The sequence below is a fragment of the Heloderma suspectum genome, chromosome 5 (genome assembly GCF_057233095.1).
Source record: "Heloderma suspectum isolate Gila_16-S chromosome 5, 16-S_ref, whole genome shotgun sequence".
NCBI lineage: Eukaryota > Metazoa > Chordata > Lepidosauria > Squamata > Helodermatidae > Heloderma > Heloderma suspectum.
In genome coordinates, this window is record NC_139462.1 from 120,549,799 (window position 1) to 120,606,789 (window position 56,991).

Here is a 56,991-nt window from a genome sequence, read left to right on the forward strand (position 1 = left end):
GAGAGGGTGAATTGGAGTGAAGAAGCCTCAGGAAGGATGTGATCCTCCACACATTCTCCCCTCTGAAATATACCCCCACCCTAGGCCAACTTCCTACTAAGAAGATTCAAGACATGTGCTTGAAAGTAAAACATGCTACCTGACAAGGCTTTTATTGCACAGTCACCCTGCTTCAAATGTGGACATTTCCAGGAGAGTCATACAATCTGTCTTTACATGAGGCATTTATACGGCACTCGTGATTGGTCACTCACAGAAGTTTGCGGGTCATTTACACCATCACCCTCCAGGGCACATCCAGCTGTATTTGATCTTTAGTCCGCTAAAAAATAAACCCCGAGATAATCCACTATTTAAATGTAAATCTGTTTTAATGGCTGTGTGTAAATGTGCAATTCCGCTATAACAACAGCCTGAGAAGAAGCCATTGAGAAGAGCAGGAAAATCACAATTGCTCTCCCATGCGCTGCCCCTCCTCCAGAGTGTCTGCCTGTTGACCTGGGCCAGGAGGAGAATTTTCTTGGCCCAGCTAGGAGCACGGAGTTGGCCAGGGGGAAGAAGAAGAAGAAGAAGAAGAAGAAGAAGAAGAAGAAGAAGAAGAAGAAGAAGAAGAAGAAGAAGAAGGTGGTGACCCACACCCCCCCTGTAAGCGGCTGACAGCAACGAAGCCACACACCCACACACCCCATGTGCGCCGCTTTGCAGAGAGAGAGAGAGTCTTTAATCCCTCGGACAGCCACTGATTCATGGCTCACTCTCTGCCCAAGGCTGCGGGGAACTTGCCTGTGTAAAGAGCTGATCACTTAGAATGTGGAAACAGAAGCCCTGGTAAATTGCGAAATAGCCTTGTATGATGAACCCCTTGTCATCTACCATTTGTGACCCTCCTGTGTTTTCCCATTCGGGGGAAAACTATTATGGAGGGTGAGGTGGAATAGCTGCACAATGATTTTTGAGTGGTAGCACTGGAAGCCCTTCCTCTGGAAACACTCACACTGGGGGTGGGGGGTGATTTAGGGGGAGATTCAGTAGAAAAGTGGTGGATGGAGAAAGAGGTAATTACACCACCTGACCTGTTGTTTCTCTAGTCCAAGGGCTCCTTCACACAGAGCTTTTATCCTGCGATTGAGATTGTTCCTTCACGAAAGTTTGCGGGCTCTTCACATGACACTGTGACCTTCCAGAGTCTCCTGCACTAAATGCCCTTTGTTCTGTTTTTAAATGGAACGCAGATAATGAGCTATCAAATTACCCCCTTGTGTTCCACTTGAGTTCCCTCCACGAAAAGAGGAAAAAGCGGCAAGAAGAGGAGTGAGATCAATGAAAGAGAATGGAAGACTCAGATACGGGGGAGGGGGGAGGGTGAAAAAGGGAGTCGTTGTGATCCTCCATTTACAATGGAAGCAGAAAGCCCCGTTTTTAATGCAGGATTTTAGGCTGGTGTGGAGATGCCCCAAATGGCTCCTTCCCAGTGCTGCTTTGTAGCGAAGCAGCAGGCTATTACACATACGGAGTATAGTTGAGCCCCAAATTAGAGTGAATAAGACAGGTCTAACATTATTATTTTTTAAAACCAGATCTTAACGAATTTAATGATAGAAAAAAAACCCAATTCGTAAATCACAATGTGCTTCACAATAAATGGTTGCATGGAAACAGCTGCATAGAAGGAGTGTGAGCGTGTGCTTGCAAACTGTACAAATCACATTTGGTCACAATGTCGCAATACTCAAAGGAAAGTTTAAAATATTTTCTGGTTTCCATGAAAATGGTTGTTGGGGTTGAGCTTCAATTCAAACTGGAAACTTAGAAAAGAGTCCTGACCATTGGCAAGATCTCCCCAAGGAGGCTTAGCTGGTGCCTAGGCAAAGCACTTTGCATTTTCCTAGGCTTTAGAAACAAAGCCTAAGAGGTTTTCACTTCGAATTAGACCTGCTATTGTTTCGTTTGTCTTGTACTTTCTTACATTATTTAAATTGGGGTTTTGTAAGCTGCCCTGATATATATTATCAAAAGGTGGGACAGAAACAACCACACACATACAAGTTAGCCCCCCTGCCGCCGCCCCCCCCACACACACAAACCAAGTGTCTGGCATCAGTTACACAGCGGTGTTGCTCTGGGTCAGTATCTCCAAGCTGGCTCTAGGCTGGCCCAAGAGGAAAAGGCCAGGACCGCATTCCCCTCTCATTCCACATATGGATTGGATTAGCAGCTGACTTGGACTAAGACGCTGGCAGCAGGACAGGGCCCCCCACTGCAGCAGAGGGCGGCAGGCTCGCTTCCAGGGTGCAGGGCAGGCCACGGGCACACAGGGCTCTCTCCTCCAAAACCTCACTGCTGCCCCTTGCGCCCAGTGCCCAGCCGCTGCTGCAGCACAAGGCAACTATGTCATGGCTGCTGGGCAGGGCAGGGCAGGGCAGGGCAGGGCAGGGCAGGCCTTACATTGCATCCGGGCTTCTCAGATTGTTCTGCAGGGTCATGGCAGCAGAGAGCAACAAGTGTGCAGTCCCTCGGAAAGTGCTGGAGAGTTTCTCTTCCCCCTGCAGAAATTAGGTGAAATGCCCCACACGTTCTCTGCCCATAAATTGGGTGTGGAATTTTGAGAGCTTATTTGCACAGCTCTAAAACAAGCAAAAGATGACGGGGGAACAGACATCTAGATTTAAAAAGTGCAGACAGAGCCACTCATCTGGATAGGTCCTTTGCTGGTTCACAGATGGACTATTTTCCGACGTCAGCAGGGGCAGAAGTGACAACTGCCCATAGAAATCAAGAGAAATCCAAGATTTTAACATAGCTGGGAGTCCCCTATCTAAAACCCCAAAAGGTAGTGGCAAAGAGACCAGTTCCTGTTCAGTCCATGTTCTTGAGCCAATTTCCCCAAGCTGGTCTGGCCCAGTGCATCTCCAAAGGATCCCAACATTTCCATGTTGGTTAGGTAGACATGTGCAGACATGAGTTCTCATACACATATGCACAAGAACAAGGAATCCTCACAGGAGCGTTATTACAACTGCCACGAGGTCAGCGGTCTGGGGGAAGAACTGTGCAGCAGGAGCAGCCCTGTCCTCCTGGCCTGGCCATTATCTGGACTCTTCATGAATCTGGTCTTGGAGGGTGAGAGGAAGGGGGGCATCCAGGGAGGGGTTACACTCCAAGGCACCCTGGACTGCACAGACAGGTGCCAGGTGAGGGAGTCTGCTCCTTCGTTCAAAGGTAGATTTTATTTATTTATTTATTCATTTCATTTCTATACTGCCCAATAGCCGAAGCTCTCTGGGCGGTTCACAAAAATTAAAACCAAACAACACACAATAAAACAATTTAAAATATATAAAACATTAAAACCACAATATAACAATACAACCACAATAAAACCTAGCAGCAGTGCAGGAGTTTAAAATACAGATTTAAAACAGCAAAGCTAAAAATTTAGAAAGTTAAAATGCTAAAATGCCTTGGAAAATAAAAAGGTCTTCACCAGGCGCCGAAAGGAATACAATGTAGGTGTAGATCTACACATGAAACCCCACCCCTGCTGCTGCAACTCTGTAAACAACTTCATTGAAACATGTTTGTAAGCCACCTTTTATTATGTGGACCACTTTGGGAACTTTTGTTGAAACACAGTATATACATATTCCAAATAATAAATAAAAGTTGCCATTTGTAAGAGGATGCAGCCGGAAGGGTGAAACCGATGACAGCCTTGCACGTTGAATACTGCAGGTCAGGCTCCGGCTGGTTTACAGCAACAGAGTTGTACATTGTTGTCCAGAGGTATTTAGACCCCCCATTGCAGGTTTGGGATGGGGGGAAAGTAGCTTGCAGCAGTCCAATGTTAATATTGCAGGTCAGAGGCAAGGTAGATTTGGATTCCCAATCAAAAATCCCCTCAGGTTACTCATATTGCCCCCATCAGATCTCCTCCCAAGCCAAATCCAGGACTCAGCCACATACGGAAACCTCCTGTCCCACTGACTTGCATGCAGACCAGATACACTTTTAAATGTTTAAAGGAAACATAAAAATTAAGGTTCACACATCGAGTCCCCAATTCAAGCCAGGACTCTTGTTTTGTCTTTGGTGCCAATGCTTGCTTTTTCAGCTACAGGCAAGACACACACTAGGGATACACTGCAACCATTTGTTGTAGGCCCCCACGTTTTAAAATTTTGTCCTTCAATAAGGGCGGGGGGGGTGATAGCAATAGACAAAAATAAAAGTAAAGAGATGGGCAGAAGGTGATTTCCCCACAAACTTCCTGAAACACCCTTGCCAGAAGTCAGGGGACACACACACCCCGAATGGTGTGGCCGGTGGTGCAGGGAACTGAGAAGTGGCTGCTGCAAATTGGGTAGAGCTTGGGGAATATCTAGCTCAGGGACAGGCAACTTGGATTCCTCCAGATGTTTTGGACTATCCCTATAAGCCCCAGTCAGCATGGCCAATAGTCAGGGATTATGAGAGCTGCAGTCCCAAGCATCTGGAGCACAGCAGATTGCCTACCCCTGGCTAGTCCAACAGGCAACAGCTGGTTGGGGCTTCCTGTTGCCTTGATTTAGTTGAACTACTGCCTGGTGAAATGGGTTGGTTTCCAGTTCCTTCCCAAGCCACTGGAGAATAAAGAGGAAGCTCTGGGATCCAATGCAAAATTCTCTATTTGCATGCTTTCTCATATATCAGTGGTAAGGAACTAGCTTGTACCAAGCCTCACTCTCAAATTCAGAGGCAAATTTAACATTATAGTTCAAATCTCCTTGCAACCTTTACAGAAACTAAACCTCATACCATGCTTCTGAAGTGACAGGGTCAAGAGGTATAAATTCCTCTGGGAGCTGGGCTGGAACTCTCTCCCTTGAGCCACTGCATTTCTTAGCACTGTGCCTTGCTCTACCCTTCCTGCTGTGATTGGTCACTGCCCCTTCCTGCCCCTAAGCAGCTGCCCCTTCCTGTGCTGCTTGCTTAGTCCATTTTGCACTATGCCCATAACCATTCTTGCTTTTCCTCGATTCCTGCTACCTGTACCTCCTCACACCTATCTCGTTCATGTGGACTCCTCAACCCACTCACCCAAGGACCAATCCTGGAGTCACCCAGATCCCCCGCCTGATCCTGGCACCACAGAAGGTACCAGACCTCTTTAGAGTGGCATGTAGAAGTGCCAGGCAGGTATTAGTACTGCTTCATATAAAACACAGACACAGAGGAAATACACGCTTTTTCCAATTTTATTCTTGATTTTATTTGCTATTATTGAACCAGTACATCTTATGCTTTATATACATATACACGAAGTTTTACTTCAGTTTGTGCTGATACATTATATATTATCTTGATAATACTAGTTTTTTTAAAAAAAACAAAAAACAAAAAAACACAGAGGGAGAAGCTCCTGATTAGTCTCTTCGTGATATCTAATTTCTTGATGTCTGGACACAGAATTATTGAAATGACAGGACCTGCCACTGTTATGGAATACTCAGCCAGATTCTAGAATTCTTGCCCTGGCTTATATGATACAAGCAAAGAAGCTTAAAGAGGATGGGAAACAGTTTACAACCAACCAGTAGTGAAATAAAGATGGAGAGATACAGCTAATTATAGGAACAAGAATAAGGTGTAAGAATAAGGTGGTGGTGATGGAAGTGATGAATAACTAGGCATTTAAAGCGCGTACAGAGATGTGCATATAACGTTATAGAACTCTTTAAAAGTATTTCCTTCCCAATTACTAATGTACCAGGTTCCCCTCTGCTGCTCCACCATGAAATAATCTGTGGAAGGATTAAAGAGTTGAAAAGGACATGAGCAAAGGAGAAACATCAGGAGATTATTCAGATGTGCCCTACTTCAACCACCTAAGAGCATCAAACTATGGGGTCACAGAGGACACCAACTATGTGTCATACACAGCCCTCCAGCTGATATTGGTATCACAAGAGGCCACTGTGAAACTTAAAAATCTAGTGCTCTGCAATAAAGGGGATGCTGCTAGGTCAAGCAAAGCAGGTCTTTTTTAGCCATTCCCAGCCCATTAAGTCCAAGGAGGGGGTACAAAGGCAAACCTGCACAACAACCTGAGCAGCTTGTGGGAAGAAAGGATAGAGGAACTACAAAATAAAGACCTTTGCCCAGAATGTGGGTTGAAGAAGAGAGAATGCCCCAAAAGACTTCCATGATCCACCAATATTTGCTAGGGAGAAAGTATCAGCATACAACAAGCTAAATCACACTGTCCAGAAAGCACAATCCAGAAGTTAACTCCCGCAAACTCTGAAATCCATTTTTGGAAGTCTGCACAGCGGCATTTCTGTTCCTTGGCCAATTAGGTGATGGCACCTTCCATTAGCCATAAGCAACCCGTGAAGTGCCTGGACTTCGTTCACATTAGCTGGCAGTTCCCAAGTGCAGATGTTACACCAAACTGAGGTCAGAGAGCTGAGCTGCCTTGTCTAGATACAGGATTCCTAGAAGAGCTAGGACAGCTGCTGCTGCCTGAAGTGCAGACGGCCTTGCTATTGTTCCCTGTAAGGATGGAAGCAGGGGTTTCTTGCACATTGCTATTTTTACACACTTCGAGTTTTTAAAGGTTCCAAAGTATATTCGGTGTTAAGAGATGTGGGGGCAGGCAGGGGAGAAGAGCCAGGGAGATTTGTAGATGCTCACTCAATAAAAAAACAAAGGTGATCCAAGTCAAACTGCACCATAGATAGGTTTGTGCACAGTTTCTCCCCTTCCGGACCACAGATATAATGGGAGAAAGAACATTCAAGGAAGGGCTGAAATCATTCCATGATACAGGTACTAGGACAAAGCAAGCTGTCCCAGGGACAGAAGGTTGCTCCAGGATGACTTCTTTGAGAATGGCTTTTGTTTTCCTCCTTGGTTGCTATGTGTCAAATACATCAACAAGATCTACCTGTGCTCACTAAGATCATTACTGCTGTGGGAGATCTTGAGAGGAGAAAGGGAGCTACACCTGGCTAGGAAAACAAAAAGCCAGATCTGCTCATCCTTCTCCTATCCCACACAGCATCAATTTAGTTTTCCTCTGCTGTGGCAGCCATGATGCGGAAGGGTAGATTTATAGAAGCCAGCTAGAGCCTTCTGTCCCCCACCCCCCTTCTAAAGTTACCCCTGGGCAGTATTCCGAAGCAGTTCCCCACAGCTTTTTGCAGTACTGTTGCATGAGAGAGAAAACTATTGAGTGTCAATGCAAATGGAAACATGAACAAAAACAGGTGGATCGTCCAAAAATCGTGTTCTGACTGAAGAGCCAAGGACACCAGCTCACTCCCATCCTAGTTGGGGCCCGATGAGCCTTGGTCATTGGTCCATTCCTACTTCACCAACTCAAATTCTTCAGAACTGGACCCAATTGGGGGGCTGGGGAGATTGGCTGGGAACTGTGCTGAGGGTGAAGAAAAGGCAGAAAAGAGTTAGTGAGGAGTGGCAGTCTTTGGCACTGGCTCATGGCAATGCCATGGACCTGGAACTCTGGGACCTGCACACCCTAGCATGCCCCGCTCCTCCATCTCTTTATCGAAATCTTCACGTTGGAATCCTAGTAGTGGAAGAGGCAAGAACATCAGCAGGGAGAGGCAAGGCCTTCTGCTGTGTGGGGCTGCTCCAAGGCTACGGGAATACTCTACCAGAGGAGGTAGTTGCATTTCTGTAGCTTGAGCAAGGAAAAAACCCATTTATCTGGAGGCGGAACGTTGGCTGGTTAAATAATCTGTCTGACTCTTAATCCAAGAAGTTGTGTTCCTATTTTATGATTTATTAGGCGTTTTCAATGTTGTTTTTAAGGTTTATTTAAAAGCTGGTTTGCTTGCTGTTGCTTGTCAGTTCCCGTGTGACCCACCCCTTGGAGTCTGCACTCCTCACATTCTTCCTAGGCAAACAGTCTTCCCCATCCTTTTCACAGCTACTTACCTGGATGCAGTGTTAAAGTCTCCCCAGAGGTCTGTGGTGGCTGGAACCACAGCAGGTGCAGGTACCTTTGAAACGGCAGATGGCAAGTCAAAGTCTAGCAGAATATCTGGTGGTCAAGAGAGGCAAACATGTATTTATTATACTTCTGTATTACAGCAACTTACACAGAATTCCTTTTGTGGCCTTCCATCTAGGCACTGATCAGCTCCACACCTGCTTCACCTCAATACAGCTGCAGCATAATATTTCCAACTCCATTCTGCTGCAAGAAGAGAGGATCTGCATGGTGTAAATCAGGGACAGGCAACAGGCAGGCCACAAGTCCCCACTCCACCAGCCTTTTTGGTGGTCCCCCGCGTCTCCAAATTTGTAGCTTAAATTCAGTGGTGTGGTACCAAAAAGGAACAGCAATTCTGCTTTAAAACAAGGTGCACGCTCCCTACACACCATGTTTTCAAACAAAATGTTGTTTTACTTTTGGGGTAGCATGGCAGGGAGCAGGTGGGTGGCCCCAGGGGAGTCCAGAGGGGCTAAGTGGCCTCCCGACCCTTGGAAGTCACACTCCTCTGGTGTAGAAGGAGGGAGCATTTTCAGGAGAGAAGCCGCAGGAGGGAGGATTGTTAATCCATTCTTCTCTTGCCTTCCATTTTTCCTCTGTACCTCTCCAAGCCACTTTTCTATGAAAAACTGGGCAGAGGAAGAATTTCTCTCCCTGCTCCTCCACACTTCAAATGCAGGGTTCAGAACATCATGTTTGTTCCCAAAAATATAGTATTGTCACTAGAGGGGGGCACAGTGTCATATCTGTCAATACTATCATTTCAATTATTTCCCCAATTCTGAGTAGCAGTATTAGAACCCATTAGTGCATGTCCCTTCCATCAGTTAGTTCACTTTCCTATGCTGACGATTTTGGAGACCATGTTCAGGTGAAGCGGGCCTCCTTCTGCTAGCAGCCAGACAAGGCCTTGCCGCTCTCTTCTTTGTACACCAAGGAGTCTTGCCCTTCTCCAGCTCCCTGCGCAGCATTTGAGAGACTAGAGACTTAAGCCAAATGCTGAACCAAACCACTTGGCTCCCAGTAGCTGATGAGGATGTAAAGAGCAAGATACTGCAAGAAACTAGAACTGGGAGCCATAGCTCAGTGACAGAGCACATGTTTTGTAAGCAAAACATCCCAGGTTCGAACACCAGCATCTCCAGGGCGGGCTGGGAAAGACCCCTGCCTGAAACCCCGGAGAGCCGCTGCTGCCAGGCAGTGTCGACAGTACTGGGCTGGATGGATCAGTGGCCTGACTCAGTACAAGGCAGCTCCCGACGTCCCTATGGTTAGCTTCCAAGGGTGGGTATCCCAAGCAGAAATCGAAGAGTTCCAAGTAACTCAGAAGAATTAAGTGAAATTTCCATAAGGCAGCTGGAATTTAGATAAACGAGTTCTACAAGCCACCCAAGTTACACATTACAAAACTTGTTAAAAAGTTTATGTACCACACTCTTTAAGCAGCATACATCCGGTTCCCACATGATCTTTCATCCAACAGCTTACAAGATCTGCTGTACTTCAGCAGCAGAAGTGCATCAAATACCACTGTGCCCCCCCCCCCGAATATTGAGAACCAACATCTTTCTCCCCCATGAATCCTAGCAGATCGGACTTAAAAGGGACACTTCAGTAGGAACTAGCAACTGTACCCAACTTCACATCAGTTGGAATAGCCCTTTGTTTGATACAGCAAAACCGTCAAGCAAAGTTACATAGCTGTCAGAGTTGGATGCATTGTGCACACCCCATCTGAGTGAAGACAACCCTACTGGCAAAACTAAGCCCACTCTCTGTCAAGATACATCCACATAGCCCCCTGATGAAGGGTTCTGTCCACTCCATCGGGGGGGGGGGGGCGCTGCCTGTTTGGGAAATTTGCCCCTATTGTGAAATGAGGGACACATTTTAAAAATGCTTTTTAAAAACAAAGTACCCCTGAGGTGGACACTGTTATGGTCCCCTTAGCACACATGCCAAGTTTAAGATATCTAGGTTTCACAGTCTTGGTGCTATGGTGCTGACAGACACACATCCACTTTTTTTTGTAAGATAGAGCAGAAGATAGCTGACTGCTCTCCACTCCAGAGATCCAAATCCCAGACCTGCTTCACACGTTCCATGGCAGTGATTTGCCACCACCTGTACACACAGCCAATCCTGGCTTCCTGGAGTGCGTAACTGCTTGAACTGTGTTTGCAACACATGTCATTGCAGGTTTACCAAAGGAGATGCAGGGCGTGAGGTGCCTTCAGTCTCCACAGGAACAAGTGTCAGCAAGACAAACTGATGCACAGTGTGCATCACTGTGCATCAGTGATCCTGTGCATCAGGGACCCTCTCCCTTCCCTTAAGAGCAGGGTGCTTGGGAACTGGCACCTAAAGTGGTTTCTTTCTGCAGAGAGTAAGCCCACACACCAGCCCCATACATCATGCCCTCGGAATCCCACTGCTTGCCAACTAACCTGGGGTATAAGGTGGGCCATCCAGAGGCTGCCATTTTGTGACCTTCTTAGCCAGCGGTCGCACAGCTCTTGTTGTACCCCAAAGTTCAGCAAGAACAAGAACTTTAGCACTTTTGGGGTGTTCAAAGTGTTTTCATGCTGTCTCTCACGGTGTTTCTTTCAACAACGCTGGGAAGGTATGCAAATGTTTCCCCCATATTGCAGATGGGAGCTAAGGCCAAGAGGCAGTGACTTGCCTATGGCTACCTAGCAAGAGCATGACAGAAATCAGATTCAAACCAGGGAATTTCTGACTGATAGCTCAGTGTCCTTGCCAGCTCCTACTTTGTGTATATTCAGAACAAAGGGATCGTTCCAGATTATCTTTTCTGCACATGTGTGGCAGTTACCTGTGTTGCCCACATTGCTGGATTTCAGCACCGGTGGTGGTGTAACGTGATTAGAAATGGCAGTCAAGGAAGGAGGGGGGACAGCAGGAGGGGCAATTTTGCCCCCAGGAGGTGGTGGGAGTAGGCTTAGTCCCCCTGGTCCAGCTGGGCGTGGCTTGGTTGACCCACTTTTCTTTGTTGGCATGTTCTGAAAAGGGAAACACAGTATCAAGTGGAATATCTTAAAGCAACAGCAGCTCACCAAAGAAAGCCCTGAGCAGGCCAGGAAACAAGCAAGACCCATGAGATTCTCACCCCAATGTTCAATTTAATGGTCTGTCCTTCCTTAAACCCTAGGTCAAGCTTGGGACGGCTGTCTATTTCCTGGGACTCCTTGGAGATTTCTGTCTCTTGTTTCACCCACCTAGATTATGGAGTGAAGGAACAGAGAAAAACAAATAAAAAACACACAGGAAGCAGAAAGACCGATTGCAGAGACAAGGAAGACGCACAGGGAAACTCAAACAGGGATTCTACGGGACGTACTTTGGCTTCCCTCCATATGAGTATCCCAGCCCCAAGGCACTGTGTACAAGCAAGTACATGATTATGACTCTGGATCATGCCCTTCCTTCAAAGAGTTGTGGGGTTGCTCACTCAAGCTTGCCTTGTTTAGTCCTCACAATCCCGTGAGGTGAGCAAAGCTGAGCGACTGGCCCAAGACCCTCCAGTGTGCTTCCTAATAATGGAGAGGCTGAAACCCAGCTCTCCCTGGCCCAAGTCTAACACTCCAGCCCAACCTCCCTGTCCTCCTGCTGCTTCGAACTTCAACTCCCATAAGCTCCAGCCAGTGTGGCTAACCATCAGGAATGCTGGGAGTTGTAGTCCAAAACACCTGGAGGACACCAGTTGGGGAAGGCTGCTCTAACCCATGGATGGGGAACCAGCGGCCTCCCCTCCTCGCCCACCCCTTGGAAAAAAGGCACCAGTAGAAGCTTTCAAAAAGCCAATTGCTTCATGGGGGACAGTTACAGGATGGGGTGTATGTCAAAGCTGGGGAGGGGAGGGGAGGGCTAACCTTCACCACATGCTGCAACTCCCTGCCCAAAAAACCCTCCACCCAAGCATGGCAATAGTATTAAAAACATTACTGCTGCACCGGGGATGGGATGAGGAAGGCAAGTGAAGAGGGGGGGGGGGATGCTTGTGTGGATGTGTGTGCATATATACAGATGGATGGGTGGTTATAAGAGAGAGGGGTGGCTCGGGCCCGGGGGAGCGGGGGAGGCTCTCCACCCCTACTCTAACTCTTGTGGGTAATCTGTTGGGAGGCCAAAGCAAGCAGGAGGTAGGGCTGGAACAGCAAGAGGTTGGGTGCCCCTTTTTCTGCCACCCCCTTTTCTGTCTCGCTGTCTTCCTTCTCATGCAGTGGGCCACCAGAAAAGGGGGAGATCACTTTTGCCAGAGGTGAGAGGTGAGCAGTGAGTGCATGCACGGGGCTTTTGACTGCCCTCCTCTATATTATACATGTTCTCAGTTTAAGCTAAATAAACCAATGAACAGGGCAGTTGACCTAGCTGCCTCAACTGACGCCTTCATCAACACATGACTGGCCATTTCAACCAACATTTGCAAGTGTAAGGAGGCAGATCAACTTTCTACAGCAGAGTGCCTGGCCCCCACATCTTGGGGTGGCCGCCTCACCAGTTGGGTCAGACAAAGCATTTGCAGTGCCCTTTTGCTGCAGGCAAACGTGCCCCTCCTCTATTTTTAACTAATTCAAGTATTAATCAACTTTCTGGCAAGTACTTAAACTGATGTATGCAACTTTAAAACCACACATCAAACTAGTTTTAAAAGTGTTTTAAGATTCAGAAAATCACCCATGATACTACATTAAAATGGTTCCCCAAAACTAACTTAAAAAAACAAACAAACCTAAAAGTGGACAATAGGCTTGCTGGGGAGGGTGTTCCATAACTGCAGTGCCAATTCTCAGACAGACCTTATGTGAGAGAACAAGATCTCACTCCCTAAAGATCAGAGGGGTGGGATCACAAGTTTTGTATGAGAGAAGATGCTCCAGAAGACACACAAGGCCCAAATAATTTAGGACTTTAGAGATACAATCAACACCTTGAATTGGGCCTAGCAGCACTCTGAAAGCCAGTAAAGATGAGCAGTAACTTTGAGTAATATGTTCCTGGACAGCCTCCTTTGTTAGGAGACAGACAGTTGAAATTTGCACTACTAAAGACTTTGAACCTTCTTAAAGGACAGCCCCAAGTAGAACACATTACAAAAGTAGCCGGAAGACAGAGCAGGAAGACAGCAGGATTTCTTCTGCTTGTCCCCGAGGACCTCGACACATCCCACCAGCTCCTACCTCTCAACATCAGGGCTAGAGGCAGAGCTTTGCCCACCATTAGGACCAACACTCGAGATGTTTGAATGAGAGAAGCACCCAGGTGCGGGATGATAACCCAATGGCAGAGCACATGCTTTGAATCTGGGGTCTTCTGCACGCAAGCCCTGGAATCTCCATTTTAGAAAATATCTCAGCAGCAGGGCTGCGAAAGGTCCCTGGAGAGGAATGCAAGGCAACAGGGGGCTAGATGAGGGGTAGGGAACCTCTTTCAGCCCAAGGGCCAAAGTCCATTGTGGAGAAGCTCTTGAGGGCCACATTCCGATGGCAAAGCGGGCAAGGCCAAAGGGGTGGGGCCAAAATGCAAAAAATACAAGGGAGACTGGAGATTAGAACTCTTGCTGCCAGCAACTCAGCCTCTGGAGGGGCATCCCAACCTTTTAGGATCGGGAAAAAAACAGCACAGAAGCTGGGAAACCAACACGCCATCAGTGGTAGGGCAAAGGGGGGGGGGGCAGAAAAAGAGAACCCCAGAGGGCCAGACTGGGACCCTAGGAGGGCTGGATTCGGCCCCCAGGCCTGAGGTTACCCACCAATGATCCAACTCATATGATCCGTGAGCGAGAAGTAACCCTTAAAGGCTCAAGTGGCAGAGCAGAGAGGAGAACTTACTTGAAATGATCCTGCAGGGCAACATTGAAGTCAAAGGCATCCCCCCTGTCTCCAAAGCCGATGCCAATGAAGGCGCTTCGCCCTGAGAAGGGAGGCAGCGCAACAGGTGAGCAGCACAACCAATGATGATGAGGGTCCCAAGAGCTCCCCCCTCCCCCCCCGGCATCAGACTGCCTTGGGGAGTCAGGTATAAGTGGCCCAACAGCACATTGCCAGCATCTGAATCTATCCATGGAGCTACAGACTCTCTTTTGCTAACAGGAATCCATTCAAGAGGAGCCCTTCTAGCATGCCTTAATTTACCGTTGCTTGTTTTCCTGTTTATCAAAATGTTTAAGGCTCCAGATTGGCCTTCTTGTACCAGAGGTGAGTACTAACCTCTACAGCAACAGAGCGTGATTAATGGTGATGGCTGCCCCAAGGCAAGATTAGTCTGTTGCGCCTATGGAGTGTGGTGCCTGCCCTGCTTGAAGCAATGGTATGCAGACGCCAGTTCAAAGGGACCTTATTCTAAATCCAATGGGAGGCAACCTGGTGTTACAACTCCTGTCATCCCTTACCATTGCTCATGCTGGCTGGGACTGATGGGAGTTGGGGTCCAGAGCATCTGGAGGGCACAAGGTTGTCTTACCCTGAACACTAGATCCTTTGGCTTCTCTTTTACACCCAATGGCTATCCAGTAGCCACTAAGACCTCTTTAGCACTCATTATTGATTCCTTTAATCTCTGCATTTAGTCCAAGCGCTTAAATAATTTAATGACATTGAAGGACCCTTAATTGCACTGTGTGACTGTTTCTAGGTGTGTCAGAGATTGAACATTTGTACAAACCTGATGCAGAGCTCAGTTCTGGCTTAGTCCCTCAACTTCCATTTTCAATTGCCCTTTCCTTCAATCTCTTACTTTTGTCATACAACAATTCTACGCTTACTACTTTAACACTTTTTCTACTTTGTTCTGGGTGTAGTGCCTACTTCCTGTGGGTATTACTTCTACTTGTTGTTGCTGCTGTTAGGAACAGGCATTATGACGTGAGTCCCTTGAGGGGTAGCTGAACAGGAGAGGGCCTCAGATAGTGACCTAGGTATGTCCCTCAGTTAGCCTGGCCTTACACAGGAGATATATCACCACCCCACTCCAAAAAAAAAACCTCATCATCATTCAGCCACATCTCTCAGAAGGCTGGATCAGAGTCTCCTTATGACCACTCCATTCATTCCAATTCAGCTCAGGAGCTGAAATCCCTTCTCACCATTCCCATCCTGAATCCGGATGACAAAGTACCGGCTGGAATCAGTCACAGTCTCCACAGCAATGCCAGGATATTGATCTATCGGAGCCTGGGCAAAAAGCTCGCCTAAGGATACACAAGAAGAGCACCATGTTCAAGATCAAAACTGATGCATCCCTACAAGGCTACTAGAAAGGAACACAACTCTTGTGTTCCTCAAATACAGGAACAACCAACTTATTCAGCATCAAGGGCCATAAACCGATTTACATGTAACAATCTGCATCATTTAAAAAAAACACAGACGGGTAAGTCTCAGTGAATTGCTGGCTTGTCGGTGGCCCAGTTTCTGAAGATATCAAAACAGCAGTTTTAGGTATGAATCATCAGCATCTAATCAACATCACAGTTACACCAGCTTTCATTGCTAACCTTTAACTGACAAGATTTGATACTGAAAATAAATTTTAATTTTGTCCAGTGTTGTATTTCAGTCTGCCCAAATACTAATAACCTTCTAGCAGCACACCATTTTCTCAGTGAACATACTGTGATCCCAAAATGCAGATGACTGTAACTGTGGGTCACTATCCTCTTGTAACATAGCAAGAACATCAGGACACAGATTGCGTTGCCCGATATACCTTTTTTAAAAATCTGAAAAGGTGGCTTACCATGAAACTCCACCCACAGGTTTTTCCTTGCAAATCAGGGCTATAACACTGTGTGGCATCTCATTTTCAAGAAGTCTGAACAGGTGGGACATAACTTACCATAAGCAAAGTTAAAGGCGGTTTAGAAGCTACGTTAGCCAAGGCTTCTATGCACCCAATATTTAATGATAGTGCTACTGCTAATCCAAACCACCAAGTAGGTTGATGCCCCCACAAAATGTGCAGGCCTGCCTCACTCACACCACTGAAGAGAAAGAAAGATTACATTGAACTGACAAAAATAAAGCAAAACAGGTACCACAGAAGTTAGTGCAGCAGTTCAGAACTATCTGAATACAACCCAATGAGACTTCTTTATCTGGACAACAACATCTTCAGGACTACATAATACCCACCCAGCAATTTCCTCACCTGAAACTTTGTCCTCTAGTTTTATGTAAGCAATTTTGCCTTTAGATGTAATGCGGAGGCGTCCTGTCCAGTCTGGCTGGTCCAGTTTCCAGTCAGAGGCCCTGCAGGGTAAACAAACATGGGGTTATTCACTGATAAACCCCCTCTCTGCTTCCTTGCACAGTGCTGATCTGGGCCTTCCCTGTTGATTTCACCACAGTCCTGGGTCACAGCTGATTTAGCTCACCTGCCTGAGGCAAAGGGAGCCAGATGCTCACCCAGAGACAGAGCCTTTAGGTCTAGGTGTTCCCAGGAACCATGGCAGAATGCAGCTGCGGAGTATCTCAGGCTGTTCCTTCACTAATACCCTCATCCACCTGCCTTCCCCGCCACTGTGGAACAAATTCGGAACCAGCAAGAAAGGGACTCTTGGTTATTTACACTGTGTGTGGTTATTCTTATTTCAAAGTGTATGGCATCATCACTGTTAATGCAATATTTATTATTTCTGTAGAACCTAAAAGTTGAGCATGGCACAAAAATTAAAACGATACCAATTCTGCCTGTAATGTGGGTTTTCTGGAAAATTTTGAATTGAAACTCAAAAAATTTCCCAATGCAAATTAGGTTAATTCGCATAGACTCATTTGCATCAGAAAATTTCTGGTTTGCATCTGACAATTTGCATAGGAAAAATTTCAGTTTACATTGAAAAAAGGTTCAAATGCCTTAGAAAGATCTAATTTAGTATATTTATTTTACTTGCATTTAGTAAATAACAAAGCTAAAAAAAAGTGCCCCATATTATTATTTTTTGTCCCAATAACCAGAAGCATTTGACTTGAAATATTTGAGGGGAGAATATTTAAGCACACTTACTGGCTTGGTTCGCACAACACACCATCCCACACTCAGTGGTTGAGTGTGGGGTTGCTGTTGAACCATGGATTGTTGTCCGAACACAGCACATTTTCCAGAGGGGAGCTTGTTAACCATGCACTGTGACTTATTTTTCTCAAACAAGCCACCTTGACAACCCATGGTTTGTTGTTCAGTTGTTCAGGGTGGTTAACAAGCCATACTGCAGAAAATATGCTGTGTTCAGACAACACAATAACCCACAGTACAACAACCCACAGTTCAACAATAACCCAAACTCAACCACTGAGTGTGGGTTAGCGTGTTGTGCAAACCCAATCAATATGTTTTAAATGTTATATTATGTAGAAATGTTTACTGGAAGACTTTTAAAAATTTAAAGACAATGACCCGGTTCACACAAACACTGCTGCCCACCGTGGCTTCTTTAAGCCACTGTGAGCTGCAGCACATGCCAGATGGTTTTTGAGTATTCAAGCTGCAGCCACGGCTTGTCATGTTGTCTGAACCTGGGTGGCGGGGGTTGTGCAAGAGTTAAACAATCCTCACATGACCCTAGAACAGATGATGGGTTCAGATAATACAACATGACTTGTATACTCAAAATGGCCGCCCACATGTGCCAGCACACTGGGCTGTTTGATCGTGCAAATCAGCCCAATAGCATGTACTTCCCTTACATTGTTTAATTTAAAAAAAACAAACAAAGGTATTGAACTGTTGACACATGAATTAATTTTAGCAACCCAAAGAACTGTGCATGATATGCTGACAACTCATCTATTTCAACAGAGTTCAACTCTCTTCCACTAAGGTTTTTGAGGTACCTTCAGTTTTGCTGCCCCTACATATTAGCTCCATTTCACTCTCAGACATATATATGTATTTCAATGGCATATACATGTACTGTCTAACATATTAGCTAGGGATAATCACCTGAAAAATTACAACTCTGAAGCTTTGCAATTGGTATACATTCATTTTTTCTAATAAACATATGGAATGGAAAATTTTCCACCCCACATCACTGATTCTGCCTGCACACAGACTCACAAAGAGGGCCAAACACAATAGGAAGGGGAAAGACATGATGAAAAGAGAAAACTTTCCATTAGAAAGATGTTAGCTTGTCAGACTAGGCCTGGGGAGACTCAGGCCCAAATCCCTACTCAGCTATCAAGCTCAGTAGTGACTTTGAGCTAGTTGCTATCTCTCAGCCTAAACCACCTTAGTTCATATAAACCCCACACTTGCCAAGGCCATACTCCACAGTCCATCTATATGGAAAGTGTCATTGGTAGTTGCCCACAACAGGGCCTCCTCTGTGCTGATGCCAAATGTTTAGAAATATGTAGCTCCCTCTCTATAGGCTGAGGCAATGTCAGGGTGTTTTATTTTAGAAGCTGCATTTTTCCTGCTGCTACTGTTCTTGCCTGAAGTTTTCATTAGTTACAGAGTTGCAACTGTATTGTTTTTATTGGTATGTTTTGATGTCTTATTGGTATTTGATTGCAAGCCACTTTAGGTTTTTAGAATAGTGGACTATACCTTTTAACAGTAGATTTTGTTTTTCACACAAAGAGCTCAACATTCACCAGAGAAACATTTACAGGGGAATCCAACGTGTGGCACAGTTGCTCCGCAGAGATACGATGGCCTTCCCAGACTGATTTCTGTGAACACACTCTTTCAAACCATTTCCAGAATGCTGTCGTGTTACCTGCAGAGGAGCTGGATACTTGGGCTCACCACATGAAGGCATCCAGACAGTCGATTTGTATCCACAATAAGAAAATGCTAAACTGCTGAGCTGGCAGTAAGCTTTCAGATCTAGCAAGGGTGTTCTTTAGGAAACAGTATTTTTAAAAATGTCATGACGTCTTGCACGTCTAGGCAGGAGTACTTATCATCTGGATGCTCTGGGGGATTGCCTAGGGAGGTTGTGAAATTTGTTCAGTGATAAATTGCCAGCTTCAAGCCTCAACTGATTTAGAAGCACCGGCTAAGAAGATTCAGTAATCTTGCGAGTGTTATTAATAGTGGTATTTAGCAATGTAAAAAGTCCAGGTACTTTGAACCCACGGAGGGATATTTTTTTTCCTGGGGCACCCATTCTGCAGTCTCATGCCTGCTCACTCTCATAATGAGAAACTACGGTTTGGCATTGTGTCTGAAGAGACCCAGTAAGGCTGCAGTTTTAATTATTCTTAATTGTACATAAATAAAAACAAATAAATAAGTGGAAGCAGGCCATATTGAATGCAGTTGGACTTGTTTCTGAAAAAAATATGCATAACAGCAGGGATAGAAATAGTACAGAAAATGTACAGAAGAGAGCTTCGGCTATTGGGCGGTATAGAAATAAATAAATAAATAAATAAATAAATAAAATGGGCTATCTCAGACATATACTTATTTATATCCTGATCCATCTCAGTAAATTATATGTTCTTGAAAATACTAGTATAACACACCTTAATTTTTCTAATCAGTCCCTGAAGGATCCCTAACTTCTGGTTTTGAACTTTTACTTTGAGCTTTGAGTTATAACTCAGTAAGTGGAAAATGTGTATGAACTCAAAGGAGCATCTCAATTCTTTAATGTTTTAGTATGTGTATATTTTCAACTATTCATCAATTTATTTAACTTGAGGCAGAAGATGGAGGAGTCTGAGGCAACCAAGTAGCAAGAGGAGTCAGAGGCTGTGTTGTCAAGGCCTGGCAAAAGCAATATGCTTGACAGACTTCTATTCAGACCACATACCCCCAAGATATTCTGTATTCCTCAATTTTTGAAAGCACATTTCTAGCATTGTCTTTAAGTGTTTTGCTCACTCACCTTTAAAACTATCTCACAGAATTCTGAAAAAAAGAAAATAATGCATAAGGTGCTTTGTTTTCCAAGTTTCCCTCAATCTTGCATGTTACAGTGGAAAACTTGGGGAGGGGCTCTCCAAATTTCCCCAGGCCTTCACATCTCCAGCAGTGTTTGCAATAAGAACTTTTATTTGAGAAAAGGGGATGCCAGAGGCATTTCAGCCTTTGAGCATTTCTACACCAGGCTAAAACCCTGCACCCTTACCGGGACTTCTGCTTCCGGATTCCTTGGGGGTTAAGATCAGCGCCTTTTCACGTGGTTTCATCCATTTTTTTTTCTTTCTTTCTGGGCAAGTTCTATATGTTTCATTATACAGCCACTAGATGGCGTTGCAATGTAGCACGACTCCAGAATTTCACCAGAAAATTATTGCGCTTTGAAATCCCTTATCATGTTTTCCCTGTAGAGAATTAAGCCGCTATAATTACCAGAAGGGATAGAAGGGGCCTTGGAGGTTGAGGATGTCATGTAAAGGGCCCACCAAAAAATGTGAGTGATCAGTGCACAATAAAAGCCTTATGTAGAAATGCTTTTGAACTCAGGAAGATGTAGAGCCCAATGGAAAACATGTTACTGGAAATCAGTGTGATTGTTCAGCTGCTTGAATAAGCAAAGGGGCTCAAAATCATGTCAGAAGAGTGCATATGCAATAGGGACCAACAGAAAAGCAAGCATTATTGCTTTGGAGTATCTACTTTCTAATCCTCTCCACTCATCGAATCAGGAGAGTCACTGCTGATGTACAAACTGGAAGATAATCCAGCTCCTTTCATGACTGTTAGCAACAAAATAAAAAGCAGAAGAGTGGATTTGTCACTACTGAAAACTGCAATAGGATGACTCAGAGCATGTGTGCACGCACACACAGCAAGGGAAAAGAGATGCAGGGAGGGGGAAAGAAAAGAGTGTTTTATAAAACAGAAGTGTTTTATTTCTTTTCCTGCTGAAGAAGCCAACATCGGCAGGAGGAAGTGAATCCACCTGTGCAGCTACCCCGAACAAAGGAGGAGAGAAGCTATGGAGGGCAGTAAGAGTTTGATTTGTAATATTCTCCATTTTAACAACCTTTGTCCTGTCAAGCCACTTGCTTTTGCTCTCTTCCAAGAATACATTAGGAGTAATGTAAGAATACATTAGGAATACATTAGGATGCCTGCCCAATAAAAGACAGGTGACAAGAGACTCTGCTCCAGGTTGATGTCAAAACATGGGGAGCCCAAGCAATGGGTCCTAAGAGTTTCTCATTAATGAGCAAGATAGCATTCACATACTGTATTGCAAAACTGTTGGATTAGCAACAGCAGAATAAAATCTCCTACTTAGTCCACAAAGGTCTCTGGCAGGCCTTGGGCAAAACACTACGTCTCAGGCTAAGGACATCCTCGTAAGACTGTTGTGAAGAGATGGTAAGATGAACCCCTGGAAAGCCAATGTGCAACCTGCTATCCTGGGATCCATAAACAGGGTAGGGCAGAGGATAAAGCCAGATGTGCAACCTGCATACTTTGACTAGAAGGGTGCAACATCTGTGAGGTAGGACTAGTTATGGGTAGCCCCCTTCCTACCCACAGGGAGGGGGCCTGGTAGCCTCAGAAGTATCTGAAGAGAGGCACAATCCTCACTCATTCCATTCAGATATAGAATAGTGCGTGAAGGGAAAGATCCTTTTAAGTACAACAAGAACATCCAGTTGTTGTTGTTGTTCAGTCGTTCAGTCGTGTCCGACTCTTCGTGACCCCATGGACCATAGCACACCAGGCCTTCCTGTCCTGCGCTCTCTCCCGGAGCGTGCTCAAGTTCATATTCATTGCATCCGTGATGCTATCTAGCCATCTCATCCTCTGCCGTCCCCTTCTCCTTTGGCCTTCAGTCTTTCCCAGCATCAGGGTCTTTTCCAGGGAGTTTTCTCTTCGCATTAGGTGGCCAAAATATTGGAGCTTCAGCATCTGTCCTTCCAATGAGCACTCAGGGTTGATTTCCTTTAGGATGGACTGATTTGACCTGCTTGCAGTCCAGGGGACTCGTAAGAGTCTTCTCCAGCACCACAGTTCGAAAGCATCAATTCTTCGGCGCTCAGCCTTCCTTATAGTCCAGCTCTCACAGCCATACATTACTACTGGGAAAACCATAGCTTTGATTAGACGGACCTTTGTCGGCAAGGTGATGTCTCTGCTTCTTACTATGCCGTCTAGGTTGGCCATAGCTTTCCTCCCAAGGAGCAAGCGTCTTTTAATTTCATGGCTACAGTCACCGTCTGCGGTGATCTTGGAGCCCAAGAAAGTAAAATCTGTCACTGCTTCCATTTCTTCCCCTTCTATATGCCAGGAAGTGATGGGGCCAGATGCCATGATCTTAGTTTTTTTAATGTTGAGTTTCAAACCAGCTTTTGCACTCTCCTCTTTCACCCTCAACAAGAGGCTCTTGAGATCCTCTTTGCTTTCTGCCATTAGGGTGGTATCGTCTGCATATCGGAGGTTGTTGATAATTCTCCCAGCAATCTTAATTCCGACCTCTGATTCATCCAACCCGGCATTTCTCATGATGTACTCTGCATATAAGTTAAATAAGCAGGGTGACAATATGCAGCCTTGTTGTACTCCTTTCCCAATTTTGAACCAATCGGTTGTTCCATGTCTGGTTCTTACTTTTGCTTCTTGACCCTCGTACAGGTTTCTCAGGAGACAGGTAAGGTGGTCTGGTACTCCCATCACTTTAAGAATTTAAGAACATCCAGTACTAGGTTTTAAAGACTTTAGGAAAAAGCAGCAGCAAATCACTTGCACATTTTCTTAATGTTCATAGTGCTTCACTGGATTTGGTCACACATTCAATCCATACTAGAACCATGAAGGCCAAGGACAAATGTTTTTTACCAGGCCTTGCACATCTCTAATCCTTGCTGCTTTTCTCCCGTCTCTTCCTCCCCTCCCTTTGTGATCTTCCCCACTATCAAAATAGAGATTACAAACCCCTGGGGAGCACGGGTGAGTCTTTTTTCCCCATATGTACTCTGTAAAGCGCTGCGTACTTTGATAACACGATACTAATAACAACATCAGAATATAATAAGGGCATAAATGCATATAATCAAGCAAGTCTCACAACAGCCCTGCAAGGTAGGCCTCTATCTCATCCGCGCCGTATTATGTCCACAGGACTCGACAGTGAGCGTGTGTGTGAGAGGCAGAATCCATTCCGAATCCGCGGTGCGCGCAGTAACCGGGCAACAGTCCCGTCCCGCATCTTCTACCTGTATCCTCGATTCGAGGCCCGCGGGGGGATCCGGAAGACGCTGACATCGGGCTTCACACACAGCACCGACTCGTACTCCACCTCGGCGGACGCCGTCGCCATCATCTCGAGTCTCAGGCCGGCAGGTCGGCGATGTGGGAGAACAGGAGAGACGCGGAGGGAAGCGAATAACCAGGGGCGCTTCCGACCGCCACCTTTGTTCGGGGCAATAAAGCAGGCAAGGAAACGAGACCGGTCACGTCTATTGAAGCCCTGACAAGCGCCATCTTGGATACTGGCACGCTCTTACACAACGCGAGCAGCCATCTTGCCCAGTCACGACCCGCGCCGGGCGCCATCTTGGTTTTTTGCATGTTTGTCCGCCTCTCCACATAGAATTAATAATTAGACTCACAACGGTTGGCAACTTCTGAATTCTTTAGGGCTCAATCCTACGCGTGTTTAGCCAGGACAAAAGTCCTACAACTCCCAGCATGCCCCAGCCAGACATGACTGGCTGGAGCATGCTGGGAGTTGTAGGACTTTTTTCCTGTCTAAACGTGCATAGGATTGCACTCTTAGGGCGCGTGCTAGCTAGGCATGCTGGGAGGGTTGAACTTCTTTTTCGTCTAAACATGCATAGGATTGCACCCTTAAATACTTTTTTTTCTCCCCGCAGGCGTCAGCGAGAGCTGCCTGGAGAAATACGGGGAAACCTAGGATTGTAGCATAGGTGTGGTTGGGCAGCACCGTGTCCCCCCAGAAGCTAAAGGCAGCAAAGGGAAGGGGATACTTTACTCTCACTCAAGACTTGCTTTGTATAAAAAAGTGTTTAGCTTGTTAAAAAGATGTAAAAGTGGGACGTGGCTGCATGCAGGCAACGGTGCACCGGCCTTTTGCATGCAACAGAGTCCAGGAAGCGAGGCGGGGGCTGCTTTGTAGGGGGGATTTGGGGCCAGAAATCCAAACTTGCTTGAGGGCCTGGTTTTACTCTATAGGGATTAGCATTTGCAGGACAATTGTTTACATTAGAAGCTTTTCCACACACATGTCCACAAAAACAATACCTCAGTTAGAACACCTGAACTCCTCTTTTTGCTCCTGCGGTTTATTTTTGGATGGGCCCGCTGCTGCCCAATTATAGCCAAGCTAAAATTCTAGAATTCTCCATTGTTTTCTATGGGTAACTCATATTGCCTCCCGGAGGAAGAAAAAAACGCTGAAGGAGTTCTAAAGGGACCATGAAGTTCTATCTCGAGACAATGCGGTGAGTTATTCTCTCTATGCCTCTCTACCCGGCGGCGGTGGCGAATTAAGCTGGTGAACTCGTGGAGGGAGCCATTTTGGGCACTGGCAACGCGTAGCGGGCTCATAGAGATAACTCTAAGAAGAATAACTAATCGCATTTTTGGACAGGCAATTCCTGAGTTCACTTTGAACATAAGTTTTAGTCTCCCCCGGGGCGGAAGTGGGAGCTGCCCATAGAAAGCAAAGGGAACAAACGAGATTTTAGCGTGGCCGGGGTAGCTGCGTGTAGCCCGCCGACCCTGCTTGCTCGTCAGCTAAGCCCACTGGTGTACCCACGCACGCACATACATTAGACATGCCATATTGTAAGAGACTGTATTTACATTGTCAGAGCAATTCTAAAATATTTAAAAACTAAATCGTCACATTTTTCACACGAAATAAGACCCAAATAAGAATACCTTTATTTGCCGCTATTTTTGTTTTGCGGGGAAACTGAACCTGCTCATGAAAGAAAATGGGCACTTGGGAGCATCCCTAGAACTCAGGACATCCAATGATTTCCCCATTTATGATTTCCCCATGGAGATACTTAATCTCCATGGGTATGCCAATTCCTATCCACATGGCAATGCAGAAGAGAATGCATATTCCCAACCACCATCTTAGGCTGCATACATGTTATTGGGCATTGCTACATCTGGATCAAGGTCATAAAACAATAATGTTATAACCCAGTCAATATGTTACAGGAGGGTTGCATGCATTAAAGCTTTTTATGGTGCAATCCTATGTATGTTTAGACAGAAAAAAGTCCTATATCTCCCAGCATCCCCCCAGCAAGCAATGCTGGATCAGTCATGCTGGAAATTGTAGGACTTTTTTCTGTCTAATATATGCATAGGATTGCACCCTTAGACTATCTTCCTTCAGGGAACCCATGAGAACATATGAAGAGCCCTACTGGATTTCCCAACTTTGTTATCATGAAATTTTATTATATTTTGAAATAAGGTTAACAAAATAAAGGCAACAAAAAGAACATACATAATAATAAACTGAAATCACTAAAGAAACAAAGGAATTCACTAATTATAAATCTTAGGCTTTAACTGATATGCATATGGAACATCTACAATAAAACAGCCTAAGTAGGTGCTCAATACACAATGAAAGTGAAAATAAAAGTTAAAACAACGTGTAAAACGAGTGTGTGCAAATGTATGTCGTGTGTTTGTGTGTATTAATCAGAAAAAAATAAAGGCAACTACTTGGTTGGAACTTCATCAAAAGTTTGAAGTGCTTCAGCATATGAAATAAATGGAAATGATGGTGCCATAATATCATTCTTCGAGTTAGGATTCCTTGCTTCCTGCACTTGCTGAGTAAGTTTATACATACTCATAGGGGGTGTTTTCACCAGCAATTTACTCCTAGCTGGCTGTGTGTTGAGGTTGTTAGGGATACATAAAGTCGTGGCCATCCAGCAGCCACCTCAGAGCTTATCAGGGAAAAACCGGGACCGTGTTTCCACGACAACAGAAGGAGAAGCTGATGGAAATCTTTTTTTTCCCTGATAAGCTCCGGGCGTGGCTGCTGGATGGCCACAAGGTCATGTGTCCCTAATGACCTCAACACACAGCAGGCTCGGAGTAAATTGCTGGTGGAAATACCCCCGATTTCCTGAGACTGCTTGAAGTCCGATTCTTTTCCTCAAGTCAGGGTCTCCCCGGTATAGTTGCTGTGTGCCCCAACCTTTACACTGACCTCGGGTACGCCAGCCCTGCCCAGGGGTGTGCCTTTTATCGTGGCCCCAGTCAAGGGGTGTTTTCTCCCATTGTGCTGAATGAGGCTTGCCCTCCCAATGACCACAGAAATAACAGAGAAACTTCTGAACTGACATAGTACATTTTAAAGCCCAGTTCTTTAAGTGCGATTAAGCAGGATCTCGAGGCTCCAATTAATTCCCTTAGGAAATAACTACTTCACAGCTTCCTTATAGAGATTGTTGTTGTTGTTCAGTCGTTCAGTCGTGTCCGACTCTTCGTGACCCCATGGACCATAGCACGCCAGGCCTTCCTGTCCTGCGCTGTCTCCCGGAGCGTGCTCAAGTTCATATTCATTGCATCCGTGATGCTATCTAGCCATCTCATCCTCTGCCGTCCCCTTCTCCTTTTGCCTTCAGTCTTTCCCAGCATCAGGGTCTTTTCCAGGGAGTTTTCTCTTCGCATTAGGTGGCCAAAATATTGGAGCTTCAGCTTCATTATCTGTCCTTCCAATGAGCACTCAGGGTTGATTTCCTTTAGGATGGACTGATTTGACCTCCTTGCAGTCCAGGGCACTCGTAAGAGTCTTCTCCAGCACCACAGTTCGAAAGCATCAATTCTTCGGCGCTCAGCCTTCCTTATAGTCCAGCTCTCACAGCCATACATTACTACTGGGAAAACCATAGCTTTGATTAGACGGACCTTTGTCGGCAAGGTGATGTCTCTGCTTCTTACTATGCTGTCTAGGTTTGCCATAGCTTTCCTCCCAAGGAGCAAGCGTCTTTTAATTTCATGGCTACAGTCACCGTCTGCGGTGATCTTGGAGCCCAAGAAAGTAAAATCTGTCACTGCTTCCATTTCTTCCCCTTCTATATGCCAGGAAGTGATAGGGCCAGATGCCATGATCTTAGTTTTTTTAATGTTGAGTTTCAAACCAGCTTTTGCACTCTCCTCTTTCACCCTCAACAAGAGGCTCTTGAGATCCTCTTCGCTTTCTGCCATTAGGGTTGTATCGTCTGCATATCGGAGTTTGTTGATAATTCTCCCGGCAATCTTAATTCCGACCTGTGATTCATCCAACCCGGCATTTCTCATGATGTACTCTGCATATAAGTTAAATAAGCAGGGTGACAATATGCAGCCTTGTCGTACTCCTTTCCCAATTTTGAACCAATCGGTTGTTCCATGTCTGGTTCTTACTGTTGCTTCTTGACCCTCGTACAGGTTTCTCAGGAGACGGGTAAGGTGGTCTGGTATTCCCATCACTTTCAGAATTTGCCACAGTTTGTTGTGATCCACACAATCAAAGGCTTTAGCGTAGTCAATGAAGCAGAAATAGACGTTTTTCTGGAATTCTCTTGCTTTCTCCATGATGCAGCGAAAGTTGGCGATTTGATCTCTAGTTCCTCTGCCTCTTCTAAACCCAGCTTGTACTTCCGGTAGTTCTCGGTTCGCATACTGCTGAAGCCTAGCTTGTAGGATTTTGAGCATCACCTTGCTGGCATGGGAAATGAGCGCAATTGTGCGGTAGTTTGAACACTCTTTGGCATTGCCCTTCTTTGGAATTGGAATGTAAACTGACCTTTTCCAGTCTTGTGGCCACTGTTGAGTGTTCCAGATTTGTTGGCATATTGAATGCAGCACTTTAACAGCATCATCTTTTAGGATTTTAAATAGCTCGGCTGGAATACTGTCATCTCCGCTAGCTTTGTTGTTACTAATGCTTCCTAAGGCCCACTTGACTTCACTCTCTAGGATGTCCGGCTCAAGTTCAGTGACCGCACTATCATGGCTATCAGGGACATTCAGATCTTTCCTGTATAGTTCTTCTGTGTATTCTTGCCACCTCTTCTTAATCTCATCTGCTTCTGTTAGGTCCCTGCCTTCTTTGTCCTTTATCATGCCCGTCTTTGCACAAAACGTTCCCTTGAGATCTCCAATTTTCTTGAAGAGATCTCTAGTCTTTCCCATTCTGTTGTTTTCCTCGATTTCTTTGCATTGTTCATTTAAGAAGGCCTTCTTGTCTCTCCTTGCTATTCTCTGGAACTCTGCATTCAGTTGGATATATCTTCCCCTTTCTCCCTTGCTTTTTGCTTCCCTTCTTTCCTCAGCTACTTGTAAGGCCTCATCAGACAGCCACTTGGCTTTCTTGCATTTCTTTTTCTTTGGGATGGATTGAGTTGCTGCCTCCTGAACAATGTTACAGACCTCCATCCATAGTTCCTCAGGCACTCTGTCTATCACGTCTAATCCCTGAAATCTATCCCTCACCTCCACTGTATATTCATAAGGGATATGATTTAGGTCATACCTGAATGGTTTAGTGGTTTTCCCTATGTTCTTCAATTTAAGCTGAAATTTTGCAATAAGAAGCTCATGATCTGAGCCACAGTCAGCTCCAGGTCTTGTTTTGACTGACTGTATGGAGCTTCTCCATCTTTGGCTGCAAAGGACATAATCAATCTGATTTCGATATTGACCATCTGGTGACGTCCATGTGTAGAGTCGCCTCTTGTGCTGTTGGAAAAGAGTGTTTGCTATGATCAGCATGTTCTCTTGGCAAAACTCGATTAGCTTTTGTCCTGCTTCATTTTGTACACCAAGGCCATGCCTGCCTGTTATCCCGGTGATTTCTTGACTTCCTACTTGAGCATTCCAATCCCCTATGATGAAGAGGACATCTTTTTTTGGTGTTAGTTCTAGAAGGTGTTGTAGGTCTTCATAGAACCGATCAACCTCAGCTTCTTCGGCCTCAGTGGTTGGGGCATAGACTTGAATTACTGTGATGTTGAATGGTTTGCCTTGGATTCGTACTGAGATCATTCTATCATTTTTCAGATTGTACCACAGTACTGCTTTTCCCACCCTTTTGTTGACTATGAGTGCTACTCCATTTCTTCTCAGGGATTCTTGCCCACAATAGTAGATATGATGGTCACCTGAATTAAATTCGCCCATGCCTGTCCATTTTAGTTCACTGATTCCCAAGATGTCGATGTTCAATCTTGCCATCTCATGTTTGACCACCTCCAGCTTACCTTGATTCATTGATCTGACATTCCAGGTTCCTAAACAATATTGTTCTTTACAGCATCGGATTTTCTTTTCACCGCCAGACACATCCACAGCTGAGTGTCCTTTCGGGTTTAGCCCAGCCGCTTCACTCTTTCTGGCGCTACTTGGAAATACCCTCTGCTCTTCCCCAGTAGCATATTGGACACCTTCCGACCTGAGGGGCTCATCTTCCGGCGTCATATCTTTTAGCCTTGTGATACGTTCCATGGGGTTTTCTTGGCAAGAATACTGGAGTGGGTTGCCATTTCCTTCTCCAGTGGACCACATTTTGTCAGAACCCTCTGCCATGACCTGTCCGTCTTGGGTGGCCCTGCACGGCATAGCTTATGGCTTCACTGAGTTACGCAAGCCCCTTCGCCACAACAAGGCAGTGATCCATGAAGGGGCCTTATAGAGATCCTGTGCGTTAAAATGGGGGCTGGTTTCAGTCTCTTTCCAAGAACAAACCCGTTAATGTCTCCTCAGAAGTATCTCCCATTGTGGTCAATGAGGCCCTGCGGGTTAAAATGGGAGTTGGTTTCCATCTTTGTGTTCTCTTCTCCCCCTCCCCACCTTCCCAGCACAAGCATGTGTGTGTCTTCTTGGAAGTAACTCCCACTGTGCTCAGTGACACTTGCTCCTGAAATGCAGGTGCATCTGGACTTTCAGGGGAAAGGAGAGAGGGGAAGCCTCTCTTATTGGTTGAGCAACCCCTGCAAGTCAGATGATGTTCACTCCAACCCCCACCAGAAATTATGTTCCATGAAGCGATTTTTACTGGTCTGGAGAATCTGCTCGTGGAACCTTGCTCACAGCAAAGCCCATTCCTTTTTTTAAAAAAATCCGGTACTCCTCCTTCTCCTTCCGTTATTGTGGAAACACAGCCCATGTTCCAAAACTCCTGCAGTGTAGAATATTCCCATGAAAGATGAAAGTATAAACCAAGGTGACCACACCCCTTCCAACAATATTGACTATAATTTGGATGTATTAGGTGAAGCCTTGCAGGAGTAATGTACCACCTACTCAGAACTTTCTATTGTGCTTCCTTTATATTAGTGTTGATTGATAAAGGTGCAAAAGAAGTCCAAATACACTGCCAATCATCTTCTTCCAAAGACTTACTTAAGTCAATCTCCCATGCCCACACATAGGATGGCTTCTCATCCAATAATGGCATTTGAAGGATTTTATAAATAGATGCTATCAAGCCTTTATTTGAAGTAACAGCAGCTTCTATAAAAGATTCAAAAGAAGTAAGTGGGTGCTCAGCTGCCTTCTTAACGTGATTAAGGTGAAGAAAGTGATGCAGTTGCAGATACTGATAAAAAGATAGTACCGTTGGTTCAGTTCTTTTCAAAACATCTGGCTAGGAGAGAGGTTCCCCTTTATCAACTAAATCAAATAAAAAATCTTTGAACTTTTGCTGCTAACCATGCACAAAAACCTTGGGATTGTTATGTGCTGCAAATTCTGAATGATGCAACACTAACATTAGTGGAGACAGATCAGGAGCTTTGTTTTTCCACTAGTGTTCCCAAGTAAGTATAGTGTTTTTAAATGCTCAAAGATGCACTTAGGTCTATCACAACATCTGATCGACATCAAGAGGGTAATTTTCCACTGCTTGTTGTTCTATGAGTGTCCACTGGTGCTCTGAGGAGGGATGCATACATTCTACAAGAAATCTCAGTTGAGCAGCAGCATAATACAATTCCAAATTTGGCACTGCAAGACCTCCTTTTGTCTGGGGTCTGCTAAGAGTTGCTCACTTTAGCCTTGGCTTCCATCCTGACCAGATAAAATCTGACAACACTTTGCTCCATTTGGCCAGAGCTGGAATAGATAGATGAAGTGGAATTGTTTGAAATAAGAAAAGGAGTCTGGCAAAATATTCATTCTTACTATAACTATTCTAGCTAACTATGATAATTTATTCTTACCCCAGTTTTGAGTGTCAGAGTATACAATGGCTGATAGTTAAGCTTATATTCACATAGTGAGGGAAAGATATGAACTCCCAAATGTCACCAAGGTTTAGTGATCCACACAAAAGATTAATTTTCTAGATTGGCTTGTGTAAGTGCAGATAGATTGACATTAATCATCTCTGAGTTATGATAGTTTACTTTGTATCCAGAGGCTTGCCCCAAATCATCAAGTAGTGAGATTATTTCTGGTAGCGCTGATAGTGGATTTGTTATATAAAGGGTCTTATCTGCAAACAAGCCCACTTTATGTTCTGTATGACCAACACGTATGCCTTGAATACACTGATTAACATGAAAAGCAATGTCAAGAGGTTCAACAGCTAAGGCATACAGTAAAAGAGACAATGGACAACCTTCCCTTGTACCCCTCTGTAACTGAAAAGTCTTTAAATTGTGATTATTAACAGAGACAAATGCTTGAGGACTTTTTTAACTGGATGTAACAGCCTTAAAAAATGCTGGGCCAAAACCAATAATCAAAAGTAGGTATTTAAGATAAGGCCATTCAACACAATCAAAAGCTTTTTCCACATCAAGAGACAAAATTGCCACGGGAATGTTGTCCAGCTTCACTTTATGTATAAGATCTATGGTTCATCACACATTATCTGCCAAATGCCTCTGTGGAATGAATCCTGTTTGGTCTGGATGAATATACTGAGTAATTAATGCTTTCAGCCTTTCAGCAAGAACTGCAGTAAAAATCTTTGAATCCCAATAAATCAAAGGTATAGGTCTGTAAGATGTTAGAGCAGCTGGATCCTTGTCTGGCTTTGGTATGACTATGATCCTTGCATCACACCATGTACTTGGAGTTATGCCTCCTATCATAACATGATTGAACAGATCTGTAAGAGGTGTAAGCAACTGACATTTGAAAGATTTATACAACTCTGCTGGAAACCCATCAAGACCAGGAGATTTGCATGTTTTTAGGTTTTTTATAACTTGGTCTACTTCTTCTTCTGAGATGAACCTTTCCAAAGCTGCCCTATGACCTGATGTAATCTTTGGAATAGGCAAAGAATCCAGGTAGTCCTTGATTTGGTTGAGATGTGGCTGTTGAGATGTGTATAAGTCCTGATAATATTTTGAGATTGCAGAACAGACCTCATCCTTCCTAGCTAGGGTGTTCAATGGGGTCCTGATGGCCACCACTTGTTTTCTGAGCAGCTCTCAGTTTCCATGCCAGAAGTCTGGCCTGCTTGTTACCCCTCTCAAAGTATGCCTGTTTCATATACAGAAGTGCTTTCTGGATGCATTGGGTTTCCAGCAAATTCAGTTTGTGTCACACTACTGTCGGTTTTGCATATATTTTATTTGAACCAGGTATCTTATGCTTTTGTTCCAAGTCTTGTAATTCAGCTGAAAGTTCTGAGTCATCTTAACCCTTGCTTTCTTCATTTGCAAGGCAGCTGATAAGAACCACCCTCTAGCCTTGAATGCATCCCAAACTACTAATGGAGATGTTTCAGAATGAGAATTCTCAGAAAAGTATTGGGGAAATTCTTTACTCAATTGATCAATTAAAAACTGATTCTGAAGGGGAAGTGTATTCAGTCTCCATGTGCAAGTATGATCTACTTGGTGTGGAGAGTGCAAGGTAGCTGAGATCCACACATGGTCAGACCAGGTAATTGTACAAATATGGACACCTTGGAGTTCTCTTGCCAATTCATGAGACAGGAGGATCATGGATATCCCATCTTATGTGAAGAAGTACTCCCTTTTGCCTGTCCTGAATCTCCCACTCTTCACCTTCACTGGATGGATGACCAGATTCTAGTATTACACGAGATTGAGAAAAACATCTCTCTACCCACTTTCCCATGCCATGCTTAATTTTATATATCTCTGCAATGTCCCCACTTACTCACCTTTTCCTAAACTAAAAAGCCCCAAACATTGTAACATTTCTTCAATAGAGGAGTTGCTCCAGCCCCCTGATCATGCTGGTTGCCCTTTTCTGCAACTTTCCCAGCTCTACAATAGCTTTTTTTGAGATGCAGCAACCAGAACTCTAAACAGTTTTCCAAGTGGTGTCGCACCATAGATTCATCACATCATGATATTGTATTATGATATTGTTAGCAAGTGTCCTCTCCAGACATGTGTACAAACTCATGTATTAAGGGACCTTTTAATACTGTACTGTTTCTAGGCAGATTTATCCCAATGAGCACACACAGCTCATTTATCCCTGTGAACACACACAGCTCTTTTCCAAAACAGGGAAGTTGTTTTTATTGCACAAGAATCAAGGTATACATGAGATCAATCATGGAGAATTAGGTTGTTGCAATAATCATAGTACAACAGTTATGCAAAGTCTAATATGGATTCAATCAGTTCATATAAGATGATGGTCCTGGGCATATTAAACAAGTAAAGCATAGAGCACAATGGATCAGATACCCGTCCATGCATAGAATCTGAAATGTGGGGAAAATAGCTCCAAAAATCCACTCAGCATCTGAACAAAGGACCGTTATGCATGGAAAACTGGGCGGTGGACATTGGTGGAGCATCTGAATTTGAAAAGGGTTGTTGGGGTTGTGGTTCTGGTTACAAGGCTTGGAGCCAGGCAAATTGGTGCTCTAAAGGGACTTACAGACGTTTGTCTCTAACTGCAGGGTATACATGGGTAAATATAAACACACACACACACCAGTTTCCAGTGCCTTGTGTGCCACTCACTTCCAATTCCAAATCTTTATTATTAATTATTGGGTTCAATATCATATTGTGTGTTGAGCCAGCCTCTCCAGAGAGTTTAGCTTGAAGAAGGAACAGGAAGAAGACCCTAAAAGGAAGCCTGGCCACGATCCTTCCCACTGGACAACCAGGACAAGGCAGTGGCCAGGCTTCGAACCAAAAACCGGTTTAAAAATAGACCAATTCTCCATATACATTTACACAAGCACACAGTAGAAAAGTGGGTACAGGGGTGAAGGCTACAATCTGTAGATGGAAAGACCTCCAGAAGACAGGAGGTGGCTTGAAAGATACCTTTTGTGGCATCCCATTGGCTCCTTTCTGGAGACGGTGTGGGGAAACTCCTGAGACTGCAGCAAAAGAGAGAGAAGCCTTTGGACAGTGTCAGCTCCAGGTTTTAAGGGCCCTTGAGCAAGATATCCCAAGGGCCCCCTCCCTTCGTGAGTCTACCTTCTCACAGCTCTTTGTCACCAGCTGCTGTTGCTCGTCAGCCTCTTCCTCAACGTTGGCGCCACTTGCTTGCTTGACAGGCAGAGGGCGGTGGCATCCGCTGCTCCTCCTTCTCCCCACCACCGTTGTCTGGGCCAGAGGGGGAGGCCACTGAACAAGCAGGTTGCAGTGGGGAAGAGGAGGAGCAATTGCAGATAATGCTTGTCAGTGGACCCCTGCTGGGGTGTGGGGCCCCACAGGAGCCCAATCATACCTACCTATGACACATAACCAGTACCCTGTCTTGAGCAAGAGCCAACAGACACAAACAAGACCAGCTGGGTTTGTCATGCAACCAGAGAGCAGGGGTACCAGGCCCTTGGGGGGCCACAAAACTATGGAGTTTGCCATTCTCCAGGAACGAGGGTGGTTTCCTGCCGATGTTGGAGAGGCCAGGAACCAAATGAGTGATTACAGTGGAGTGGGCCTGATGTGGGTACTGGAACACTGAGAGCTAGAAGCCCTGGGTTTTTATAGGGTTTAAACAAAGAGATCAGAGAAGACAGTTCTGGGTCCAATTGAGGCAAAACAAACACAAGAGAAAATGGCCTTGAGCACTGTCATACATTCCATAGGACAGATATCAGTTGTACGCAAATCCAGTCATCCAATACTTCTCGGTGACTGCAGTTCTCAAAGGTGTGAAGCCTCTGTCCAGCCTGGGTATATTCAGATTTATTCCCTGGTTGCTATACCTTACTTAAGCTAATTGTGAAGCATTTATGGATCTGTAATTTTGAATCTCCCTGCATATCACTGACAAGATCATTTGTGAAATATACTCCATTCAGCCCCAAATGCAAGCCCCTTTGGCTCATCTTGATATCAAGCTCCCAGATGCTTCTTAAAGCAACAGTGTCATGTCACACCAAAACCTGTGGCTTCTCTGAAATGGTTTCTCTGCTCTGTGCCAAGCAGACTGGCAATTTCATGTTCGATTCCTTTCCTAATGATCCCTAACATCGCATTTGCCTTTTCATAGCTGTGGTACACCTGACCAACATTTTCCCTGAGCTGTACACCACAACCCAAAATCTCTTTGCTGGTCAGTTACCACCAGCTCAGACAACATCAGTGCATATGTGACATTAGGATTTTTCTCCCCCAATGTGCATCACCTGACACTTATTTGCAGTGAATCACCTTTCTCATTTTAATGCCCATTCCCTTTTCGTGCCAACTTGCCGCCATGGACTGCAGAGGGTGAGCAGGGGCATGTTTAGGAAGCACCCTCATTTCACGCGGGGGGGGGGGGGCTGGCCAGACTTGCTGTGTCTCACTGTCATTCTGCTTGCACACCCCGGAACACATCCAAACTCCCTATAGGGATTCTTTTCAGGAGACGATCAGCAACTTATTCTCATTAGGGTGTTGCTGTTGTTGTTTACTGGGAGGGGATAGCATACTGTGGTTGCTTTTTGCTGCCCCCAGAAACCCCCACACACACTTCTCAAGACACAAGGCAGAACTGAAACTGCCCTTCAGGAAGTCCACCATCACTGATCTTCACTTTAAGGAGTTGCTGCTAAGTTTCCTGGAACTCAGTTTGTAACCACTGCTATACATGACCGTTCTGGGGATACTAAATTGTATGTAGTGAATGGATCGCTCTTATCATTTTCATCTTAAAGCTGGAAGTTTGTAGTGCTGCTGTTCTGGCCAGTTCTGAGGCAGTGCAGTTAGGATACTTGGCTGGAGGGGATTCCTCTTTCCAAACAATCTCCACTGTTTTATTTTAAAAACAAGCTTAAAACACGGTTGATGTTTGGAATGGACACATTATATGGGACCTCTCCTATTCAGGGCCACCAAGAAAAGAAACACGCCTGTTCCCACTGTATAAGGGCTTAGAGATGCAATCTACAATTTCCTGCCTGTGGCTGCCTCCTCCTCTCCCCTCCTCCTATCCTTGCCTCTGTGGAACAGAAAGAACTGGTGAAATCAAGATTGTGGCATCAGCAACAGTGGAACCCGAGCCAAGAATAAAGCACAGCAAAGGTAGGGGCAGTAGGGTTGAGGACTGGAGTGTGCTTGGAGAGTCTCAAGAGGATTCGGGGGGGGGGAGGGCTGCAGATGGTCTATCAGTGCCATACAGGCTCTGTTCCCCCAACTGGAGGGGAAAGGGAGGAAGAAGAGAATGGTCATAGCAAGGTTGCCAGCCGTGCCGAATGCTTCTGAATTGTTCGTAATTCAGGAACTCTGGACAGAATAAGCGGCAAAAAATAAATAAATCTTATTCTGGACCAAGTTTACCCACATTTTTGAAAAGGCAGAATTGTATGTTGAAACAAACTTTAGTCCTGCCTTCACCTTCAAGTAGGGAAGGGGATTCTGTGGGAAGGAAAAAGCAACCATAAGATGCTTCCCCCTTTCAATGAAAAAGTAATACAAATGAATTGCTTTATAGGAATATAATGCATAGGTTTATATTGTATGTTACATATTCTGGAAACTAAAACTGCTTTATAAAGGACTACAAATTATGACAAGTGTTCATGACCTGTTCTTCGAATCCATTTTTAATAATTAAAATAATGTAAAGTGTGCCTCAATACTTATAATGATACTCCGGTCGCAATACTCTCCTTTATCTCCTACTTGGATCTCATGTAGTTGGTAAAAAGCCTCTGCCTGAGAGGTTTTTTGAGTAGCCAGCACTGAGGTAGATGGACTAATCAACTCAGAATTATACATCTCCATATGTTCATATTAGGAATGTGCATTTGGACATCTGAAAGAAAAAATATATTTGAAAGAACTGCATTCATAATTATTTCTGCTTTAATAAATCCGAATTCTGAATTAACTAATCATGAATGAAAATGTCCTTTCTTTTGGAATTTCTTTCTTTCAGATTTACTACTGAGACAGGCAGGGGTAGGTTTATTTGCACATGGAAACAATGTTGCTACATCTGAGTGGGTTAGAGACTCAGGAGCCTATCTCCAGTGGCTTGCACTGGGGGTGGGGCGGGGCACATGCCAGGGAATAGCTAGAGAAGGGTGGAAGCTGGGGAGGCTGGTGGATCCAATTTGGTCAGGCAGAGATTCCATTCTGGGTTTTAGTTACAACCAGCCAGAAGACTAAAGGAGATCTCCAAGGTGCTGGCATCTATCCCCAAAACAAGCCTCTGCTGGTGGAAGCCCACCCCAGGCAAGGCCTTTTGGGGAAACAGGGTCTCTGGCAGGAGGTGGGCTTCTCCCCCCACCTTTAGCTGGGTTTTGTCAGTGTCCCCCCCCCATGTTCAAATGAATGGAGTTCTTACATGTACTCAGTTTAGCCCACCAGAATGTTCACCATTTGTTGTGTTAAAAAGGTGGCAATTCTAGGCAGTAGTGCTGGGAGAGGAAGAGAGAATGCAAAAAAGGGTCGTTCCTGTGTTTGTGGATTGAAGAACATGGTTGACCAATAGGGAGAAAGACAAAAAATTTAGGAGTCCAGGTATTATGGCTGTCTTCTCTCATATCCAGCAGGACTCTGTTTTATGAGCAAAGGAAGTGTAGGACAGCAGACTGGGAGTAGGGGACTCGACACTGATAAAGTAGGTGAGTAACAGTGAACTGCAATCTCTCTAGATTTCCATTCTCTAATCTGAAACTATGAGAATGGCTTGAGAAACAGCTTGCTTTTGTATATCACTAAAGTAGGAGAAATAGTGGATTTCCCAACTGTAATGTAGCAGCCATATCGGGGGTCAGACTAAGTAGCCTCATGCAGTCTCATGCTTCATGTTCTTGCTGAGCTCTTTCTCCCTTGAATATATTGTTGTAAGCTGACGAGACACAGGAATTCCTTATCTTGTCAAAGGTCATACAATTGTATATCTTGTTCTCTGCTGTTCTCTTCTGTTCTCTCCTTATCATGGCTACCCTATAACCCAGTTCTTGTATTATAAACAATAGTGCTAAGAGAAGAAATGTTGAGGATTGCAACCCCATGCGGGAGGGAGAGGAGGAGCCATTTCATATATGTCACAATGTCTATAAAACCAATGTGCTAATGTAAATCGGGGCTTCTGGCTCTTTGGAAACGATTCCAGCCTTAAGCCCGCGCGTTAAATAAAGAATCTCTTTTTCCTTCACTCCGTGGTCTCTCTGACTCTGGGTTCTGCAACATAAATGGTGCCGTGACTCGGATGTGGCAGGCTCTGAGCCAGACAGGTGGCAGTTGCCTGCTCTTGATCGCCGCACCGGGAAGACGAGCTCGGCGCATGCCTCCCTTTCTTGGCGCCACCGACCTTTTTGTCGAGTGAATGGGAGAAAGCCTGCACCGGGATCGCCCAAACGGCAGCGAGCAGCAAGAGAACCTTGGGAAGCGGAGGAAGGAACTTGAGCCCTGCCTATATCGCAGCTGCAATTGAGTTAAAACCCACATTGGAAGCCTTCAGGAGAAAGGCAAGTATATGGGAAAAAGAGGGCCCCGCCTTTAGGGAGAAAGGCCACTGGGCAGAAAAAAAGAGGGCCCCGCCTTATGAAAAAGGTCAGTGTTGGTGGTATACGTATACAAAAGAACCTACTCCTTGCGGGTAGAAGGGGGGCCTGATCACACCCCCGAGTGGGCGCCAGTACCTAGCACGCCAGTACTCAGTAGGAAGCTGAGGAAGCTGGGGAAGCCGTTTTCCGCTCTGGTAAAAAGTGGGAAAAGTGGGTGGCAGGGACATATGGATGTAGTGGAGAGATTGATGATTGTGTGAGTGGCTACTGCGGTTTCTGACGCATACCGTTGACCATCCGGGTGCCCAGGCCAGTAGCAAAGTGCGTGGTGTGAAAAATCCTCTTGTGTCGGCCAGCGAGACCCCTTACTCACTGACCAATTCCCATTCCCTAATTGTGTCTGTCTTCAATTTAAGAGGGAGGCTATGGGTGGTGGGGGAAGCAAACCTTGCACCCCCTTGAGATGTATGTCAAACAAAGAAGGAAAAAGGTTTTTTTTTAAAAAAGATTCAGAATAGAGAGAGAAAACAGCAAAAAGCTCAAGGTCGAGCTGAGAGGAAAAAAAACAAGATCTGAGGCTGTTTGTTAAAAAAATGTTGCAGGACAGTCTGGCTTTTAACAAAGCGTGGGAGCGTGAGAGTGTAAGGCTGAAGACGTAGCTGTTAGCCTAGCGCGCCGAGAGAGGGGGGGCAGGAAAATTGCCCACAACGTTCTGAGTTGTGCAACATCATCACCTCGCCTAATTGAGATGAAATCCCTAAGAAATAGAAACTGAAAATGAAGACCCAGAAGATGAAGGCAAAATAGAAAATAAAGGTGAAGAATCAGCCCCCAGAGCACAGGCTAGACCCCTCTTCGAGTGAAAAGTGTGCCATAAGACTGTCCCAAAGCAGAATGAAGCGGAAAGACCACGTTGAAGATCTCTGTCAAGGTAACCGTGTTTAGCTTTAAACTGTGTTAAAATTGCATAGAGCCTGTAGCTACTGACCATCAGCTATATGATTTCTGAAGAGCGTAACCATTAAGCTTTTGCCGTGGGATTCCCTGCAATGAAGAAATCTCACTGATTTGAGTGTCCAGTGTTACACTGCCTAAGTGTGTGTGCTAAAGAGACCGAGAAACCAGACAGCATGTTCCTGGCCAAGCCAAAATCACGCTACTGCCATGCTCCTGAAAGCTGCAATAAACTGTGTAAGCTGGGAGACCCAACCTGATTGAGAAGAAAAGAAGATATTGGAGCAACTGTCTTAAAAAACAATGAGATCTGTGTAGCTGGCTGGCTGACGCTGTCAGTGATGTTACAACTTTAAATTAAGACTGTTTTCCTATTTGAGACCCCAGCGAAGAAAGCTAACCCGAGTTATTTGTTGCCCGTGCCAAAGCAAGAATTTGGTGGCCCTGTACCTCATCGTGTCCTGTTTTGAGCTTGGGATTTACAAATACAAACAAACTGAGAAGCTTGCCTTTGAAGTCCTGCAAATCACCCCACCGCCTCCCCGAAGATTAATGGCTGCCTGAAAAATGCAAGTATAAGGCGATGCCCATCACCCCCCAGCGTCCTGAGTTTCGGCACTCAGTGTTTCAGTGCTTTCGTGTACCAGGTTAGAAAAGAAAAAAAAAAAAAGAGTAAGTTTTTAAAATGTCTGTGAGAGAACCTGACAGAAGTAAAATAAAATTTACAGAGGAGTTGCCCAAGTTAAAGCATCATGGCTAGAGAGCTGAGCTGTGCCGCTCTGTTTAGACAGAGGCCTTGCTAAAAAGTTAAAGGCCCTTGTCTGTCAGAAGGGGTGTAGGGCCACACTTTCCCTTTTTAAACTGATGCAAAAGTAGAGAGCCTTTGCTGGAAACATCGCATCTTCATTGCCCAGAGCCGTCTCTGTTTGCTTCCATCAATGTCTGGGCTTTTTAGAGACGCTCTGCACATGAACTAAAATTTTAAATTGTCAAAGACTTGCCATAGACAGTGCTATGAAGCTTTTAATAAACTTGAACTCTCATCGCTGTGGACCGTGTGTCTGTGTTTGTAGTCAGCTCAGTGTACAGCAGGCTAAGTTTGATCTGTGACTTTTAGATTTCCTTCTGCCAAAACTCATGCAGCATAGAGTTGCCGATGCAAAAATGGTGACCTAGAACTCTGCGTGTGTGGGTATGCCCGTCCCTTGATTTTGATGAGCCCTGAGCTTTCAGCCAGAAGACCAGTATAATTGCTGGATCTGCTCCATCATGCCTTACCATGCAAGAAGTGTTTTCCATTCATTGTGTTAAATTGCAGAAAAAGTTTGTTGTGTATATTTTATGATTTCTTAAATATCATAAAGTATATGTGATATTTGCAGATTAGTGTTAGTTGCAACTCCAAATGATACTAAGTGTGGTTCCCAATAGATGACGAAGAGAAAAGACAAAAGCAAGTAGAAAAAAAAGAATAGAGAAAGTAGAAGACAGATAGAAAAAAGAAGAAAGAAAAGGCAAAAGGCAAAGAAAAAACATTTGTAAAAAAGAAGCGTGGCCATAGTTGCCCCCAGGGTAAATTAAAAGCAGCTGATTGTGCCTGGAGCTTATTACCTGGGGTAAAGTAGCCACAATAATGTAATAGTTCTTTAAGATAAAGAAAATCTAACTAGAAAGAGAAGAAGAGCCTATCCCAAATGTGTGTCAGTGGGACTAGTGTAAGGCAGAAAAGTTTAAGTAAGTGAGTTTAACTTGAAAAAGACAAATAAAGAAACAAGGCTGGTGCATAGATCAGAAAGTTTTATATAAAAAGTTTGAAACATGATCTGCAATACAGGCAGATCAGCAAAAAAAAAAGAAAGCAAAAGAAAGAGAAAAAATTTGTCTTCCCATACTAATAAATAAAAAGTGTTATCAAGCACTTTGGGAAGCGAAGTTGTTTACAGGAAGCTGTGCCTGAGAACCAAACACTTCTAGCCTATGCTGAAAATGCTTGCTAGTGTTATGGGTAACATGTATGGTATAAAACCCATTTAGCGCAATAGCTCGTGGTTCAGAGAAGCTGTCTGATCCAACCATTAAGTACGCCTGTGTGCTGTAAGTTACCCAATAAAGTCTCCTTGTAAGTAACCCCCCCCTGCTGGAATCCCAAAACACAAGTTGGGCTAGAGCGCCTCACCCAGTATCAAACCCTGCTGTTAAAAGCCATGAAAGGCAGGTATAAAGAAGTCAATTAATATGACCAAAGTGTCTAAAGTGCTGCAAGGTGCCACCGAGGCCCCAGAGCGTACTTGGAGCATCTTTCAAATGCCTATCGCCAGTACACCCCCCTTGACCCAGAGGCCCAAGAAGACGTAAACGAAAAAAAAAAAAGAAGAAGACCCGGCAGAGGCAGAAGATTCTTAAAAAAAGAACCAGTGTGCCCAGTGTGGACAAGATGGACATTAGTGGCATGAATGCCCAAATAAAATAAATCAAATACACAAAGGAAAAAAACCAAAGAGGCCAGAATGGGCGAAGAGGGAGACAGCTTGAGAAGGGCCGTGACATTGACTGTGAGGGGCCGTGACATTGACTTCATAATTGACACTGGAGCAGCATCAAAAGCAATCAAACGTTAGCCTTAAACAAGAAGTTCAAACACTGAGCAAAGTTCTTCAAGCCCAGCGTTGCTTTGTCTTAGAAAATAAGCCATTCCCATCACAGAAGTTCATCCTTTCCAACCAAGAGTTAAAGTATGAGTTAAAGAGAGAAAAATAACCCTTTGACTCCCAGATAGAGAAGACTGAAAACTGTCATACTTTCCACCCCCACAGCTATGAAAGTAGCTGGAGTTAAACCCTAGATACACTGGACACGAGTCAAGAGAGCGAGAGGGGGAGAGTAGACTATAAACAGAAATCCTGAAAATCCTTTAAAAATCATTCTGAAAAAGCAGTAAGAAGACTCAGGCTAGACCTTACTGTGGACACACCGGGAAACTGTCCCCCTGCGTACGGTCAGACCTGCAACTGAAGAATTGAAGAAGGGGACTAGACCCTACTGCAGCTTGCCAGGTGAATAGCTGCCCAGCGTACGGTCAGATCCCAAAGAAGATCAAACATGCGTGTTGTAGTGTTAGTAGTGTTGCATTGTGTCTCCTTAATAAGGTGCAAAAAGGGGGGTCTGCCCCTGGAAGGAAAAGTTTGTCCCAGTGATTTGCTGATAATTACTGGCTTCACCTGGCTAACATCATGAAAATAAAACATTTTTGTTTGCCAAAAGGTATACCTGCAAACAGGCTTATTAGCTCTTGCCTAATACCTGTCTGTAAACATCCTGGGAACATTCAAAAAGATACCATGTTAAAAGTTTATAGTGTAAGTTTAACTTATTCCCAAAATGCTAATTGGGGCGTGGTTGCAAAGATCCTACCCCCTACAGAGTTCACTCTACGCACCCCCATCATTGCTGAAACAAATGCTACGTGTGCACAAATGCTTAATTGTCAAAAATTTTTCCAGAAAATACAAAGCTATCCCTGGCCCCCTTCCACTGTAATAAAATTCAAAACATATCTTTTAATGATGCCCACATACTTTTGCCTCATGGATGGTTTTAGACATGTAGTTCCCGCACTTGGTCATTCATTCCTGCCAACTTGTCTGATAACCACCCATGTTGCCTCAGCCGCCAATTAAACTGGTGCCAATTCTTCCCCTGTAGCCTGAAAAAATCCGTCAATGGCAGCCTCGAGCACTCCAACTAACTAAAAATTGTAATAGTCATGTGCAGTTATATTCTGACTCAGAAAAATTGGCCTTAGCAATGTCACTAGTTGGGGTTCCAAGTTTAGCCGTGGCTGATGGTCTGGAAATCAACCGGTTAGCTTGCAGCTTAGCCAAATGCATAAATGCCACCTCATGAGCATTGTCATTGTTAAATAAAAAGCTGCGTGATCTAAAAAGTGCAGTTCTAGAAAACAGAGCTGGTATAAATTACCTCTTCCTTCTTCATCATTTAAGTTGTGAGACACACCAAAAGCTCTGTTGTTTTAACTTAACTGATAATGGCAATGCTGTAGATGAACAGATCAACAAGCTGCACAATATAGTAGCTAACAAAACAATAAGACAAAACAATTAGCTAAATTAGTTAACCCCTTGGCTTCCAGATCTTAGCTGGCTTGAAAGCATTGTTCATCCTAATTCTACCAGTGTTGTTCATAGAGATACTGTTATGTCTCTGCGTTCCTTGTCTTATGCGCTGTTTAACCAATCTGTTTTATGTCTCAGCTAATAAAACTGCTGCCCTCTACGCTCTAATAGCCCAACAAGAGGCTAAGTAATATGTATGTCACAAAAAGCTTTGTATAGTTATCAGTAATGCTATAATTGTAATGAAATTATGCATTTAAGGGGGGAATGTAGCAGCCATATCGGGGGTCAGACTAAGTAGCCTCATGCAGTCTCATGCTTCATGTTCTTGCTGAGCTCTTTCTCCCTTGAATATATTGTTGTAAGCTGACGAGACACAGGAATTCCTTATCTTGTCAAAGGTCATACAATTGTATATCTTGTTCTCTGCTGTTCTCTTCTGTTCTCTCCTTATCATGGCTACCCTATAACCCAGTTCTTGTATTATAAACAATAGTGCTAAGAGAAGAAATGTTGAGGATTGCAACCCCATGCGGGAGGGAGAGGAGGGGCCATTTCATATATGTCACAATGTCTATAAAACCAATGTGCTAATGTAAATCGGGGCTTCTGGCTCTTTGGAAACGATTCCAGCCTTAAGCCCGCGCGTTAAATAAAGAATCTCTTTTTCCTTCACTCCGTGGTCTCTCTGACTCTGGGTTCTGCAACAATTTCTATCTTTCTGCCTTCAGTTTTCATGCTACATGCTATCCTTTTAGTGGATACACATTATTGCCTCATGTTGTCCACCTGTTAAAATTGGTAGTGTCGTGTGTTTTTAAAAGGTTACACACCCCTTTTTAATAACCACACATATATTGTGCAATAACAGGTCATATCTCACCACCATATGTATCTGTATACACATACTGGTTTTGTTAATTATAAGTATCCCCCTTCAAACACTACATTTTAAGCAGATACACAACAATATACCTGCTAAAATATAAGTTGTGATGTTCCTCAGACCTGCAACAAATACACACGCACACACACACACACACACACACACACAAACTCTAACCATTTGAAAAGATTCAGTTTCTAGCCCTCAGGATTGTGGAGAAACAAAATAACAATAGTTGACAGTAGCCACTACAGTTAAGATGCAGAAGCAAACGAACAACAGAACTCTCTGTGTGTGTGTGTGTGTGTGTGTGTGTGTGTGTGTGAGAGAGAGAGAGAGAGAGAGTTTTGGGCGGGGTGGCTCTCATTATTACTGACCTCAGAATTGATACCACTGACACATCAGTTATATTTAGAACACTACATGAGCCATAAAAATATGCAAGAGACAAAAATTCTTTCTATTCACAATTTCTTCCCGCATCATTTCAGAGGAAATGGGAACTAAGCTCAAGCCATAATAGAAAGGGGTTTATACACTTTTGAAAGAACTCTTTCTAATCCAGGCACAGCTAGGATTAACATGGCAAGCAGATGACATTAACCAGTAGAATAAATTCACCACAGAGAAAGACCCCAATCAGACTGGAGCTTCTTCAGTAACATTATTACCTGAGATTGCCCTGATGTGGATAAAGCTCCTACTATCACAGAAAACAGGGACTGATCATAGAATCATAGAATAGTAGGGTTGGAAGGGGCCTACAAGGCCATCGAGTCCAACCCCCTGCTCAATGCAGGAATCCAAGTCAGAGCATCCCTGACAGATGGCTGTCCAGCCTCGTCTTGAACGCCTCCAGTGTGGGAGAGCCCACCACCTCCCCAGGTAATTGATTCCATTGTCGTATTGCTCTAACAGTCTGGAAGTTTTTCCTGATGTTCAGCCGGAATCTGGCTTCCTGTAACTTGAGCCCATTATTCCGTGTCCTGCACTCTGGGATGATCAAGAAGAGATCCTGATCCGCTTTCCATGGCAGTAGTGCTGTAGACAAGTTTTCAAAGAGGGGGGATATAATGTCAACCTGCTAACCATACTGTAATGTGTGTTGCATCAATATGAGAAAGGTGATCGACAGTGCATACTACAGGATGGTACAGATTAGTCAGATAAGGGAGGACGCTTGCTCTCACATAGGGTGAGCAAGCAAGAGGCAGAGGGGAGAGATGCTAATTCCAAGAGTGTAGATATGGCAGACCCACTTCAAGGTGCTGCTGCCATCAGAGGCACATTTGGTGGGGATCTGAGGGATGGTCTTTCAGTGGCCACTTCCGGGCTCTGGAACTCCCCGCCAAGGGAGGCTAGGTTGGCCCCCTTCCTGTGGTCCTTCTGTTGACTGGCAAACTCTTGTATTCAGGCAGGCCTTTGACATCTGAGCTGGTCTGTTGCTGAAGAGGTTTTTAATTGGTTGGTGCTTTTTATTTCTTTTATTGCTGTGTTTAATTGTGTGTTTATTTGTTTTTATATTATGTTTTAATTAAGATTTTGTTTTTAGTCTGTTTATTATTTGTTTGTTTGTTTTATTAATTACATTCCTATACCGCCCAATGGCCAAAGCTCTCTGGGTGGTTCATAATAATTAAAACCACAAAATACAGCACAAAATGCAATTTAAATTTAAAACAACAGTATAAAAGCAAAAACTAAAATAAAACCTACCAGTGATGCAGAGATTTAAAATACAGTTACAGATTTAAAACAACAGAATTAGAAGACTAAAATGCCTGGGAAAATAAAGTCTTCAGCTGGCACCAGAAAGAGCACAATGTAGGCACCAGGCAAGCCTCCCTGGGAAGCTCATTCCACAACTGGGATGTCACAGCAGAAAACGCCTTCTTAGTAGCCACCCACCTCACTTCCTTTGGCAGGGGCTCCCAGAGAAGGACCCCTGAAGCTGATCTTAGGGTCCAGGCATGGACCCTAAGATCCATGGGAGGAGACAATCCTTCAGATAACTTGTCCCCAAGCTGTTAAGGGCTTTGAATGTTAGCACCAGTACTTTGAATCGGGCCTGGATAAGGACTGACAGCCAGTACAGATGGAAAAATACTAGCATAATATGATTGTGTTGGCCAATTGAGACCCTGTTAACAGTCTCGCTACCCTATTTTGGGCCAGCTGAAGTTTCTGGATGGTTTTCAAAGGCAGCCTCATGTATAACGCATTACAGTAATCCAGAAGAGAGGTTATCAGAACACGGATAACTGTAGCTAGACTATCTCTGTCCAGATAAGGACATAGTATATCAGCCTAACATGATAAAAGGTGCTCTGAGCCACCGAGTCCACCTGTGCCTCAAGTGACAGTTCTTAATAATTACCGCCTCTTTTAAAGAGGCCGGTGCCTCTCCCTCTCTCAAGGAGTTTACAACCTCCTGCACCCAGCGGGATATCCCCTCCCTGTTAGATGTAATGAACTATGATGGACAAGGGTCAAGTACGCAGTGGTTGACAGACTTGGCCAAGCACCTTGTCTGCATCCTTGGGCCTCAAAAACTGAGACTCATCCAATAAAACTGGACCAGGTGGTGCTCTGGGCACCCCTGCTAATGGAACTGCATTAATTGTGAGGTCCAATCTGTGACAAATTTGAGTGGCTTTATCTTCAAAGTCCTGTGCAAACTTGTCACAGTGTGCTACCGAGGGTTGCACCATTTCTCTCCCTGGCCCAGATTGTAGAAGGCCACAAAGCATTGGGAAAAGCCCTGCTGGACAACACTGAGAAGATGCAGTGATGGTGGAAAAAACCCTCCCTTTTTGCGACCATCACTGCCACAGAGTAGCCTCGATAATGAGCTCTAACCTGTGTCCAGTCAGACTCAGCACGAGTTTTCCTCCACCTGCGTTCTAGCCATCCTACCTTTTGCTTCATTGCCCTCAGCCCAGGTGTATACCAAGGAGCTGGCCCGGCTCTGCTCAGAGGGAGAGGGCACTCAGGCACAATTGTGTCAACTGCCCAAGTCATCTCTGCATTCCACCTGGGCTTTGACAGGAACACCAGCCATACCAGCAGGAAAATCCTCCAGAGCGCTCTGGAATCCATTAACCTCCGGGGGTGGGCCATTTTAATAGATCCCCCACCTTTGCAGATAGGAATGGCCTCTAAGAGTCTAAACCTCAATAGGAAGTGATCTGACTATGACAAGGGGATAGATGTTAATTCCCCCACTTTCAGATCACCATCCTCTTGCCCAGTTGAGAAAACCAGATCAAACATGTGTCGGGCCAATGACATGTTGAGACAGCCCCATAGTGGTCATGGCAGCCATGAAGTCCTGAGCTCCTCCAGGTTCAGCAGCCTCAGCATGGAAGTTGATATCCCTCAGTACCATCATCCTGGAGGTCCTCAACACCAAATCCGAGACCATCTCCATCAGCTCAGGCAGGAAGTCTGATGGGTAGCAGGGTGGGCAGTCCACAGAATCCCTATTCTGTCCCAAGTACCCAGCAAAAGGTACAGGCACTCAATATCTGCACTTGAATGAACAGGAAGCCTAGAGAGGGAGATTGTATTCCTATAGATCACAGCAACTCCCCTTCCTGACCTTCAAGCTGGTGTTGGTGCTACATTAAGTACCCAGGAGAGTACAACTGGGGGAGGTAACCCCTCTCAGTTCCCCCACCCAGCTCTCAGTAATGCATATCAGGTTGGCCCCCTCATCCACAATCAAATCATGGATGAGGAAGATTTTGTTTTGGACTGACCGGGCATTCAGCACCAGCAGCACCAGACCTGAGGGCAAGCTGGCAAGGCCACCAGGAACCATCTGGTTGGAGGAAGTACGAGAAAAGGAGATAGCCATAAGGTGTCTAGCCACTTTGAGCACAATTTTTTGGCAGAAAGGCATGCTATAAAATAGATAGATAGATAGATAGATAGATAGATAGATAGGGCGGATGTGTTGGGTGACAAATTTTGGGCACTCTTTTTGTGAAAGAGTGGTAAAGTGTATATTATTATTAAAACATTTTTGTGTCTGCACATGCACAGAAAAAATGAAGGAGGGCTGTCACTTGGATTTTCCACCTCTGGGGTCAAAATGCTTTCAGTTGTATACTTCCCTCATATTCTTAAATCCTATACAAGTAATACGGGGTGAGGAGAGGAAGAAAGACTGAGCTTCATCTGGGTATGGCTTCCAAGGTTTAAGGCAGATATACCCAAGGCAGCTTCTATCTCTGCATGGCTTGTGAAAGCTTTTGGCATGGAGAGCCACAAATGGTGGTCTGCCCAAGGGGCTGCAGGCAGGTGCTGGTGAAAACTTCTTCCTTCCTGACCTTTTCCATCACCCCAATTGTTATTTGTATCTTGACTGAATGAGGAGACAGAATTCTCCTCCCATCCATTGGGGAATGGAACAATACTGTAGAAGGAGCTGAAATGGTCAGATAGATACAGCGTGGGGGGGGGGGCAAGCTGCCCAGGTAATGGAGAAAGGATGTTGGCAGGTGATGTGGAAGGACGGGGAGAGAAGGAGGAGCAGAAAGAAAGGGAAGTCAGTACATATAACAATGATGCCAGAATAAACAAATGCTTCCAGCATTTAAATGAATACAGTTTCAACAAGCAGTAACACTTATACCACAGTGAGCCTGTTGCAGTTCTCTCTCTCCTTCCCCCAACCTCTGGAGGTGTCCCTTCAGAAAACACAACCCCCTAGAAGTCCAACTTTCCGCTTCAGTCAGGCCTGACACACAGATCCTTCGCTCCTTCAGGAACAGACGCTGCTTCTGTTAACAGTAACTGCTCTCTTTCTCTTTGACTGTCCGCCTTCTGCTGTCTCAGGTGCCTATTCTCGACTTCTTCATCAGTTTTCTTCTTCCTCTCATGGAGACTTTCTTTAGCTTCCCTCTCAGTCAGCCATGACTCGCTTCTTCTCCGCTCTTCCTTGTCTCACCTTCCTTCCACATCACCTGCCAACATCCTTTTTCTGTTTCCTGGGCAACTTGCTCCCTTCCCCCACCCTCTGCTGTATCCATCTGACAATTTCAGCTCCTTTGACAATACCCCTGTCCGCTCATTTTGTGAAACAACAGAGAGTCTTGTGGCACCTTAACAACTAACACATTTATTCTGGCATTAGCCCTGGTGGACACTGTACAGTGTCCACTTCATCAAAGTGTCCACAAATGCTTATGTTAGAATAAATGTGTTGATCTTTAAAGTGCCACAAGACTCTTTGTTTTTGCTGCAGCAGACTAACGCAGCCACCCCTCTGAAAAGAGTTTAATGAAATAATTTGTATGGCCATTTCGGCAGCCATCTGCTGTTCAGAGGCATTCCACAATCCTTGGGTTCCTCTCCCATGTGGTCCTCCACCTGTCCCTTTTTTTTTTTTTTTGCTTTTAGAAGGTCAGTAAGTAATTTTAAGCACTATCTTTTGCATCTTCAGACTGAAAAAAGTCTTACAACTCCCAGCATTCCACAGCCAGCCATGCTGGGGGAATACTGGGAGCTGTAGGACTTTTTTTCTATCTAAACATGCATAGGATTGCGCTTTTAGAATACGATTAACACTGCGTGTACAGACCTGTTCTTGGTTTTCATTAAAGTGCAGCAGCACGAAAAGTGTTTTCCTCTCATCTTGACTCATAATCACACTGGATACATGCAATAGAATCAAGTGATACAGCTTTCCCTAGACTGAACTATTTCAGACCACAGTGGGTTGCATATTTCAGTTCTCCCCTATCTCAATTAAAAAGTCAACCCCATGAACATAGAAACAAATCAGGGGGAAAGGGTTCAGGCCAGCATTCTTCCCCCAAGGTACTTTTACATGGGATTCCCACCCCCACCTCATGGAGGAACATTCAACTATGGAGACCCTTCCACTTGTAGCCTGAGTTGATTTAGTCCATGAACATTTTTACTTGACTCTGCTGAATGTATAAAGTGTGCCTTACAGACTTAGACCAAGATATTTTGTTGCCTGAAATCCAAATGCCACTTGCTCCCACTAATTAACACAGGGAAAAATTTACTAGAAATTTATTCTGCACAAGTGCTGTTGATATAAATGGGAGCTACTCAAGAGCATGACAGTGCCCCTGCGCATCTCCCATCCACTGGGTTTGTGCAGGAGAACTTCCCACTGGAGCGTGCCTGTGTCAGATGCCTTTCAGTCACCCTTAATGGTACCCCAGATCCACCTCTTATCATTAGGAGAAAGTCTGAGAACCCCTGGGCTAATATTATGATTATCATTTTGTTCTTCAGGCTTTTTTATTTTTTACGAAGATGCCTCCATTCCTGGCTAATTACAGTTTTAATGGATCTGTTCAACCCTTGATATTAGAACATACCCCCATGTGTATCAGCTCTCTGGCTGTCTTCTCCCTCACCTTCCTCCTGGGTCTTCCTGGAAATGGCTTGGTAATCTGGGTAATCACCCTGAAAATGAAGAGAACAGTGAACACCGTTTGGTTTCTCCACCTTGCAGTGGCTGACTTTCTGTGCTGCCTGTCCCTGCCTTTTTACATTGCTCATTTGGCCCTCTATGAGCACTGGCCTTATGGTTGGTTTTTTTGCAAGATTATTCCAACAACCATTATTTTCAACATGTTTGCCAGTGTCTTCCTCCTCACCACCATCAGTATTGACAGGTGTCTGGTGGTGATGAAGCCTGTTTGGTGTCAGAATCACCGAACAGTAAGGGTTACATCCATGATATGTGGTGGCACCTGGCTCTTAGCCTTCATTATGTGTTGTCCTGCCTTCTTCTACCGTGAGACCTCCCTGGATGAATTTGGCAACACCAAATGTGACTACAATTGGTATGGTGAGGAATATGCGGAGGACAACTGGCCAGTTGACCCGTTTTCCAGCAACTATGAGTCTTTTACTCCATACCTTTCCTTCACGGCTAGTGGAATCTATGAGGACAACTTCGCAGCTGGAATTCTGGACATGTATCCGAAGTACCATATTCTGAACACCACTGAAAAAGGCAAGGTTCTGCATTCTAGCATATCAGATAGTAATGGCTTCAGTACAGCTACAGATTCATCAGTGACAGCCATCATCCATCCTACACCCATATTACATAAATTTCCCAGAATCCAGCAGAATACTGCCCTATCCAATATTCTTCATTCAGATGTTCCTCTTGGCAGTTATTCTGAGAATCCCTTTGCTAGTAATGACTCAATAGAAATGGACTTTCATAATGTCTTGGAGATCCAGCCACCAAGTGTCCTTGTGTTCATTACCATCACTAGAAGTGTCTTCGGTTTCCTTCTCCCTTTTGGAATCATGGCGACCTGCTATGCCCTTATTGCCCACAAGATGCTCAAAAACCAATTTGCTAAGCCCCGCAGGAAGGCTCGACGGGTGATCCTGCTTGTGGTAGCCACTTTCTTTCTCTGTTGGGCTCCTTACCATGTAATTGGGGTGCTGTACCTCCTGGCTATCCCAGGCACAGAATTTCATGAAATGCTGGCTTTGTGGAATGACGTTTCCATAGCATTGGCCTATGCCAACAGCTGCATCAACCCACTTCTTTATGTGTTTGTGGGACGAAATTTCAGAGAAAAGGCACGCCAGACAGTGCAAGGGATTTTTGAAGGGGCTTTCAGTGAAGAAGTCACATGCTCCACAGCCTATTCCCAGGACAGAAGCAAGAGTATCATTGACAAGGATATTGATGTTTCGGTACTCTAAAATGGATCTTCCAGGCAACAGAAATTTTGTTTTGTTCCGCTGAATTCTTGATTTAGTGCAGTACCACAGATGTGAACAATCTGGATTATAATCTATAGCTATTGCACATATAGAGGACACCTTGAACCTCTTGCATCTGCTTTGACTGGGGTATTTCAAATTTGCCAATATTTTGTAACACTGCAAATGTTACCTATGATATTATATGTCCATGTGGCTCCATCTCCTTTTAGCACCATTGATGAAAGGGAGTGGATATTGCTAAGTATGATGTTCCAGAGTAAGTTTTAGTCTAGAACAGAAACATTCAAATCAGCTTTAACAGTTTTTTTTTAATGGACTGTGTTCTCAGAACGCTGTCAAAGGTGGAGGCAGTGCTTAATCTTTCTTCTTCTTTTTTAAAGAGAAGTGTACCAGGGCTCAGACCTGGGTCTTGCCAGGTGGAAGGAAATCTAATTCCATAATTCTAAGCATGTGGGAATAGACTGCAATTGCTCAATAGGGAGGAAAATACACTCATGGTCAGATATAGTTTTCTTGATTACAGACCATGACTTTGTTATTTGTTTCTTTGAATAAGAGGCTTGCCCAAAGATGGGAGGGTGGTGCTAAATGGGCATGGCTAGAGTGGTGTTGTGTATGTGAAGCTACAGGACCAAGCCCAATAGTAGCTGAAGAACTTTGTTCTACTTATGCGACTGGGCATAACAGGACTAACAGAAACACAGACCTATGCTGGACTTGCACACCATGAGTATAATGTCGTATGTAGCACTACTGAGGACTCCCATTCAAAATACGTGTTTTTCCAGTGCACATATCTGGCGAACATATCTTAGGGGATACCCAGTAATTGAATTCCCTCCCACTACAAATTCACCAAAGCCTGAGCATCGTTTTCAGAAGAGGTGTAAGACCTACATTCTAGTACTGTCTTTGAGGCAGAGGGTTAAGTCGGGAAGAGGTGGGGACATTTTAATGAGTAATTATGTATTTGGTACTGTTCTGAGGGTGTGTGTGTGTGATTTTGTTACCCACCCTGAGCTTTTGGGATGGGACAGGCTAAAAATGTAAATTAAGTAATTTTAAACTCAGAATTAAACACTAGACAGCTTTAATTTGGAGCCCATCTTTCATACATTCTGCCCCATACAGAAAAAGATGAGTGTCACGGTAGCCTGAACGTCCAGGCACAAAGTGCCATTGCTCTACTCCAGGGCTAGGCAACATGGTGCCTGCAGGCCCCAGTGTACCCTCTGACAACTTTTTTGGTACCTGCCAAGCTGCCCTACCCTTCTCACTTTTTTCCAGTTAAATTTTCTTACTGGCAGTTGGGGTCACTTCAAAGCCAAATGAGGGCCTCCAGCCACTGCCATCTTCATTTTCCAGGAATTCCTCTGGGACTCACATGGGGCTCATAGACATTCTTAGGAAATGAAGATGGCAGGTAGCTGCAGGCTGATGCTTTCCTCTGCAGCACTGAAAACTGTGGGTTCAAAGGAGTTTTGTTGAGTGTATTTGGTCTCAGACCCCAGCTTACTTGTCCTTTGCGACTATTTTATTATTCATTTAATTAATTAATTTCTATACTGCCCAATAGCCAAAGCTCTCTGGACTAGCCACACCTTCCATGGCAGGCACTCTGTGGTGGTGTCCAAGACAGTTTCTGAAATGGTCAAATGTGCCCATGGACTCAAAAAGGTTGCCTAACCATGCTCTAACCCTTGGCTTTTCATTGGACATTAGAATGGAAAACCAGCTTCATTTCAGACCAAAAGAACGAATAAGTATGCTGTGCAGTGGTGTGTAATGTCTTTCAATCTCTGTGGAGTTTCTATGGAAGACAAAGAGTGTTCTTTTTAAAAACATAGCTAGGAGATAAGAGGCAGTGGTACTCCTTCCTAGCACTCAGAAATTAATGTTTGGAGAGAGGGGCTACTACGGTAATCTCATGATTCCCACCTGACTTCTTGTTTTGCAAGTTTCTCCTTCCCTTGACAAATCAAGGGAAATGGCACACTCCACAAGAACATACTAGGGGTTCATCAGAGGGAGGCAGTCAGAACCGTGGAAGAGGGTAAGGAGGAAACTCTTCCCCCACCAGAAATGGTTTTCAGCCTCACCTCTTCCTCCAGAAGTATGTGAAGAGAGAGCTGGGCATTTCTCTTCACACTCACTCCTCCTTGTTTGCCTTACCTCCCTTCTCTCCCCTTATCTTGCTCACTTTCGTTATGTTTCTCTGTAAATCATATCATGTACTTTGGTAACACCTATATTAATAATGAACAACAGGGAAATACTATATATAAAACTTCACCTAGAACCTTGCTCATCAAGTAATTTTAACATGGGCTAAGTTTGAAATGAGCAAATGCTGAAGGAGTTTGCACTGACACTCCTGCATAAGCCAGGACACAGATAAGTGGCTCATTAAAGATTTCATTTTTATTCTTCCCCAAAGGAGCTCAAGCTGATATGCACCCCTTTACCTACACAACCATCCCATGAGGTAGTTTAGACTGCAAGATAGTAACTGGCCCAGTGAAGCTTCATGGCTGAATGAGGATTCAAACCCAGGTCAAAGTCCAACACAAGCCACACTGGATCCCTTTAGCTGCTTCCCTAGAATTGCCCTCTTACACACCTCACCTGCTTGAGCCAAGACAGGCAAGTGGGAGTCAGCAGCTGAAGTGCATATATGGGGAGAACTCTGACGGAACCTCTATCGGTGACCACCCTGAGGAGGCTAGGGTTGGACTCGATGGTCTTGTAGGCCCCTTCCAACCCTACTATGATACTTCATATGATTCTATGAAGAGCCCTGTGCCTGGGCTACACAAACAGAAAGACGTGATAGAGTGGACTATATATCACTGGGGGACATGCATTTTTGAATGCCTTCTTGTGTTAAAAAATACATATTCCTGCATATACAAAGAGTATGTAAGAGGGAGAAAGGTTCCAGCTCAGCCCAGCCCCTGTTAGTTTTCTCCTTGCAAAGTTTAAAAGCATCATCACCACATCTTCTTAGGGGAGCATTCAAAGATGGCATTCCTCACCACCCTATTTTGTTGCACATGTAGACCAGGCACACCAGTATATGAGTAAGATGCATAAAGAGAGGGCTCTACCAAAGCTTGCTGACATTCACACGGGAAAAGGGAGCAAAAGGGCCCTTTGTCTGTGTTGGACGAAGTGGCTAAATGTATAAAAAAAATTCCCTTGAATGCTGTGGAGCAGATGAGAAGCCCTGTGGAATCAAATGGAGGGCCCAAATTATTTATTATATTTTTATACCACCCAATAGCTGAAGTTCTCTTGGCTTGAATTACCTACTGTCTATCCCTAAGCTAGAGTCAGCAAGTTTGCTGCAGTTCAAAGATGAAATCTGCTCAACCAAATCACTGCCTCCGCCTTCTCAACTATGGTCAAAGACCACTTCCCTTGTCAAAGTTAAAATTACTCAATCCATTGCGTATCTCAGCAAAAACAAGTTTTGCTGATTTTCACTCATGACTTCCTTTTAGATCACAATCTGTGCTGTAGAGTCCTCCAAAGGCAACCAAGGAAACACTTCATTGATTACTTAAAAGGTTTGTTACAGCACTGGACCTGGAAGGTGTACGAGCAGAGTTGCACTATGCACAAAAAGATTTAAGCCAAGTTACAGATTCCTGCGTTGCTGGCTCCTAGAACTCCCAGCTGTGTTGATGCTCTCCTACAATTCTTCACCCAACAGAAATTCCTCAACCGAGACTTTGTGTGGTAGAGCAGATAGTGCCGGACCTGGAACATGGAGAGTTGGGTTCAAATTCCCATTTAGTTGTGAAGCTCACTGGGTGGCTGTGGGAATATTACTCTCTGAACTTCACACGGTTGCTGTGGAAATGAAGCACGATAGCCCCAAATATGCCGTGAGTTCCTTGGAAGAGCAGAATAAAAATGTGAAAAACAAAAGGGAGTATAGAAGCCTTAAATGTACTACCACAGTGCCATGGATTTGTATTATAACAACTAGAGAGGATGTTTCCACATGATGCTTAAGCCAAGTCTGTGTATATCATGTGGGGAAAAATTAACAAAGGCCAAGGCAATCCAAATTCTTCAGCATAGCCAGCTGAGCTGTTCATTGAACAAATGTGTATAAGATCGTGGATGGTGTGAAGGAAGTGGGTGGAGAGTAGTTTTTCTCCCTCTCTCCAAATGGTAGAACTGAGATCATCCAATGAAACTGGGCATTGATTAGACCAGAGGAAGGCCTTTGCACAGCACAGTCAATGTATGGAACTGCAACAAGATGTGGTAGCTTTCAGAGGATTACAAAAAGAGATGGAGAATAGGCCTATCAGTGGTTACTATCAATGGCCACTAGTCAGGATGCCTATATGAGACCTCCAGGTGCAGAGGCAAAATACCTCTGGGCAGCAATTGCTGGTGAGTAACAGCTGGAAAGGCCAACTGCCTACCT

At 44.6% G+C, this 56,991-nt stretch overlaps 2 protein-coding genes across 6 annotated transcripts; one reads left to right on the forward strand and one right to left on the reverse strand.

Annotated features, from left to right (window-relative positions):
* Positions 1-5,217: 5,217 nt before the first annotated feature.
* On the reverse strand, positions 5,218-23,358 carry NECAP1 (NECAP endocytosis associated 1). 3 transcript variants are annotated; one of them, XM_084857147.1, is made up of 8 exons: positions 23,155-23,358; positions 16,169-16,269; positions 15,105-15,209; positions 13,852-13,933; positions 11,130-11,238; positions 10,836-11,022; positions 7,942-8,047; positions 5,218-5,780 (listed from the first exon to the last, which is right to left on the reverse strand). In XM_084857147.1, exons 1-8 carry the CDS (start codon positions 23,259-23,261, stop codon positions 5,738-5,740), a joined length of 840 nt encoding a protein of 279 aa, XP_084713273.1. In that variant the 5' UTR covers positions 23,262-23,358; the 3' UTR covers positions 5,218-5,737. The 3 variants fall into 3 exon arrangements, 2 of the variants coding, with proteins under 2 accessions (XP_084713273.1, XP_084713272.1); XM_084857146.1 differs by having other exon boundaries at positions 5,218-7,417; XR_014792199.1 differs by having other exon boundaries at positions 5,229-7,417; positions 10,447-11,022.
* Positions 23,359-35,934: 12,576 nt separating this feature from the next.
* On the forward strand, positions 35,935-53,634 carry C3AR1 (complement C3a receptor 1). Of its 3 annotated transcripts, none has more exons than XM_084859855.1 (3): positions 35,935-36,396; positions 37,869-37,939; positions 51,081-53,634. In XM_084859855.1, the coding sequence occupies exons 1-3, from the start codon at positions 36,252-36,254 to the stop codon at positions 52,521-52,523; spliced, it is 1,659 nt and encodes a 552-aa protein (XP_084715981.1). In that variant the 5' UTR covers positions 35,935-36,251; the 3' UTR covers positions 52,524-53,634. The 3 variants fall into 3 exon arrangements, with proteins under 3 accessions (XP_084715981.1, XP_084715984.1, XP_084715982.1); XM_084859856.1 differs by having other exon boundaries at positions 36,357-36,396; positions 37,869-37,943; XM_084859858.1 differs by lacking the exon at positions 37,869-37,939 and having other exon boundaries at positions 36,333-36,396.
* The last annotated feature ends 3,357 nt before the right edge of the window (positions 53,635-56,991 follow it).

Coding starts and splice junctions, on each gene's coding strand:
- NECAP1 (XM_084857146.1), bottom strand. CDS start 23,261: ATGATGGCGACGGCGTCCGCCGAGGTGGAGTACGAGTCGGTGCTGTGT. Junction 16,270..23,154: donor GCCTCGAATCGAGGATACAG/GTAGAAGATGCG, acceptor TTTACCCTGCAG/GGCCTCTGACTGGAAACTGG. Junction 8,048..10,835: donor CAGCAATGTGGGCAACACAG/GTAACTGCCACA, acceptor CTTGACCACCAG/ATATTCTGCTAGACTTTGAC.
- C3AR1 (XM_084859855.1), top strand. CDS start 36,252: ATGCAATCTACAATTTCCTGCCTGTGGCTGCCTCCTCCTCTCCCCTCC. Junction 36,397..37,868: donor AAGAATAAAGCACAGCAAAG/GTAGGGGCAGTA, acceptor TCTCATATCCAG/CAGGACTCTGTTTTATGAGC. Junction 37,940..51,080: donor GGGGACTCGACACTGATAAA/GTAGGTGAGTAA, acceptor TTTGTTCTTCAG/GCTTTTTTATTTTTTACGAA.